Raw genomic sequence first — 72089 nt, forward strand, 5'->3', positions numbered from 1 at the left:
AACTTCAAAGTCAAGGCGGTTGTCGGCTCTGTTCGACCTCCTGAACCCAGCGCAACTTTTCACTGTCGTCCTATTCCAGAAGGATATGCTAGGGTGATGGTGGACCAAATAACGGAGGGATTTGAGGACCTCCAGCTTGACCACCCTACCGGTGAAGGGGAGACTCGGCTGGGTTCTGCTCTGAAGACTCCATGCCTATGGCGGAAGGAGCTCATCAACCTTCCGAACTGGACGCCTCCGCCTCCTCCTCCTCCTCCGGCGAGAAAGGGCACTCTGCCTCCTCCTCCGGCGAGTGATCAGGGCACTCAGCCTCCTTCTCTGGCGCGTGGCGGCACTCCGCCTCCTCCTCCGGTGAGTGATAAGGGCACTCAGCCTCCTTCTCCGGCGCGTGGCAGCACTCCGCCTCCTTCTCCGCCTGCGCCGGCGTGCCCGAGCAGCCAGCCTCCTCCTTCTCCGCCTCGTCAGCAAGGGCGGAAGAGACCCGCCGCCGCTCAGGCTGCTCCGGCGCGTTGTAGTCCTTCTCCTCCGCCTCGTAAGTAAGGAAAGAAGACAGCCGCAGCCGCTCCGTCTGCTCTGCCGGCGTCTAGCAGTACAGCCAGAGGCGGGAGGCAATACATATTCGGTCCTTCTCTGAAGACTCCAGAGAAGTTACCATACGAGAGGACCGAGGAGGAAACCACGAAGATCCTGCGAGCCGAAGTGACGAACTTCTTTGAAGGGGTGAAAGCAAAGAAACATCCACTTCCGGAGGAGAAGGTAGATCCGGTGAAAGCGAAGCGCACTCTGGCTGCCCTGACAAAACCACCAAAGTCTCCGCCGAAAGGCAACTATGAGCGCATTATTGCAAAGACATTTGTCGAAGCGGAGCGGTCGGGAAGTACTATCAGTGATCAAAGGTTAAAAGAACGACGAGCTGGGAAAAAAATTGCCCAGCTCGGCGAACAAGCGAACCAATCGTGCCCCCCGCTCAAGGTGTCTAGCGACATCGTCGCTAATGATCCGAGGATGGTGCCCGGTTATAGCAATCTTGGAGATTACCTGCCCGACCATGTACATTATGATTTCTTGGAGGTGGACGAACACAAATACCATTACGGGAAGCCTCTCGTCAAAGATGAAAGATCTCTAACAACGATGATGCGAAGATTACAAGATTGGTACATGAAAACCCGCAGAGAGTCTGGGGGGAGGAATACTTTGACGCTGAGAGTTAAAGAGGAGCATGACCTCGTTGGAATTGAAATGTTGAATGTTCCATTTGAGGAGTTCTTCCAGTTTTTCAATCAAAAGGCCCTCAATAAATCAACGATCACTTGCTACTGTCTGTAAGTAGTACTACTTCTGTCATTAAGTCTCTCTATATAGGCCAGCTCTTTCATTGCATGTATATATAATTATCCTCACTATATTATGCAGATTGAAGATCGCCGAATTGAAGAAAAGACAAATCGATAATATTGGATTCATTAACACAAATCTCATAGATGCAACTGAGGTTAAATATCATGCCGAAAATACCGAGGCCGACTTGCTACGATCGTTGGTAATAAATGAAAACAAAGATATAATACTCTTTCCTTACAACTTCAAGTGAGTGTTACTGTCTTGTGCATATTCGGTTTCCCTTATTAGTCCAGGTTATAGTAATGTAATTGATGACTTATGCATGCGTGCGCAGCTTCCACTATATTCTCCTAGAGATTAAGCTTGAGCAGGGATTAGTAACCGTCTTAGACTCGAGACGAAAAGATCCCCAGGACTATGCGGACATGACTCAAATGCTCGAGAAGTAAGTTAAATCGATCATTATCCACCATATCAGCAACTTTGTTCATTTCCTCATATCAAGTAATTGTTTTCTTTGTCTGGCAGGGTTTGGAGAAAATTCACCAAAAAAGCACCGGGACTGCCGAAGAAGCTGCAATTTAGACACCCAAAAGTAAGTACTATAGTAGCATGTTGCGCGCATCTCCTAGTGATTCAAGCGCTAGTTTCATCAATACCATTTAGCATGCTTGCTTATCAGTTTGATTGACCTCTATTTCTTGTAAAGTGGTTGTGGCAGGAAGCCGGGAATAATTACTATGGATACTACGTTTGCGAGTCCATCCGCTACACGGCCAGTGAGCGGGGCTACTGTGACAAACAATATGAAGTGCGTAAGCAATAATATTCACTATTTTATTTTATTACCATCATTTGTGTTGAGTTTCATTTATTCATATATATATGTATTGACCCCTTGTTCAAATTAGATCTTCCGGATGCGGGATGAACTCCTACCACCAGATCGTATGCGAGCAATTCAAGAGGAATTGGCGGCATTCTTCCTTGACCACGTGATCGCTGAAAACGGAGAATACTATGTGGACCCTATGTACATATATAATTAGGAGATTATATTGTAAGAGATAATTATTGTATATATGTAACCGGTAGTGTCGGATAGATATACGAGAACTTGTTGTTCGACCAATCTCTCGGAGAAGGAGAGGTGGTCGATATCACTTCTCTCTGTATGCATATATATGTTCATGAGGATCTTCTGTTTCCTTCATTTGCTTACTAGCTAGCGTGTTTAGTCCTCTCTATACGTATATAGTACGTAGCGTCGACCAAGCACGGAGATAAGAGAGGACACTTCTCTCTATTAATTAGCTAGCTAACACAATATATGAAACACCTAAATTAACCCCCCAAAACCCCCAACCCCCCCCCCCCCTTTCAAAAACAAAAAACAAAAACCCTAGCCCCTGAAATGCTGACGCGTGGATGCCTATTGGTCCCGGTTAGTGCCACCAAATGGGACCAAAGGCCCTCCTGCCTGGGCTCGCCGCACCGGCCACGTGGAGGCCCATCTGTCCCGGTTCGTGTAAGAACTGGTACTAAAGGGCTAGGGCATTAGTAACGACCCTTTAGTCCCGTTTCAACAACCGGGACAAAAGGCCCTTACCAACCGGGACAGATGACCCTTTTTCTACTAGTGACCTACACTTGGGGTGGTTTTTGTCTGGGCCGTTAAGGCCGTATTCTTCGGCAGCCACGACCTCGGTCCATCTATAATTGAGCAAATCTTGGCTCACTTGAAGCTGCAGCTCCTTCTTTCTTAGGCTCCTTGCAGTGGCTGTTAGCCGGCGTTTAAAGCGCTCCTGCTCGAGAGGTTCCTCAGGCACGATGAAATCCTCGTTGCCGAGGCTCTCCTCTTCCTTGGAGAGTGGGAGATAATTACTGTCCTCCGAGTATCCATATATGGCCTGTTCGTCAGGGCTATCTTGCCCGCCTTCTTGTTCCTCCTGTTCGGATCCTTCCTCAACAGGGTCTTCAATGTCCGGGGTGTTATCTTCTCCGGTGCTAGTATTGTTTTCTCTTGGGCGCCGCGACTTGGAGTGGCGCCGGGGGTGCCGGTGTTCGGACTGTGTACCAGGAGGTTTATCCTCAACTGGATCCTCCTTGTCATCATCGGGAGCGTCGTTGGGTGTGTCTACCATACACACGTCATACCAGGAAGTGGACGTCCCGCGTCTAGTGGGTAGCGTGTTCTGGCCTTGCCCCTCATCGTCGTCCATACCGTCGATGTCTTCAGAGCCGGGGTCAAGCGTGTTGGTTGGGTCTTCGATAGTGGCTATGAAGTAGGTGGCGGGTGGGAAGCAAAATTTTCCTTCGTTCGCCGCAAGTTCGAACTGGACATAGTTTGGCGCCGAGTCACCATACATCAGGCACGCCAACACACCCCATGGTACCACCGCGCGTCGCCGGAGACCAGATCCGAAGCGCCCGCCACACCAACTGAAGGGGGGGTATAAATCAAAACTAGCTACCGCAGCACCGCCACCAATCCACCAGCACCTCCACCACAACCACTCACAACCACTCACCGCCACCACCTCTGCCCCAAGATGTACCACTATGGCCAAGATGCGACTGGATCTAGCCAGGCCAGCAAGCCACCACCAGCAGCACACCTCCGTCAAACCATCACCACCAGACTCACTCGCGCCGCCTTGCTCACCAGAACCAGATCAACCAGCACGACAAGAAGCAGGGTACCTTTAGCGAGCGCCCTGGCCAACACCACTGACGCTGGCCTCGCATGTGACTGCGCCCCCATGGCCGAGGACATTAGAGGCAGTGCCACGACCAGGGAACGACGTGTCCCGAAGGCCCAGATTGAGCCCTCCCACATGCAGCCACGCAGCCACCACCAAGAGCTGTCTAGAGGCGGCCCTGTCGCTGAGAGGGGTGCCGCCCTGGGAGTAGAACACGCCGGTCACCCTATGCCAGACCAACTCACGCCACCAGACCCCCGACCGTCATTAGATCTGTGTTGTAACATCGACCGACCAAAGACAACTGCGCCGCCACCACCTTCCCTAGGACATGCATCCCGTGTTGTGAGAGGAGACTCCTTTGCGTGTTGCAGCCTCACAACACTCTCCTTGACATCTTCGTCCGCCTTGAGGAGGCACTGGTGTCGGTGTCAAAACCGACGGATCTCGGGTAGGGGGTCCCGAACTGTGCGTCTAAGGTCAATGGTAACAGGAGACAGGGGACACGATGTTTACCCAGGTTCGGGCCCTCTCTATGGAGGTAATACCCTACTTCCTGCTTGATTGATCTTGATGAATATGAGTGTTACAAGAGTTGATCTACCACGAGATCGTAATGGCTAAACCCTAGAAGCTAGCCTATGGTTATGATAATGAGTATCCGCCAATCTGGACTGCCCTCTCCGGTTTATATAGACACCGGAGAGATCTAGGGTTACAATGGAGTCGGTTACACAAAAAGGAATCTACATGATTAGTCGCCAAGCTTGCCTTCCACGCCAAGGAGAGTCCCATCCGGACACGGGTGCCGTCTTTGGTGTTCGTATCTTCACAGCCCATCAGTCCGGCCCATGGCTAACAGGCCGGACGCCCGAGGACCCCTTAGTCCAGGACTCCCTCAGCTGGAGCGCCACTATGTTGGGGGGGTCGTTGTTGTAGTCAGGGTGGGCGTCCGTGTAGATGAACCGAAGCATGGCTCAGAAGGTCTCGGGCTCGATGTCCTGCAAAAGTGCAGAGTGATGGAAGAGGATGAGGACTCCAGCAAGGCGCCAAAGTGTTCTACCTCGATGAGCAGGGAGCAGGCCACGCGGCGGGCTAGACGAGCATGGAAGGCCTAGCAACGGTGAAGGAGACGTCAGTCAAGGCCGCGAGCCTGGGCTGTAGTAGGTAGCCGATTTCTTTTTATGGGAGTATAGGCAGCCGAGTTGGTACCCTATTTTGGGGTAATCAAGCTTCTCTCCTTTGACCCTGTGACCCTCCACATGATGGTCATGCCGCGCTTGATAGGGATGTCGGTGTAATCACCGATGAACTCGGGGGACCCTCACGACATCTTCAAGTTGTGGTTGCCCTATGCCTGGACTGCGCGTGGTGGGACAACGACACATTGTCTCTGTGCACGACAAAGGCTGTGAAGCTTACTATGAACGCCTCGTCGAGGTGGCTAGGCTGCTTTCTAACGATCTTAAGGTAGATGGTGATGAAGCGGTAGGGCACGGGGGCGTAGTAGGGTTATCGTGCGGGTAGTAGTCTAGACTCCGAAACTGGCCACCGATGGACATGACCTCCAAGTACACCACGCCCCGACGGACATCACAAAGTATTTATGTACCGAGGAGTTGATCTCGAATGCCATGATACCACTGAAGCAGTAGGGTCTTGTGGCACCGCCCCGTCATCCCATTGTGCTTATTTCGTCGCGCCGCCCTCGTTGCTCCGTGAATTTGTTCCTCGCCTCATTGACTCGTCGCTCCGAGAACCCTCACCATGTTACCGACGCCTAGAGCACAAGACAACTGGGTCATTTTCATGCTTAAGTTCCATAATTTTCACTCTACAATGATTTTTATTTTATTTTATGAGTTTTCTGAGAAACACTGGATGTCTACTCAATACCCACACCCACTAGGTGAGCTGCGCCCGACACTCTAACTCGATCTCCCTAAGGACGGACCCAAAGGTTGTATGCAATTGATCCCTCTTGGGTAGGACTAGAGGATGCATTAAAGTGATGTCCCAATGATGGGCTTCCTCAACCTTGGTCTTCGTGAGCAAGCGAGTTGGATGACCCACTTAATTAGTTTCTTTTTGAGCTTTCATACACTTATAGCTCTAGTGCATCCGTTGCATGGCAATCCCTACTCACTCACATTGATATCTATTGATGGGCATCTCCATAGCCCGTTGATACGCCTTGTTGATGTGAGACTATCTCCTTCATTTTGTCTTCTCCACAACAACCATATTCTCTTCCACCATAGTGCTATACCCATGGCTCACGCTCATGTATTGCGTGACAGTTGAAAAAGTTTGGGAACATCGAAAGTATGAAACAATTGCTTGGCTTGTCATCAGGGTTGTGCATGATTTGAATATTTTGTGTGATGAAGATGGAGCATAGCCAGACTATATGATTTTGTAGGGATAACTTTCTTTGGCCATGTTATTTTGAGAAGACATGATTGCTTTGTTAGTATGCTTGAAGTATTATTATTTTTATGTCAATATTAAACTTTTCTTTTGAATCTTATGAATATTCTTGCCACAATAGAGAATATTACATTAATAAATATGTTAGGTAGCATTCCGCATAAAAAATTCTGTTTTTATCATTTACCTACTCGAGGACGAGCAGGAATTAAGCTTGGGGATGCTTGATACGTCTCCAACGTATCTATAATTTTTGATGTATTCATGCCATGTTTATAATATTTTACATGATTTGGTATGATTTGGTTAGAACTAACCCGAACTGACGCTGTTTTCAGCAGAACTACCGTGGTGTTGTCTTTGTGCAGAAATAAAAGTTCTCGGAATGCGCTGAAAATCAACGGAGATTTTTTTTGGAAAATATAAAAAAAATACTGGAACAAAAAGTTACTGGAGGGGAGTCACGAGGGCCCCACGAGGGTGGAGGGCGCCCCCTAGGACGCGCCTCCTGCCTCGTGGACTCCCTGTGGGGCCCATAACGTGAGACCGATGCCAGCCCCTCCTATGAATCCCCAAACTTCCAAAAAGAAACCTAGATCGGGAGTTCCGCCGCCGCAAACCTCTATAGGCACCAAAAACCAATCAGGACCCTGTTCTGGCACCCTGTCGGAGGGGGGATCCATCACCGGTGGCCATCTTCATCATCCCGGCGCTCTCCATGACGAGGAGGGAGTAGTTCACCCTCGGGGCTGAGGGTATGTACCAGTAGCTATGTGTTTGATCTCTCTCTCTCGTGTTCTTGATATGGCACGATCTTGATGTACCGCGAGCTTTGCTATTATAGTTGGATCTTATGATGTTTCTCCCCCTCTACCTTCTTGTAATGGATTGAGTTTTCCCTTTGAAGTTATCTTATCGGATTGAGTCTTTAAGGATTTGAGAACACTTGATGTATGTCTCGCATGGGATACCCGTGGTGACAATGGGGTATTCTGTTGATTCACTTGATGTATGTTTTGGTGATCAACTTGCGGGTTCCGTGACCTTGGGAATCTATGCATAGGGGTTGGCACACGTTTTCGTCTTGACTCTCCGGTAGAAACTTTGGGGCCCTCTGTGAAGTACTTTGTGTTGGTTTGAATAGATGAATCTGAGATTGTGTGATGCATATCGTATAATCATATCCACGGATACTTGTGGTGACATTGGAGTATCTAGGTGACATTAGGGTTTTGGTTGATGTGTGTCTTAAGGTGTTATTTTACTATGAACTCTAGGGCTGTTTGTGACACTTATAGGAATAGCCCAATGGATTGATCGGAAAGAATAAATTCGAGGTGGTTTCGTACCCTACAATAATCTCTTCGTTTGTTCTCCGCTATTAGTAACTTTGGAGTGACTCTTTGTCGCATGTTGAGGAATTGTTATATGATCTAATTATGTTATTATTGTTGAGAGAACTTGCACTAGTGAAAGTATGAACCCTAGGCCTTGTTTTGAAGCATTGCAATACCGTTTGTGCTCACTTTTATCATTAGTTACCTTGCTGTTTTTATATTTTCAGATTACAAAAACCTATATCTACCATACATATTGCACTTGTATCACCATCTCTTCGCCGAACTAGTGCACCTATACAGTTTACCGTTGTATTGGGTGTGTCGGGGACACAAGAGACTCTTTGTTATTTGGTTGCAGGGTTGTTTGAGAGAGACCATCTTCATCCTACGCCTCCCACGGATTGATAAACCTTAGGTCATCCACTTGAGGTAAATTTGCTAATGTCCTACAAACCACTGCACTTGGAGGCCCAACAACGTCTACAAGAAGAAGGTTGCGTAGTAGGCATCATCCTCCACCGCTCCACTTATATAAGGGGAGGTAGGGGCCTAGGCATCCAATCTTCCTATCAACATCTGTCATATGAGACATCGGTATAATACATAGCAGACATGCAGGATGAAGGGTTTTATCTCATCACGAGGGCCTGAACAAACCGTTCTTCTCATGTGCACCCAATCCGATCCTCTATGCATGCCACCAATGATTAAAATCCATCAGTATGCAAGTCAAGGATGGCTAGAATCTACACTAAAAATATTTTCTTAATTTAGATATAAATGAATCAATGGTCAATGGGATGATCTATATTTTGAAAAAACACCCAACTTTGGATAGAATTAAACAGAAAAAATAGTTTGGCAATACATTTTGGTAAAATAGGCATATCCTAGTAATACGATGCATGTGCCTCTTCAGAGAAACCTTCCATACATTTTATCCCATGATTCACGAGAAAGTTCGTATTGATTGACGAAATCTTCGATCTTAGGAAGTAAATCTAAAAGTTTTTGCTATATACCAAAGTTACTGCTGGGCACAATTAAGTTTGGCCTCCAAATCTGTCATATCCTCCCTCATCCTAGCAGGTCCGCCACTATAAATCTACCCTACCTCCCTTGCTTTCGACTCACCCGAACTAGCAATTTTCCTTCCTTTGTAGATTTTCTCCTTAGGTGACAATGGCTCGCAAGAAGGTGGCCCTCCGGTACATCCGCAATGACTCGACGCGGCTCAATACCTTGAAGAAGCGTACCAAGAACCTGATGAAGAAGGCCAGTGAGGTGGCCACATTGTGCAATGCCAAGGCCTGCGTGCTGGTGTATGGTGAGGGCACAACGGTGCCAGAGGTGTTCCCATCCCATGCCGAGGCGGTGGCTATCCTAAATCAGTTCAAGAGCATACCGGAGGTGCCACAGCTAAAGAAGACGATGGACCAGGAGACCATTCTTAGCAAGCGCCTCGTACAACTCCGACATCAGGTAGAGAAGATTAGGCGTGAGCGCGAGGACCGTGAGGCCATGATTCTCTTGCACAAGGCCATGGTCAGCGGACACCTCCCAGGAAACATCGAGGAGCTCACAACAATGGCATGGAAGTTGGAGTTAATCCTCAAGAGCCTGGGGGAGCGCATCACGAAAAGAAGTGGGCAGCCGCCAGTCTACCAAGCCCAGGCACCATATGTCACTGGCGGCATGGACATGGGGTCTTCGATGTATCAGGCGTTGCAGCAGTAGCATGAGGGATAGCTTGACATGGCGAGGTCCCAAGGGGACCCCGACACCCAGATCTACAATGGCCACAATACCGGTCTATGAATATGTAAGAAGGGAGAGGAATTCCACATGTAGCGCATGACCAGCTACATGTGCATCTCTTTTTATTTAGTTTTGGAATGGCTAATAAGATGGGTGGTTTACCTGCAAAAAAGTTAAGATGGATAGATGACATCGTCAATAAGATGAGACATTTGGTTTCAGTGTTGCTCTTTTAGTAAAGGCAATTTTAGTCGTTGTTATTGTTATGGATCTCTTCCATGCTCTATTTGTTTTATCAGTTAGTTGCAACGTTGAGGTTGTACCTACTCTTGATGTCAACTTGTTTTGTTAAGTATATTTTTTTTTGTTGACTCTTAGCACTGCATCAAGCGACCCAACTATGTAGAGTTACCTCTCAGCTTCTGCATAGCAAGATGCACACTGCCTATGCGAATCCTTAATAGTTGTCGGAAAATGAGAGCACATGTACTAAAACATTTGCACTACTACATTTCATTTTTGAAACGTGTGATTATAACATTGAGTGCTAGGATGTTGGCCTCTACACCCGCAACGTCTTGGGCATGTTTCACAATTAGGTGACTGTGTCGACCAGTTTCATCATTAATCAAGTTCCATGCCGCTCCGGAGAGAGCACTGTGTTTGAGCTATACTCGAGCTACTATGAGAACCCCAAACTCTATTGGGTGCATCATGTGATGGAAGATGTGGTATATGAATGCAGTTGCCACTACTTTGAAAATGAATGGTGTGATTTGTGCACACATAATTAGGCAGATGGTGCACCCAAATGTGTTCACTGCGATATTTTCTAGGGAGGTGGTCAAAAGCAGCAACGACAAACGTGGAAGGTGTTGGGCACCTGCTGAACTTTGGACTGAGTGAAAGGGCATTATAACTTTTTTCCCCAAAACAATTCCCACTCAGCCTATCCCACGCTCCCACCTATTGCTATTTGCAGGATCCTCAGAGGACTAGCATACAAGAGGAGAAGTGTATATAATATGCAAAATTACAACATCGTGTACCGTAGTCACTCTTTATATATGTACTCCTTTATAGAACACATCCAACTCGAAGGATTTCCATTTTCAAAGCACATGAAATAAAATGCACTGGCATGTGTCAAGTACATTATGGAGGCTGAAATGCATATAATGTGGTTGCAAATAGAAACACAACCTCGAAACATCAATAAGTAGTAGCGCTACCGCAATCGAGCTATTTTCCTAGTGTATGCCTATTTTCTAAGTATCCTTTTTCCAGTACTCGACAAACATGTCATTTTCCGAGTGCGAGAAAGAAAATACTCGGCAACCACAAGACACATGACAAGCATGGGCCTTTGCCAAGTGGCACAAAGAAAAAAATTCGGCAAAAGAGAAAACACATGGCAAAAGTTGAATAGGGAACTTGGCAAAGCCCAGAGATATGTGCCCTTTACCACTGCAAATGACGGCACTGTAGCGGCAAGTCGTGGTTTGCCAAGTGTCTACTGCTAGACACTCGTCAAAGAATTTTCTTTTCTTTTTTACATGCCAAAAATGTTTGCTGAGTGCCAGTCACAGAGCACTCGGTAAACCTATTTCTTTCTTTGGCTTGCCTTCTTTTTTCCTTTCTTTTTCCTTTCTTATCTTATCTTTTCTTTTCTTTCTTTCTTCTTGGGTCAGATTTGAGTGCAAAGTGCCACATCACCTTTTCTTCTTCTTTTGGCCATGGGAGTTTTTCTACACACAATATACACTATTAGATGTAACATGTTAAAATTTGGCATTTTCTGGGTATGTTTTCTATGTTCAAGCCATTAGACACATTTCTAGGCATTTAATGGATACAATTCAAATTTAAATTGCATGTACATGAAATTATTGCTAAAACTGGGTTGAAAGGTCTAGCTGATGGTATTTATTCTATGCTTATGTCTTATATAAGGAAGTAGAAGTAGTTCCAAACACCCATGGGCCAAGACTCAGGAACAAACATGGAGCTTTGTGGTTATTTAATTCTGAAAATATCAAACGAAGCCATAAAAAAGGAAACATTGCATGGTGTCATGATATGAGCCCTAAAGGCTCTGGTACAAACTTGATTCTTTTAGAAAAGTTGCCACGTAGATTGCTTAGAGACGATACCACCTGCAAGGAAGAATCTAGGTTTTGATAAGGAAGAGGTCAGGTTTGGAGGCAAAGAACTGTTTTATCCGTTGGCCTTGAAACTTTCTCTACAGTCAGCATACACCATTAAATATAACATATCAAAACTTACCATTTTCCCAGCTTAGTTCGTTATACTTAAGCTATTAAGTACATTTCTAGGCAATTCATGGATATAATTCATATTTGAATTGGAGGTACATAAAATAGTCGCCACAAATAGGTTGAAAAACTTGTTCATGATCGCTAGTCTATGTGTAGCCTTTATAAAAGGAAATAGAAGTAGTTGCAAACACCATCGGGCCGAGACACGGGCACCAACATGGAGCTTAGTGGTTATTTAACTCTAAAAATTTCAAATGAAGACTGGAAAACATGCAAATTTGCATGGCATCAAGATATGACTCCTAGAGGTTGTGGTTAAAATTTAAGCATGCTCCAAAAAAGGAAATTATTTCGTAGACTACTTCAAAATGGGACCATCTCCGAGGAAAAATCTAGGTTTCAGGATGGAATGGCTCATATTTGGAGGCAATGCGACTGTTGCTTCATTCGTTGGCCTTGAAACTTTTTCTACGTGCAATACAAACCATTACATGTAGCATGCATGTCGGAATTTGCTATTTTTTGGGCCCATTTGCTATATTTAATCCATTAAGTGCATTTATATGCTTTTAAACTTCTAAATATCAAATCAATTCAAACATTATGAAAACTCCTAAAAAACAGCTTATATGTAGTACATTACATTTGAAATTGTATTGAGGTATATAAGATAAAAAAATGTGTTGGGTATCCAAGTTGAGCAATTTTAACCTGCTCCCTCTTACCCCCTCTTTTCACATGGGAAGTTAGAAGGTAAGAGTTAATTAAACCCACTGCTTAGTGCAATCAACGGCTCATATTTATTTTATACTCTTACCTCTCATGCATGTCAAAAGGAGAGGTAAGAGGGAGCATGTTAAAAAACCTCAAAGTTATTTTTTGATGTCCTATAAAAGGAGTTGGCCGAGTGTAGATACTCGGGCAAGTCATTTGTGGGTTCTGATTGGTAAGCTTGACACTCCCACTATCGTGATCTCCATCGCTTATTGCCCACGGATCTAACAACTGGCAATGACAGTGTAGGTCGAGGGTAGGTCATCTCTACCATGAATCCACCCAAGGGGGCGGGAAGGACAAAATGCCACTCGCAACAGTGAAATTGAGGGAGGGTGTTAAGAGATAAGTCTTGCAAGTTCTAGAATAGATAGTTTGTTGTAATCTCTTTGGTATGATATAAACCCAACATAACTTATACGCCACGGATGTTCTGTAATCCCAGCGATCCTAGAGATCGATCAGCAAATGCCCTAGCGGGGCTGTCTGGCTTTTATTAATACACGACGACCCAAGACCAAAGGATAACGCCTTTGCCTGCATATTCTTTCAAAATCCATCTGCATATTTAAGAATTGTTATGCGCAATATCTTTTGCTTCCTTTGTGGGTAGGCTTTAGAACTCAAAATTATTAGGCAACTTCAAATGTATACCCACTATAATGCTCTAGAGCTTTAGGTACTGTTTCATCAATTCAAATTCAACAGGAGGTCGCATATATTATTGGGCTATGTTTTTTTGAACCATGCAGGAGGACTACATGCATTATTTTAAAGATAGAGAGAGGGATAAATACATGACCAAACATCCATCAGAGTTACAACAAGGACAACCTAAAGTACTTCAAACAAAAAGACCCACCAAAACTGTCTACAAACACCGCAAACCGAACGAAACTAATGTAATACAAAATGGCCTAGACTTGCTTTTGCCCATTCAACCACGTCAGTCATAATTTGATTGATGATTCCTTGAAGCGGTGCGTGTGAATTTTCAAAAATTCATCCATTTCTTTCCCTCCATATACTCCATATAATTAGTGGTACCATTGTGACAGCCTGGATTTTGCCCTTCTCTTTTTCTGAGGATTTTCTTGAATTTCTTGATTTGAATTTCTTTTCTGTGGCTATGTGGTTCCAAAACTTGGGAATATCATGTCTTCCTAGGTTTTATAGTGGCTTGTCATCCCCAAAACCATTCCTAGATCATGTCATTTCCATCCTAGCCCAAATCCCAATATTCTTTTTTTTGGAATATTCCTTTCCTGATAAAGGAATTACCCTTTTTGCCCTAGGTTGTGAAGCAACCTATATTTCTGTCACTTCAAAATTCCCAACTAATTCTCATAAATTGTTTGGGTCATATCTTGATCAAATATGGCAAAACTTTTCATTGCCATGTGCAAAAATAATCCTCCAATAATTATTTTCCTATTCTGCCCTAAATGACACTTTGTGAAGCAAGTGCTATTTATCTTTTCCCAATTGACTCCAAACTTCTTGGAAACCTTGTACTATCCATATCATTGCCCTGTGCCAAAATTCAACCTCATTTGCCTAGTAATTATTTTTCAAAGTTTCTGCCCATGAAGAAACTTTGTGAAGGAAGTATATTCTAGGAATGTCCAAATGAGATGAACTTTTGCCACATCCTTTATTTGGTAAAATAATCACTCTCCACCCAATTTGAGCTCATTTAACCTTTCTATGTGAGCACAGCTCCAAATCTTGGTTTCTGGTCAGATTTTCAGTTTGTGAAGCAACTATATTTTTTATTGCTTCATTTAAGGTGCCAATTTACCAGGACATTCTCTTACCCATATAAACTCCCTCCACCAAGTTCTGGCTCAATCCATTTAGCCATTTTCCCTGTGGAAGTTTTCCAAGTTTCTGGTCAGAATAAAGCTTTGTGAAGCAAGTGCTATTTTGGTTCATCCAAATGGCCTGAAACTATTTGAGCATCTTCATATACTCAAATCATTGGGCCATGCCCAATTTCAGCTCAACTTGCATCTCCATGTGAGTGCATCATCCAAATCTCCATTTCTGGCCAGTATGGCACTTTCTACAGCAAGTGTCATTTTTCTTCATCCTAATGAGCTGCAAATTTGCAGAGGTGATCATCTTAGTATGTGATCACACCATGCCAAAGCCCAGCCTCTGCCTCCTTCTGCGTTTGTCTCCCCGCAGCACAAACACCTTGCTGTCACAATCTTTTGGCCCCTCCTCCCAAATCACTTCTTTGCCCCTGGACCGATTTATTTTCTCATTTTTACTAAGGGCAGCAGGATCTATCTCCCAGACATGATGTGGCCGCTCACCTGGCACCGCATATGCCAGTTCACGCGGTGACCATGGGTCACGACCAGGCAAACTCGCGCTCTGGAGTCTTCCCGTCGCTGTTCCCGTCGATTTCCTCTGCCTCTCACGTTCATTTCATGTCCAGTAGCTCGCCCGTGCTCGATTGCTTCTCCCTGCATTGCTGCCCCGCCCTGAATCGCTGTCGTGTGGTCGCCGTCGTCGCGCCCGTGGCATGTCCAGCCCCTGTTCTCCATTGTCTACAAACACCGCAAACCGAACGAAACTAATGTAATACAAAATGACCTAGACTTGCTTTTGCCCATTGCACCACATCAATCATAATTTGATTGATGATTCCTTGAAGCGGTGTGTGTGAATTTTGAAAAATTCATCCATTTCTTTCCCTCCTTATACTCCATATAATTAGTAGTACCATAGTGTTCAAGGAATTCCTTCTGGGTTCATGGGCTCTATTTCTGGCCGCTTGCCACCAATCCCGGAGATCAGGAGCATTTTGAGGGATGGCCTCACTCAGATTTGCCGAAAGAAGCACTGAACTCCAAATGATGGTCACTACACTACAACCCATGAAGAGATGATGAACTGATTCTTGCGCAATGTTGCAGAAATAGCATGCAACATTATGAGGCAAATCACGCTTAGCTAGACGGTCTGTTGTCCGGACACGCCCCTTGACAACCAGCTAGAGAAAGAGCTTGCATCTTAAAGGAGCCTTCCAAATGGTGCAAGCAGTACTACACATAACTGATGCAGCGAAGTGTACTTTATAAACAGATTTCGCCGAGTAGGTACCTTTAGAATTCTACTACCAGATCCATTTGTCTTCAGCACCATGTATGATTTTAACTTCAGAAATCACCTCCCACAAGGTTAAGACCTGATGGAAAATGTGAATATTTATTTTCCCCTTTATGTCCTTGATCCATACTGCACTAATCATTGCTTTTGCTATAGTTCTTTCTCCCTGATGACCGGAGGCACGTAATTGAAAACATCTGGTGTGATATTATTGGGCTATTGAGACTTCAGGTGGGAGTCCTACTTTAAGAAACCTGTTGTGGGCTAGATAGTTGAAATATCATTTACATTCACTGTCGCAGGCCACCGGTGTTTTTAGAGCATCTCCAACAGCCGCCGAACGCGCGGCGCGCTAAAAATCAGTTTGCAGCGCACCCATCGCCTGCTTTGGCACGGCGGGGAGCGCTGGCTCCAGCGGCCGCGGTAAATTTAGCGCGCGCGTAGCTCCAGCAGGTGCGCTAAAATGCAGCGCGCGTTAACGAGATATATAGATAGATAAAAACAATACATAGATATTTCACAATACATAGATCAAACGATATATCGCATAGATAGATAAAAGAACTACGGTGCAACTAGATAAAAAACGACTTCCCACATGTGTTAACGAGATCGCACTGCGATATGGCCAGTGCCTTCCGCCGGTGCATGTCCGCCCGCTCCGAGCGGCACCTTGCCGTCCTCTCCGCCCAGAAGGCTTTCTTGTCGGCGACGTCCTCCGGGTGGCGCCGGCGCCACTCCGCTATGGCTCGCTCGTCCTCCTCGGCGATGAGGAGGCGGCGCTGCCGCCGACGGTGGTCCTCACGGTCCTGGTATGTTATAAGACGAGGCGGAGGGGCGACGGCCTGCGCCTGCTCGCGCGTGTAAACGTCGTGGAAGTTCATCTGCGCGGAGGCCTCCCTAGGCGCCACGCTGCCGCCTCGTACACCCGGGCGGCCTCGTGCGAGGTCTCGAACGTGCCGAGGCCGAGGCGGACGTCGCCGGACCGGATCTCGGCGTAGTAAGCACCGGAGGGGCACTCGCGGACGCCGCGGTAGCGCGAAGATCCCCGGCGGCGCGGCGGCATGATGGCGCGGTGGGGCAAGGAAAGCGGCGGGGCAGGGAAACTGCGAGGAAGCGGCAGAGCGCGCGTGGCAGTGTGGAGGGCGATGGGTGGCCGCGTGGCGAGCGCCGCAATTGATAGGCGCGCCGGATTTGGTGCGCCAAATCTAGCACGCGGCCGCCCGCTTTCTCCCGCGCGCGTTTAAGCGTTTCCAGCGCGCTACTTTCCCGCCTCCGCTGGAGCGCGCGAAAACGTCTCGCGCGCGCTAAAAAGTCAGTTTACCCCGCGCGCGCGTCTTTTGGCGCCGCTGTTGGAGATGCTCTTAGAAAACCATCCTCCCGTGGTATATATCCTTTGAATCTGTGTTATTTATGGGATCTGCACGTGCTAATGACAACTAAAGATTCATTTGACTAGGTGTGGGTTTTCTTATTATGATTTAATTCTAAGCACACATTGAAGTTTATAGGCGTTCAGGCTTTGGTTGCCTACGTCTTGAACTCCAGAGCACTTGTTGCAGTAGGAAATTCATAATCCAATTAGTTTTGTTTTGAGAAGTTGTCATCTGCTTTAACTTCTCGAGAACATGAATGAGAGCAGCAGTGAAACGAAAATGCGTGGCAAGTTTGCATGACAATCTCTCTCTCTCTCACTCTCTCTCGCAGTTCACAATTTTCACACATATCTTTGCCATTAAAAATCCATTTCTTTTATTTAAACATGAAAAGATGTACTTATGTCTTCTCACAAACCTTGTGCAACATGTTGCAAGCCTCGGTCAACTACAAGAATGGAGAGAGTGAAGCACTTTTCTCAAAATTAGTGAAGCACTTCTTGGCAAATTGGTTACATGACGCACTTGATTTTCTTGAACCTGGCCGGGGCCGCCGAGGATGATGGCAATGGCAGCTCCAGCGGGCAGGTGGCCTCCAGCTTGTGCGCGCCATTGTGTGTCGGGTACTCGACCTCGCCGGCAAGCTTCAGCTCCAGCCGGAACATGCCACTCGCTGCGCTCTCCTTCACGAACTCCGCCACCCCGGTGCTCCCCAACGGGTGGCGCTCTCACCCGCCGCCGCGACATTGTACACCTCCGTCTTCCCCGGCCGGATATACCCGCGCGAGGCCCCCTGCATCATCGTGATGGCGGCGAAGCGCTCGCCGGCGAAGAGAAGCTCGGCGTCGCGCGCTGAGCCTGGCGCCGTGGCGCGCATGGCCCAGTTGGGGTTGCACACGGCGACGGCAAGCGACACGTCGTAGGCGAGCGCGCTGCCATTGGGCCGGCGAGGGCGAGGCGGGTGAGGGAGGCGTGCTCGACGGCGAGGCGGGTGAGGGAGGCGTGCTCGACGGCGACGCGGGGGCGGACGATGGCGAAGGCAAAGACGAGCACAAGGGCGGCCACAGCAGCGGCCACGAAGAGGAGGGAGAGGATGATCTTGAGACAGCGGTGGCGGCGTCTCCTTCCATTGTAGCCGGAGCTCTTGCCATTGTGGTTGTCGACCCAGCTGTCGTCGTCGCAGATGCAGCAGCAGCAGCAAAGACAGTTGCAATCGCAGTCGCAGTCGCTGCAGTCAGGGCAGTCGATTTCGCAGTCGCTGTCGCTCATGGTTGGTCGAGACGTCTGTACCCGACGGATTCAGCACAAGGCAAAACCGATCGATGTATATATAGATACGCAGCAAAGACAGAGCAACGATCGGATTCCGAGTCATGGTCGATCTCGTAATAAGCAAGGTAAAAGGGCAACACCTTCCATTATGCATGCGACCCTAATCGTGAGACCCTCTTGTCACGGGAACAACTACACCAAGCAACCCAAGTGGGCCAGCCCAAAAGAAGCCTACCAGGCCGCAGCGCAGCAAGCAGCCCAACCAGCGCTACGCCGGTCCAGACTGGAGCCAGTGAAGCAGCCCTGCCCTACATAGCGCGTGGTTGGCGTGTGAGTGAGGGGCACGAAAGAAGTGAACCCCGACCCGGCCGCCTGTGGCGTGATTTCTCCTCCCACCTCTGGCTCTTACTTCCCGATCCCCTTCTTGCTGCTACTCTGGTTCTGTACCGCATATTTGAGGGATTAATCCATAGCAAGCTAGTTCGAGAGGCAAGATCCGTGTCATTTGGTATCAGATTGCCGGTTCCCGCTTCCTCATCCTGGCCCCGACGCGCATGAAGAGCCTCAAGGCAGTCATGGCAGATCTCGATCTGCAGCAGCAGATGGCGGAGGCGGCGGTCGAGCGTGGCGGCATCGCCGCGGCGCTGCTGGCGATTCAGAAGTCGCTTGACAAGATGGAGCCTACGGTGACCCGCATGGAGCCTGTGCTCGCGTCGCTCGAGCCCAAGGTAGCCGATCTGGCGGCGTGGCGCCCCGGCGTCGACCACGCAGTCGGGCAGCTCCAGACAGATCTGGGCGAGATCCGCGCCGAACTCGCCAAGATCACTGCGCGACCCTTCTTCCATGAGGCGGGTAGGGGCAGCACGAGCGGGATCCAGCCCGCGGCGGACGCGCCTTTCTCCACCAACAACAACAGTGGCGACGGCCACGGGCCCGATGGCCACGGCAGGACTCTACCAGTACGGGCTTCGGTGGGGGGGGGGGGGAGCCCCTTGCTCCCCGCACCGACCCCGGCCAATGGTACGTACAGGACTCCCTTTCCTTCCGTTCCGAACTACCTGACCAGCTCAATGCAGTTTCAGTTTGTGTTCCGACATGGCTGGAAGAAGTTAAGAAAGGCTACTCCGCGGATCCACAATGTACCAGGCTGCTGGCAGCGGCTGCTGCGCGAGAGCCTGTCGAGTCGCCGTTTGCAGTCCAAGATGGCATCATTCATTACAAAGGGCGTATCTGGATTGGTAACAACAAACGAGTGCAAGATCAGCTACTCGGCGAGATGCATTCCAGTGCCATCGGGGGGCACTCTGGGATTCAGGTTACTTACAGCCGTGTCATCCGTCTCTTCGCGTGGCCGCAACTCAAGCAAATGGTCAAGAACTTTGTGGTGCTCTGTGCGATTTGCAAACAGGCTAAACCGGAACACGTCAAGTTCCCTGGACTGCTGCAACCGCTGGAGGTGCCCACGCAAGCCTGGCAAGTGGTCACTCTCGACTTCGTGGATGGGTTACCAACCTCCCGAGGTTTCAACTCAATCCTGGTGATGGTGGATAAGCTCAGCCGGTACGCACACTTCATTCCGCTCCGCCATCCTTTCACCGCGCTCCAGGTGGCGAAAGCATACATGGACTTCGTCTTTAAACTGCACGGGCCTCTAGACGCCATGGTTTCCGACCGCGACAGAATCTTCACCAGCCGGGTCTGGAAGGAGTTGTGCAAGCTGACACACACAACCCTCAACATATCACCGGCTCGGCACCCGCAGACTGACGGCACAACGGAGCGTGTCAACCAATGTATGGAAATCTATCTTCGCTGTTTCGCCCATAACTGCCCCAGCAAATGGATGGATTGGCTCTCCCTCGCGGAATTCTGGTACAACACTTCTTATCATTCTACCCTCAAGTCCACACCCTTTGAAGTGCTCTATGGCCACAAACCTCGCTTCTTCGGCATCTCTAATGTGGCCGACGCAGCTGTCATTGATCTGGCCCAGTGGACCGAGGAGCGTGCCACCATGGTGGCTCTACTGCGCCAACACCTCAGCGGAGCCAGACAGGATATGAAAGTGAAAGCCGATCGCAAGCGATCCGACCGAGCGTTCGCTGTGGGGGATTGGGTGTTCCTCAAATTGCAACCATATGCGCAGCCGTCTGTGGCAGCGAGGGCTAACCACAAACTTGCCTTCCGCTTCTTTGGGCCGTTTCAGGTACTGCAATGGGTGGGCGAAGTGGCGTACAAACTGGCACTCCCAGAGCATTCCAGGATCCATCCGGTCATCCATGTCTCGCAACTGCGTGCAGGCCTTCCACCGGCTACGAGTGCTATGCCAGAGCTTCCCGTACTCGATGAGGATCTCCTTCCACTACAAGTACCTGAAGCCATCCTTCAGAAGCATCGTGTCCAACGTGGAGCTCGTCTGGTGAAGCAAGTCCTGGTGCAATGGTCGGGTTTCCCCGCATCCTTGGCAACCTGGGAAGACAAGATTCCGCTGCGGTCTCGTTTTCCCCGAGCGCTGGCTTGGGGTCAAGCCAAGCGTAAAGGAAGGGGAAATGTCACCGGAACAACTACACCAAGCAGCCCAAGTGGGCCAGCCCAAGAGAAGCCTACCAGGCCGCAGCGCAGCAAGCAGCCCAACCAGCGCTACGCCGGTCCAGACTGGAGCCAGTGAAGCAGCTCTGCCCTACATAGCGCGTGGTTGGCGTGTGAGTGAGGGGCACGAAAGAAGTGAACCCCGACCCGGCCGCCTGTGGCGTGGTTTCTCCTCCCACCTCTGGCTCTTACTTCCCGATCCCCTTCTTGCTGCTACTCTGGTTCTGCACCACATATTTGAGGGATTAATCCATAGCAAGCTAGTTTGAGAGGCAAGATCCGTGTCACCTCTCCGGCTGATCACGACACTTGGAAAAAACGAATCTCAGCGCAGGCTGCCAATTAATCCTCCGACTGGAGTAACAAATCGCTGGTAGTAGAGTACTGCTCCTATTGCAAACATCCAACCGCACATCTACCAAATCCTGACCCCCTTTCTTCTCCGGCATCCACCGTTGCTTGTCGTGTCGCCACCGCCAACCCAATTTTTTCCTAAATCCCTTTCTTCTCCGGCGTCCACTCTCACTCGTCGTCGCCGTCGCAAGCTCCTCTTTGTAGTGGAAGCAGCGGAGCTGGTGCTCCGTCCCCGTTGCTCATGATCTCCCCGCCGTCGACGACTAGGTTCCTCGACGCCCCGGAAGTCACCACCGCTCGCTGCACAGCCGGAGGCTCGCTTTGTCGCGCTGCGTCACCTTGTCGTGCCGTCGCCGACGAGATGCAAAAGAAGGAGATTGGGTCTCTGTTAGAGCATCTTCAATAGATGATATGAAAAACATCACCAAAAAATGGGTGATGTAAATTCTACATCATCAAAAAGTGGCTTTTACATTAGTAGGTGTCGCCGATGTTCGTGTGCGCCGCCGCATGTAGGTCGCGGCTTCTGCACGGGACGCCCGCTGCAGGTCGGGCCGCACTCCCACAGTAGGCCGCCGTGCGTCAAAGGTCCAGGGAAGACGCCGTCGTAGTTGCAGTTCTTGGCGCACTGTCGTACTCCCGCTGCAGGTCGGGCCGCACTCCCACTGCAGGCCGCCATGCATCAGGGGTCCAGGGAAGACGCTGTCATAGTTGCAGTTCCTGGCGCACAGTCGTACTCCTACTGCAACTCGCCGGGGGGGCGGCGGGAATGGCTGGAATCGGCCAGTGGCAGACGGGAATGGGTAGGGGAGGTCGGATCTGACCGTGGCGGGGTGCGGAGGTGTCCAATGAGCGGGCGGGTAGCTGCGTGATGCGGCGGGAGAAATCGGACGGTCCTCAACTTTCATGTGCGGTTGGGGCTTTGGGTCTTCTGCGTTTACATCTGCAGATGCCAAGTGATGTAAAAAATTACATCTACGTCTTCTGTTGATGTATATTTTGCTTTTTCAGATGTATATTTGCCACTTGGTGTTGTATTTATCGGATGTAAAAAATTACATCTACATCATTTGTTGATGTTTTTTCTGAACGCCGATAAGTGCCACACGTGTGGGCGTTAGGGGTCTGCCCACATATTTTGTGTGGTGTATAAGAGGAACATTCCACACACCTACGTGTGGGCAAAACAAGTAATGCCCACACACCTCTTTTTTCCATCCCGATCCCTCTCACACGCGTGCGTGTGGGCGAAATAGATAACGCCCACACGCGTGCGTGTGGGCGAAATAGATAACGCCCACACGCCCCATACGTCAGGCCTCGTACCTCGTGGTCCCACACGTCCCGCGTGACAGTCACCGCGCGCCCGTAGTTGCCATGGTCCAGACCCTCGTCCATGTTCGTTTAACTGCAGTTGCCATGTCGCTGAACTTCGGTTGCCATGTCGGACAACTACAGTTGCCATGGTTGCTCAACTGCAGTTGCCATGTATGGTCTGGTTTACTGCAGTTGCCATGATTTCAAAACTTTGGGAGTTGCCACCCACTAACACTAGGCACTTGCCATGTAGCATTACAAAAAAGGCATGGCAAAAAAACATGTTCGGGTAAAAGAGAGAGTTGCCATGTGCTCACAAGCACGCTAGGGCAGTTGCCATGTAAAAGAAAGAGCTGTCGTCTACTTACGTGCACGCTAGGAAAGTTGCCATGTACCATGCAAAAACACATGGCAACTCGGGTAAAAAAGAGTTGCCATCTGCTTACAAGCAAAGCTAGGGCAGTTGCCATGTACCCTGCAGAAACACATGGCAACTGACAGCTTTGGATGTGCCGAGGAGACGGGCGTGTGGGCGAAGTGATAAACGCCCACACACCAGCCCCCTCTACATGCGTGAAAACTGGTGTGTGGGCGAATTGCTAAACGCCCACACACCAGCCCCCCGTGTGGTGAAAGAGGACGCGTGGGCGACCGGATGAATGCCCACACACCAGCTTAGTCCTACGTGGCACACAAAAACTGCTAGTACGCGGCAAGATTCGTGCAGAATTGGTTGGACGAGGATCCATGCGTGTGGGCGAGTTGCCAGACGCCCACACGTGTGGGCGTTAGTGTTTTCGTTTTTTTACATTTATAGCATCTATTGCAGATGCTCTTAGGAGATGAATCTATACCTAATCTTTCCCTAATAATAAAGCACGAAATGCTTCTGGTTGTCCGTCGTATCTTTTTGCAGAAAACCCCTGCCTTTTCTATTAGTTAACCCGTGGTTCATTTTAATTGAGAATGAATCGTTTTTTTCGCGTTGTACACAAAACCCCCTGCGTTTTATACTAATCAATCTGGGGTCCGTATTTAACTCAGCTGAATCTTTTTTGTTTTAACAGAAACCCCCTGACTTTTCGGTTACTCAATCCGCAGTTTATCTAAAACAAAATTATACATATCTTTTAAACCATAACTCCTATTCTAACATTTTATATATACAATTTTATTAGAAAAATATGCAGAATCTAAATACGATGTTATTTTTAGCTGTTAAATATTTATTAAATATTATTTTTAGTGCAAATTTAATATATAGTGTACGATCCATTTTTCCGTACTAGCGGCGATCCGAATTGCAAATAAACACCCATTAAAACCAGATTGAGAGAAAAGAAAACATCAATAACCACGCATGCACACCTCTGAAAAACCTCGCGGGGGAAAACAACATATATATTTCTCATCTTATTCTGAGTGAGTGCGTGCGCGCGCGCGCGAGAGAGAGAGAGAGAGAGAGAGAGAGAGAGAGAGAGAGAGAGAGAGAGAGAGAGAGAGAGAGACGCCTTAGGACTGACCACATTCAAACGCATTTTCGTTGTGTGAGCACTGAGTTTATCGTCAGCAACACAAATGTGATGCCATGTGAAAATAAAGGACGTGGACCTATTAGTGTCTTGAGTCATGATTATTGAGTTAAGAGAGTGTGTTATTTTCTCTTCCGTTGCAACGCACGGGCTCGTTTGCTAGTAATAATAAAAGGGATATTACTTCTGGCGGTATGAAATAAAAAATTGCCCTCAAAGTTGCAAAATATTCCCCATCAATGCCACATATAAATGATAAAAAAAAGTTTTACACGCGGGAATCCTCCGCCCGGGCTGGTCCATGCATTATGGAACAACTATACTGCGCTCTGGACGCTGGAAGAAGATATTGCGCGCCTGTTTGGGCCAGCCATGTCTGTACCCTATTTTTTATTTTTTTTATTGTTTATTTGTCTTTAACATTTTATTTTTTATACTTTCAATAATTTGGGACTTCAAAAGGTTCCAATTTATTCAAAATGAGAATTTCAAAATAAATGTTTAATAAATCATAAAATATTTGTGGATTCAAAAAAAGTTTGCTTACTCAACAAATGTTCAGAAAATAAAAAATCTTCATGATTTTTTAAAACTTTCGTGTATTAAGAAATATTAATGAAATTGAAAAAAATCATCAATTCAAAAAATTTCATGAATGGAAAAATATCCTAAAAAATGAAAACCATTCGACTTACAAAATAGTTTATTCATTCATAAAATATTCGTTGATTCAAACAATCGTGCATTTCAAAAAATATTCTGTGAATCAAAATAATGTTTTTGAATTTCATAAATTGTTCCACCAATTTTCAAAAAAGTGTTCGTCGATTCTAGAAATGTTTCCGGATTCAAGAAAATTGTTTAAAAAATGTTCACAAAATTTTCGTATTAAATTGTTCCACCAATTTTTTTTAAAATTGTTCGTCGATTCTAGAAATTGTCACCCCCTCCCTTGTTGTCCATCCCTGGCTGGGTCTGCCATTCCTATTTCTTTTCCACCGTTTTCATTCTTCTTTTTCGTTTTTTCTTTTCCTTTTATTTTTATTTGTTATTTTTCTTGATTTCTTCTTTTTATTTTCAAGAACATTTTTGGAATTCGCGAATAATTTTTTCAATTCATGACCTTTTCTTGAATTCACATACAGTTTTTGAGTTCCTTATTTTACATATTATTAACATTTTTTTAGTTCTCGAACATATTTTTAAAATTTCTTAACATTTATATAAATTATTGAATTTTTTCTGAATTTTCAAACTTATTAAAATTCGTGAACATTTTTGAATTCATGAATATTTTTTGAATCATTCAAATTTGTTTTGCATTCTCGAACATATTTTTAAAATTCATGAACAATTTTGGATTTGAAACAAATGTCATATTCATGATCATTATTTCAAAAATAACGAATATATTTTGAATTCATAAAAAAATTGGAAATTCATGAACATTTTTTGAATTCACAGACAATTTTTGAAATTGCAAACATTTTTTGCATTCACGATTTTTTTATGAACTTAGTTACATATATTAAAATTTTGTGAACATTTTTGTAATTCTTTAAGGAAATATTTACTTCATGTTTAATAAGTTTGCAAGCTAGGAATCGAAACATGTAGTGCAACAATCATCTGGGAACCATAGCTCTTCCCACCATTTGGTACAATGGTTTTAATGCAAGGGAATGAGGCCAGATGACCGGGGTTGGTTTCACTTGTATTCTTTCTCCCTTCTTGCCTCCAAGTTCATAATCGTACTTTCATTGTTATTACAACTTTTACCGTTTCAAGTCGTGTTCAAAGATTATTCACCAAATCGAATACAACTAGAAAGATTAATATTGCAACAATATTCATAACACATCATCTGAGCATTTTTATTAAGTTCATTATTGTGATCAAATAAGTATGCTACCGCCTAAGCAATGTATGAACAATATATGAATAACAACCTAGAAATATGAAGCAATATTAACATCGCCTATCTAGTATTCGTATATTATTGGAACAAGAGATAAAAAAAAGTCATAACGTATATCCACATAGATTAAATTATCTCAACCACTAGCCTTTTAATATAAATGACTGAGATTTGAAGATATAATGTTAGATACAAATATTGTGTTGCACATGCCAAGCCTTTCCATGGGTAGGGGTCGTTCTGATGGCGGCAGGGGCCTTTCGATGGTCCAAAGACCTTGATGTAATTTTTGTTATGTTTAAGGTGATTTATACTTATGGTGAACCTTTATAAAAAGATCGAGTCGTTTGTTTAAAAAAAGTATTGCACATCCGTAAGTAAATCTTACCACTATGCGCGATGCTACACGCAATTCAAAAATATGCATGTATAAATTTCAAGACATTAATATGCCTCAAGGCTACGATAAAGTTTTTCTCGCCTACAAGCTCCGCTAGCTAGCCTGTAGATTCGCTTCCCCTCTACTCGTTGCTCCGGTGGCTAGTGGTGGCGAGGAAAATCGCGGTGCCTTGGCTCTGGCTAGTAGTTTAGCTCAGCATTTGTTAGTCCTCACATGGGCGGCGCTTCATCTTCGGGTTGGTCTTCCGGACTTCGATCATCCTCGAATTCACCCGTTAGGATGAAGTCAACGGAGCTCCAAAATAGATTCCTGATGTCTCCTTGGGGCGGCGAGGTTACGGTTTCTCGCCGTACGTGTGTGATGGTGAGATTTGGTGTCATGCACCTCAAATCAATTTAAGGGTTCAACGGCGACGACTACGGCTCCAGGGCGTTGGTCCTTAGGGCCACGTGCACGAAGCTTCTTGGTTGTCATCGATAAAGTCTGGCCGGCTTCGGTATGGGAGCAGCCACAACGGCGCATCGGTGGCTCAATCCGGCGGTAATAGTTGTTCGGCGGTCTAGGAATCTGGATCTGATTTTTATTACGTTGGGATACTTTATAGTTCCAGTGAACTCTCTTAGAGCACGGTTAATAGAAGAGACTGCTGCTGGCTATGTAGTTGTGTCATGTCATCTAAAGCCTTTGCAGAAAGTTAGCTTATATGATAGACTTGGCTATAGAATGGCTATTAGCTTGGCTATAGGATTAAATGATTCACTATGGGGAAGGAAGGAAAACACACATGATTGGTGCAGGGACTAAAACGCCGGCTAAAAGCTCACTCGCGGGCCGCATGCAGGCTTTACACTCCTGTTTACTGTGATCACTACTAGGAAAAGGGGCTTTTACCCCGGTTTATAAGGGCCTTTAGTCCCGGTTCTGGAACCGGGACTAAAGGGTCGTTACTAATGCCCTAGCCCTTTAGTCCCGGTTTTTACACGAACCGGGACTAAAGGCCGTCCACGTGGCCGGTGCGGGGAGCCCAGGCAGGAGGGCCTTTGGTCCCGGTTGGTCCCACCAACCGGGACCAATAGGCATCCACGCGTCAGCACCTGGCAGGAGCTGAGGTTTTTGTTTTTTTTAAGGGGGTGGTTTAGGGGTTTTGGGGGGTTAATTTAGGTGTTTCATATATTGTGTTAGCTAGCTAATTAATAGAGAGAAGTGTCCTCTCTTATCTCCGTGCTTGGTCGACGCTACGTACTATATACGTATGGAGAGGAGTAGACACGCTAGCTAGTAATCAAATGAAGGAAACAGAAGATCGTCATGAACATATATATATGCATACAGAGAGAAGTGATATCGACCACCTCTCCTTCTCCGAGATATTGGTCGAACAACAAGTTCTCGTATATCTATCCGACACTACCGGCTACATATATACAATAATTATCTCTTACAATACAATCTCCTAATTATATTGTAGGAACACAGGGTCCACATAGTATTCTCCGTTTTCAGCGATCACGTGGTCAAGGAAGAATGCCGCCAATTCCTCTTGAATTCCTCGCATACGATCTGGTGCTAGGAGTTCATCCCGCTTCCGAAACATCTAATTTGAAGAAGGGGGTCAATACATATATATATGAATAAATGAAACTCAACACAAATGATGGTAATAAAATAAAATTGTGAATATTATTGCTTACGCACTTCATATTGTTCTTCAGTGTAGCCCCGCTCACAGGTATGGTAGCGGATGGACTCGCAAACGTAGTATCCACAGTAATTATTCCCGGGTTGCTGCCACAACCACTTTACAAGAAATAGAGGTCAATCAAACTGATAAGCAAGCATGCTAAATGGTATTGATGAAACTACCGCTTGAATCACTAGGAGATGCGCGGAACATGCTACTATAGTACTTACTTTCGGGTGATTAAATTGCAGCTTCTTCGGCAGTCCCGGAGCTTTTGAGGTGAATTTTCTCCAAACCCTGCCAGACAAAGAAAACAATTACTTGATATCAGGAAATGAACAAAGTTGCTGATATGGTGGATAATGATCGATTTAACTTACTTCTGGAGCATTTGAGTCATGTTCGCATAGTCCTGGGGATCTTTTCGTCTCGAGTCTAAGACGGTTACTACTCCCGGCTCAAGCTTAATCTCTAGGAGAATAAAGTGGAAGCTGCGCATGCATGCATAAGTCATCAATTACATTACCATAACCTGGACTAATAAGGGAAACCGAATATGGACAAGACAGTAACACTCACTTGAAGTTCATCATTGTGAGCTCGTCATTCTCTCTGTCTGGAATGAACGTCCCTTGCTGCGCTGCATCGATATAGTGCTTAAGCTTCTTGACGGGTATTGCAAGTTGCTCGTCCGTCCAACGACACCTCCCTGATACAGGGTCCAAGGTTCCGCCAGCCCCGAAGAACCAAGTCCGGCAACGGTCTGGCCAGTTCATTGTCTCTGGTTTGATCCCTTTATCAAGCAGATCCCTCTCAGACTTGGCCCACTTAGGCCGGGCTTTGAGGTAGCCACCTGACCCCGTGCGATGGTGAAGCTTCTTCTTCGCAGCATTCTTCTTGTTTGTCGCTGATATCTTCTTACTCTTTTCCGATGTCTTGTGGGCCACAAATGCGGGCCAGTGATCTCTGATCTTCTCATACCGGCCGATGAATTCTGGTGTCTCTTCTTTGTCGACAAACGTTTTCAGCTCATTCTTCCACCTCCTGAATAGGTCTGCCATCTTCTTAAGAGCATGAGACTTGATTAATTGCTCTATAACTGGCTTCTCCGGATCCTCCTCTGGCGGTAGGGTGAAATTTGCCTTCAGCTCAGTCCAAAGATCATCTTTCTGCATATCATTGACATAAGACACCTCAGGGTCTTCCTTCTTAGGCTTATACCATTGGTGGATGCTGATCGGGATCTTGTCCCTAACTAGAACCCCGCACTGAGCAGCAAAAGCATCCTTTGTCCGGAGGGGTTCAATCGGTTGGCCGTCGCGCGCGATTGCTGTGATCTCAAACCTTTCATCCGAGCGCAACTTTCTCTTCGGGCCTCGTCTCTTTACCGCAGTTGTGCTTGATCCGGAGGGCTAGAAAAAAGAAGAAAGACGAGTGTTAATTAATATGTGTACATACCAAAACGATGAATGCATCAATTAGCTAGTCAGCACAGGCTTAACTAATATATTTACCTGGCCGGACTCTGTTCGGTCACCGGAGCCGTCACCACGGGCTCCTTCTTGCACCAGCATTGGGTCACCGGAGCCATCATAATCATGTCTTTCCTCCTCCACTCTTCGATCACCGCAACCTGCTTCTTCACCCTGTTCTTCCAGACCATCATTGTCGTTAAGATACGACAAGATATCACCTCCGGCTAAGATTATGTCCCCCAACACCTCTTCTGCTTGCTCATCTCGTCCGTGCTCCATTGTTTCTGCAAATATTACAACATGGCAATTATTACACAAACATGACAGCAGGTGGATATATTAGTGCAAACGTAGACCTAACTTATTCTGGCTTTGGGGTGGCCTAGGCAACGCTTCAAGGGTAGGGGCGCGGCGGGAGGGGGTAGGAGACCGACATCATTTTTTTCTAGGGTTTGGGTGTCCTCGAGAGTTTTGGTCGAGCGAGAGGGCCGGGGGGTGCTCCCGTGGTATAAGTTATCATGGTCGAGAGGGGGTATACATATCGACCGTCCATCATGTCGAAGTTATCTGGGAGGGAGTTATATATATCGACAACGACGACATACATACACGGGAAAATAATGTTATCGGGGAGGGGGTATATATCGACCCCCCCCCCACGTGTTGAAGTTATCGGGAGGGGGTTTTATATCGACAACGACGACATACATACACGGGGAAATAATGTTATCAAGGAGGGGGTATATCGACCCCCCCTCGTGTTGAAGTTATCCCCCCTCGTGTTGAAGTTATCGGGAGGGGGTAATATCGACAACGACAACATACATACACGGGAAAATAATGTTATCGGGGAGGGGGTATATTGACCCCGCCCCCCCCACGTGTTGAAGTTATCAGGAGGGGGTTATATCGACAACGACGACATATATACACGGGAAAATAATGTTATCGGGGAGGGGGTATATCGACCCCCCCTCGTGTTGAAGTTATCCCCCCTCGTGTTGAAGTTATCGGGAGGGGTATATATCGACGACGACAGACCCGATAAAACATAAGAAAACGAAGAAGAAATAAAAAGAGGAGAGAAGAAGAAAGGAATAGAGGAGAGGATTGAAGAAAAAAAAGAAGAAAAAAAAAGAGGAGAAGAAGAAAGGAATAGAGGAGAAGAAGAAAAAATAGAATATTTTCTATTTTTTCTTCTTCTCCTCTATTCCGTTCTTCTTCTCCTCTTCTTTTTCTTCTTTTTTTCTCTTCTTATTTATTTCTACTCTTCTTCCTCTCCTCTTCTTCTTTCTTTCCTCTTCTTATTTTCTTCTTTCCTATCCTTCTTTTTCTTCTTCTTCCCTTCCTAGCTAGATATATAAAACTTTTCTAAAATTGTAACTTTTGCATATATAAAACTTTTCCATGTGGATCATCATTTCTCATATATATCGAATATATATCCATTGTCATATATAAAAACTTTATATATATGAACAAAAAACTTTCTATGAACAAAAAAACATTTTTGACATATATATTCATACATTTTGAACATCTACATACATACAAAATTTTTTTTGTTCACATATACATTATAGCCACATACACATATACATCACATATGAACAAAAAAATTAAACTAATAAAAAAAATATAGCCACATATGAACAAAAACATATAGCCACATACATACACATATACATTATATATATATGATCAAAAAAATTAACTAATAAAAAAACAGAGCCGGGGCGGCGGCTCTCACAGCGGGGGCGGCTAGGACGATGGCGACGGCGGGGGCGGCGAGGGCGCCGGCGCGCGGGGGCGGGACGGGGCGGGGGCGGCGAGGGCGCCGGCGAGCACGCGCGGGCCGGGCAGGGGGGCTCGGGGCGCCGAGGCGGCGCGCGCGAGCACGGGAGCACGAGGCGGGGCGGCGCGTGGGGGCAGGGCGACGGCGACGAGCACCGGGCGGCGACCCGTCGAGGCAAGGGCGCGGGGCGACGGCGACGAGGAGCGGGCGGCGACGGCGAGCACGGGCAGCCTAGCGGCGTCGGGGCCAACTGGCGAGGTATCTCGAAAATTTCCTAAGTGTGGACTTATATAGCAAAGCCTTTAGTCCCGGTTCGTGGCACCAACCGGGACTAAAGGTGGGCATTAGTCCCGGTTGGTGCCACCAACCGGGACCAAAGGCCCCTTTTCAGCAGCCCAAAGGGCGGGAAGCGGCGGCCTTTGGTCCCGGTTGGTGGCACCAACCGGGACTAAACGGGGGGGCATTGGTCCCGGTTGGTGGCACCAACCGGGACCAAAGGCCTTGCGCTGCCCGCAGCCAAAAGTTTAGTCCCACCTCACTAGTTGAGAGGGGCTCGGAGTGGTTTATAAGCCCCACTGCGGCTGCCCTCTCGAGCTCCTCTCAAATGCAGGCTTACGGGCCTAATGTCACACTGTGCTGTCTGTTGGCCTATTGGGCCTTCTGCGGGCCTGAATCCTGGCCCAGGTTGGGTTTCTAGTCGTATTCAGACCGTGGTAGCCCAATAGGTGGCAGTTTTAAAAAAAAATCAATTTTTTGGTTCTGTTTTTTGCATTATTTATTTTCTTTTGTTTTTTGCTTTATTTTTTAATTCTCTTTGCTTTTAGGTCAGCAAAATTATAAACTGTCTGTTAGTGCCATTAGTTTTAGAAAAAATATAAACTTTCTATTAGTGCCATTAGTTCTTTATGAAAATTCTTTTTGCTGTATTCAGTTTTTTTGTTTTCTTTTTTGCTATATTTATTTTGTTTTGTTTCTACTTACAACAAAAAACTTATTTATTTTATTTTATTTTGTTTCTAATTACTTATTTATTTTACTTTATGATAATTCTTTCTGCTATTAAAGTTTCTATAAAAAAAGTTTTTTATGAAAATTCTTTTTGCTTTTAATGATTAAAAATAAAAAAGAGGCGCAATGCGCGTTGATTTGCTTCAAGCCTTTCGGAATAGTGTAGACTGCACTGCACATAGCTCGATGCAGTCTACCTTATTCCTCAAGGCTTGAAGCTAAGCAACGTGAGCATTGCGCCTCTTCTTCATCGTCTCTGCACTCAGGGCTTATAAACCGCTCCTAGTGCCTCTCAGCTAGCGAGGTGGGACTAAAAAACTGCTTAGCTAGTAAGAAACTCTAGTACCGGTTCGTGCCACGAACAGGTACTAAAGGTGCTCGTGGGGCCACAGCCTCATTAGTACCGGTTCGTGGCACCAACAGGGACCAAAGGGTGGAATTGGTCCCGGTTCGTGCCACCAACCGGGACCAATGGCCTTGCACAGCGGCGTGGTGGTGAGTTTAGTCCCACCTCGCTAGCTAAGAGAGAGTCGCACCTGTTTATAAGGTGCGGTGCGCCTGAGCTGTCGAGCTCCTCTCTAAAGCAGGCTTACGGGCCTAACCTCTCTGCACTCAGGGCTTATAAAGCATTTCAAATGAACTCTGAAAAGGTTGAAAGTTGGCATGGTATCATCATTTCATCCACATAGCATGTGCAAGAAAGTTGAGAGGGTTACGGCAAAAACTAGATGCACTTCTTGTACAAAACGGACAATGGTATCATACTCGTCTATTATAAAGTTGGCATGGTATCATCATAATAGTTGCGGGAGAAAGTCTTCACTTTTTCTTCGCTTGTGTCATTTGCTTATTGCGCCGTAACCATGGATAATCTTCATCGTTTATCAGGATGCTTGGGTCAGCCTTGACTTTGAAGGGAGGAATTTCATGAAACTTTTCATAATCTTCAGACATGTCTGTCTTGCCCTCCACTCCCACAATGTCCTTTTTTCCTGAAAGAACTATGTGCCGCTTTGGCTCATCGTATGATGTATTCGCTTCCTTATCTTTTCTTTTCCTCGGTCTGGTAGACATGTCCTTCACATAGATAACCTGTGCCACATCATTGGCTAGGACGAACGGTTCGTCAGTGTACCCAAGATTGTTCAGATCCACTATTGTCATTCCGTACCGTGGGTCTACCTGTACCCCGCCTCCTGACAGATTGACCCATTTGCACTTAAACAAAGGGACCTTAAAATCATGTCCGTAGTCAAGTTCCCATATGTCCATTATGTAACCATAATATGTGTCCTTTCCCCTCTCGGTTGCTGCATCAAAGCGGACACCGCTGTTTTGGTTGGTGCTCTTTTGATCTTGGGCGATCGTGTAAAATGTATTCCCATTTATCTCGTATCCTTTGTAAGTCAATACAGTCGAAGATGGTCCCCTGGACAACGAGTACAACTCATCACAAACAGTGGTGTCACCTCTGAGACGTGTTTCCAACCAACTGCTGAAAGTCCTGATGTGTTCACATGTAATCCAGTCGTCACACTGCTCCGGGTGTTTGGAGCGCAGACTGTTCTTGTGTTCGTCGACATACGGGGTCACCAAGGTAGAGTTCTGTAGAACTGTGTAGTGTGCTTCAGACCAAGAATATCCGTCCCTGCATATTATTGAGTCCCCCCCTCCAAGCGTGCCTTTTCCAGTCAGTCTCCCCTCATACCGCAATTTAGGGAGACCTATCTTCTTAAGGCCAGGAATGAAGTCAACACAAAACCCAATGACATCCTCTGTTTGATGGCCCATGGAGATGCTTCCTTCTGGCCTAGCGCGGTTACGGACATATTTCTTTAGGACTCCCATGAACCTCTCAAAGGGGAACATATTGTGTAGAAATACGGGCCCCAGAATGACAATCTCGTTGACTAGATGAACTAGGACGTGCGTCATGATATTGAAGAAGGGTGGTGGGAACACCAGCTCGAAACTGACAAGACATTGCGCCACATCACTCCTTAGCCTTGGTATGATTTCTGGATCGATCACCTTCTGAGAGATTGCATTGAGGAATGCACATAGCTTCACAATGGCTAATCGGACGTTTTCCGGTAGAAGCCCCCTCAATGCAACCGGAAGCAGTTGCGTCATAATCACGTGGCAGTCATGAGACTTTAGGTTCTAGAACTTTTTCTCTGGCATATTTATTATTCCCTTTATATTCGACGAGAAGCCAGTCGGGACCTTCATACTGAGCAGGCATTCAAAGAAGATTTCTTTCTCTTCTTTCGTAAGAGTGTAGCTGGCAGGACCTTCATACTGCTTCGGAGGCATGCCGTCTTTTTCGTGCAAACGTTGCAGGTCCTCCCGTGCCTCAGGTGTATCTTTTGTCTTCCCATACATGCCCAAGAAGCCTAGCAGGTTCACGCAAAGGTTCTTCGTCACGTGCATCACGTCGATTGAAGAGCGGACCTCTAGCTCTTTCCAGTAGGGTAGGTCCCAAAATATAGATTTCTTCTTCCACATGGGTGCGTGTCCCTCAGCGTCATTCGGAACAGCTAGTCCGCCGGGACCCTTTCCAAAGATTACGTGTAAATCATTGACCATAGCAAGTACGTGATCACCGGTACGCATGGCGGGCTTCTTCCGGTGATCTGCCTCGCCTTTGAAATGCTTGCCTTTCTTTCGACATTGATGGTTGGTCGGAAGAAATCGACGATGGCCCAGGTACACATTATTCCTGCTTTTGTCCAGGTATATACTTTCAGTGTCATCTAAACAGTGCGTGCATGCGTGGTATCCCTTATTTGTCTGTCCTGAAAGGTTACTGAGAGCGGGCCAATCGTTGATGGTTACAAACAACAACGCGTGCAGGTTAAATTCCTCCTGTTTGTGCTCATCCCACGTACGTACACCGTTTCCATTCCACAGCTGTAAAAGTTCTTCAACTAATGGCCTTAGGTACACATCAATGTCGTTGCCGCGTTGCTTAGGGCCTTGGATGAGAACTGGCATCATAATGAACTTCCGCTTCATGCACATCCAAGGAGGAAGGTTATACATACATAGAGTCACGGGCCAGGTGATGTGATTGCTGCTCTGCTCCCCCAAAGGATTAATGCCATCCGCTCTTAAACCAAACCATACGTTCATTGGGTCAGCTGCAAACTCAGCCCAGTACTTTCTCTCGATTTTTCTCCACTGCGACCCGTCAGCGGGTGCTCTCAACTTCCCGTCTTTCTTACGGTCCTCACTGTGCCATCGCATCAACTTGGCATGCTCTTCGTTTCTGAACAGACGTTTCAACTGTGGTATTATAGGAGCATACCACATCACCTTCGCAGGAACCCTCTTCCTGGGGGGCTCGCCGTCAACATCACCAGGGTCATCTCGTCTGATCTTATACCGCAATGCACTGCATACCGGGCATGCGTTCAGATCCTTGTACGCACCGCGGTAGAGGATGCAGTCATTAGGGCATGCATGTATCTTCTGCACCTCCAATCCTAGAGGGCATACGACCTTCTTTGCTGCGTATGTACTGTCGGGCAATTCGTTATCCTTTGGAAGCTTCTTCTTCAATATTTTCAATAGCTTCTCAAATCCTTTGTCAGGCACAGCATTCTCTGCCTTCCACTGCAGCAATTCCAGTACGGTACCGAGCTTTGTGTTGCCATCTTCGCAATTGGGGTACAACCCTTTTTTGTGATCCTCTAACATGCGATCGAACTTCAGCTTCTCCTTTTGACTTTCGCATTGCATCCTTGCATCGACTATGACCCGGCGGAGATCATCATCATCGGGCACTGGTTCCTCTTGATCTTCAGCAGCTTCCCCCCTTGCAGCATCATTGGGCACATCGTCTGGTTCCTCTTGATCTTCAGCAGCTTCCCCCGATGTAGCATCACCGTATTCAGGGGGCACATAGTTGTCATCGTCCTCTTCTTCTTCGCCGTCTTCCATCATAACCCCCATTTCTCCGTGCCTCGTCCAAACATTATAGTGTGGCATGAAACCCTTGTAAAGCAGGTGGGCGTGAAGGATTTTCCGGTCAGAGTAAGACTTCGTATTCCCACATATAGGGCATGGACAACACATAAAACCATTCTGCTTGTTTGCCTCAGCCACTTCGAGAAAATCATGCACGCCCTTAATGTACTCGGAGGTGTGTCTGTCACCGTACATCCATTGCCGGTTCATCTGCGTGCATTATATATAATTAAGTATGTCAAAAACCATTACAGAACATCATGAATAGATAATTAAGTGACCAAATTAATAGAAGTTCATCATCACATTAGAACCAAAGTACATACATAGTTCTCATCTAACAACATATATATAGCTCTCCAGAGCATCTAATTAATTAAACCATACATTGAAACTATGTAAAACATTTCAATGCGAAAACAAATGCGATCATAATCGCAACAAAGGTAACAATTGATCCAACGGCATAATGATACCAAGCCTCGGTATGAATGGCATATTTTCTAATCTTTCTAATCTTCAAGCGCATTGCATCCATCTTGATCTTGTGATCATCGACGACATCCGCAACATGCAACTCCAATATCATCTTCTCCTCCTCAATTTTTTTTATTTTTTCCTTCAAGTAATTGTTTTCTTCTTCAACTAAATTTAACCTCTCGACAATAGGGTCGGTTAGAATTTCCGGTTCAACCACCTCCTAGATAAATAAAATCTATGTCACGCTGGTCGGTATATTTGTCATAAACAATAAATGAATCAAATAGTTATAAAAAGATAATATATACCACATCCGAATCATAGACAGGACGAGGGCCGACGGGGGCGGATACCAAAACCATCGCACTATGTAATAAGAAGGAATAAAATAGTAAAAAAATTATACAAGTATCTATCTAAAGTAAGAATTTTTTTCTTTCAAAAAGAAGATAAGAACAAGAGGCTCACCACGGTGGTGCCGGCGACGAGATCGACGCGGGCGGTCGACGGCGGTGAAGACGGGAATGGGACGTGACGGGCCGCTAAACCTAGACAAATCTCGAGGAAAATGGAGCTTTGAGGTCGAGCTTCGAGAGGACAAAGCTTAACTAGTGTGGCTTGGGCATTTCATCGAACACCTCATGTGCATAGGAGGTGAGCTAGAGCACCACAAAGCCCTCCCCTCGCCGGCCAGAGAAAAACAGAGCACTGGAGTGCTCCGCTCGCGGGCGAGGGGTATATATAGGCACCTCATTGGTCCCGGTTCGTGGCATGAACCGGTACTAAATCCGGGCCTTCTGTCCCGGTTCATGCCAAGAACCGGGACCAATGGTTGTGGGCCAGGAGCGAGGCCCATTAGTCCCGGTTCATGGCTCGAACTGGGACAAATGGTTCCATACGAACCGGGACCAATGCCTACGAGGCCCCGGCCGGCCCCCTGGGCTCACGAACCGGGACGAATGCCCCATGGGTCCCGGTTCGTGACTGAACCGGGACTAATGGGCTTGCCATGCCCGAACGAAAGCCCTGTTTTCTACTAGTGGATATAGCCGGGCTGTACGCCCAGCGCCTGCTCAAGTCTCTCTCTTCACTTATCACCCATCCACTTACGACTTTACTGACATGAAACACGCTACAACCGGCTGAATAGATGATATTATACTTGCTCTTATAGTATATGCCTTTTCGCAAAAATAAATAAAGACATTAATAAGCAAATTTGTGATGTCACATCCAAAAGCTAAGCTAGGATCGACCTTCTCACTGGAAAAATAAATCCTATAAGACTCGGTCGTACGCAACACAAACTGGAGGCCCTGTTCCTTGTCTCACACAACCTGGCAACAGAATCTCAAAGCAGCCCAACCTGTTTCATCTCCCTAAAAGCATCTGCAATATATGATATAGATGTAAAAACCAAAAATATACATCACTTAGACCCAAAAAATGTCCGTTCAATAGATGATGTAGATGTAAATTTTTACATATGTGATTTAGATTCACAATTTTATAAATACAACACCAAGTGGCAAATATACATCACTTGGCATCTACAGATGTAAAGTCACCTGACGCGAAGCCCCAACCGCTGCACAAAAGTTCCGGACCGGCCGATCCCCTTTCTCCCACCGCATCATGCGGTCGTGCCGCCCGCTCACCGGATGCCTCCGCACCCCGCCACCGCCAGGTCCGACCTCCCCTACCCATTCCCCTCCGAAGTTGGCCGATTCCGCCACCCCCGGTGAGCTGTAGCGGGATTACGACAGTGCGCCAAGAACTGCAATGGTGACGGCGTCTTCCGTAGACCTCTGATGCCCGGCGGCTTGCAGTGCGAGTGCGGCTCGACCTGCAGCAGGCGTCCCATGCAGGAGCGACAACCTGCATCCGGTGTGCACGCGAGCATCGACAACACCTCTTGATGTAAAAGCCACTTTTTGATGATGTAAAATTTACTTCCCCACTTTTTGGTGATGTATTTTACATCATCTATTGAAGATGCTCTAACAGAGACCCCATCTCCGTCTTTTGCATCTCGTCGGCGACAACACGGCAAGATGATGCAGCCTGACAAAGCGAGCCTCCAGCAGCGTAGGGAGCGATGGTGGCTGCTGGGGCGCTGAGGAACTTGGTCGTCGACGGCGGGAGAGCAGCGGGGACGGAGCTCCGGCTCCGCTGCTTCCACGACAAAGAGAGCTTGCGACAGCGACGACGATCGAGAGTGGATGCCGGAGAAGAAAGGGATTCAGGAAAAAAATGACCGCTGGCGAGTGTGCGCGTCCGACACATCCGGTGCCGCCATCGGCAACAACTGCCTCCTCCACGCCTCCCCTCTGCTCCTCATCTCGGCCGGCCAGCGTGCCGCCCATGCACGTCATGTTGCTCCCCGCCTCGCCGGACGACCATCATGTCATCACTGCCCGAGCGCCGCCTGCACGCCCCTATAGCCAGCCGCCTCACACGCTAGCGGTGGCACGTCCGCCCGTGATCCTCTTGTCTCCACTCACAAGCTCTAGCCGCCGCCGCCGATCCAGCCGCCCCCGCCGTTCTGCATCGAGCAGCCGCACCGCCCCCAAGTGCTCGAGTCGCCGCGTCGACCCTGCTCCACCTCACCGAGTGGCAGAAGTCGTCCCCGCCGTCGGCAAGGGCGCCATCCCTCACCCGAGCGCAAACCCCGGCGAGATGTCCTCCATCCTCCCGCACGAGCCACGGTGGCCGCCGGCACATGATAGGATGGGCGCTATGGATAAGAGGAGAGGAAGATGCTTTTTTCGGAATAAAGGATCGTGGGTTGAATACAAATAACGGCAGGGTGTTTTTTGCAAAAATGAAACCTTTTCTCATAAACCCACTTAAAATAGGACTGCGGGTAGAATTCTCAAAAATGGAGGGACTTTTCTAAAAAATGCTGTTGACGTACGACCAGAAGCGAAAGTCGCTTTATTATTAGGTAAAGATAAAGCTAAAAATAGCAAAAGGGCCTGTGCGTCGCAACAGGAAAAAATAATCATAATCTCCAATGGCCATGACCACACTTTGCTGCATCACCGAGATACACTATCGCTCTAAATTTCACGAAATCATGAACAATTTTTGAAATCAGGAACTTGTTTTTAAACTCGTAAACATATTTGAAATCATGAACATTTTTCAAATTCATGAACACTCTAACAAATTTTCGAACATTTTCTAAAATCAAGAATATTTTTTGAATTCATGAACATTTTATACTATTTGCTTTTATACATTAGGACATCTTTAAAAAATTTAACATTTTAAATTGATGAACATTTTTGAGTTTGCAAACATTTTTTGTGTTCATGGACATTTTTTTAATTCATGGACATTTTATGAATTCACAAATGTTTTTGAAAAAAATGTTTTTCGAATTTATTGGAATTATTGAAATTTATGAACATTTTTTAAGCCAAGAAACATTTTTCTAATCGCGGTAATATTTTTTGTTTGCAGACATTTTTCGAACTCACAAATTTTCCTTATATGTTGATACATACTTGTTTGTTATAATTTCCCATATATGTTAAATTTAGGGCTACTGAGGCATATAGATGTTTCTCAAATTAACCTAGCTATACATATAGTTGATCTTTGCACTTGTTGATTTTCAACCCATCATGGCCGACCGAGGCACTTGTTGGTTTTCCAGCCATTAAGGGGGTTGTTTGGTTTATGACTAACGGTAGGTAAGCTTGGCAAAAATGTGTGACAAAGTGTGCCAATGCAAGGCCTAGAACCAAACAGCCCCTAAGTTCCAGTAATATATATAGTCGCCATATACATATTGTGTTTTTTGAATTATATGTGTATGAATTTCTGTCCATCAAGGCGAGGCAACTTGCTTGCGATGATTTCATGTCGTGTTTTCTGTTTTTCAAGAAATTATGAGTGCCAACATTTCCAAGATATGTTGATTCATCAACATATCATCAAATTTATGGCAATCAATTCGTTTCAATTTTAGCATTTTTAATTTATGGATGCATGTATGAAGGCGATAGATAAATTTGTCTAGGTTATGCTTATGCATGTATGGATATATCAATGTAACATGATGTAATGTGCAAAACACGGCCATGACATCGAAACGTGGCCAAGAAAGCACATGACGTTGTCATGCCAGCATTGTCTTGGCCTGGGGGACGTTACCAAATGAAAGGCTGATTCATTTGCCCGCTACTGGTATGATGTGGTGGGTGATTTTCTAGGTATGCCACCGAGTCATGTAGTACTGGGGCGGCTCCCCCGCTGCATTCCGGCGCCAATGGAAGATAGAGGGGAGAGAGCCCGGAACATGCCAACGAAGGCCGAGCTCCAGTGAGCTCGTTTTCAAATTTTATTTTTTCGGAGCGCGAAAAATTCCAAATTTATTTTGTGAACACACATGCACATGTATACTACATGTATGCAAAATTTCACAGTACGTTTACATGTGGCGTATAGAAAAAAGACAAATACGTATTTTTAAATGGACCTTTTATTTTTGTTATCGGGCCGGAAATTTGTTATTTTTGTACAGCCTACGAATCACAACATTTTTCGACGAAATTTAACACGTCTTGTGCAATACATATATATTTCCATGGATTTTTTTCAGATTTTTTTGGAACTTTTAAATACACTTTTGATTTTCTGAAAATACCGAGCTCACTGGAGCTCGGCCTCCAAAAATCCGCACCCGGAGAGAGCCCCACTTTCTTCTTCTTCCTCCCCATCAGCCTAGACCCCATCACAAACCCACTTTTCCCTCCATCCTTCTCTAAGAAGCTGTAGCTAAAGAATGATCTGATTGAGCATCTTTGAGCATTTCATACGTATAACTAGAACATGTGTCCCACTAAGATGAATTCAAACTTGGACTATTTTGTTTAAAACTTTAAGTTTTGATTGTAATATTATTAGCTGAATTATTGTTGCATTGGAATATTTATCTTTTAGTTCCTTAAGAATTGTGCTATTTATATTTGGTGACTCCGTTTGATGGCCTCCGCCCCTACTCATGTCTGCAGACATTTCGTGGTGTCTGTTTTCGAGGACCACATTGAAGTTGCCTTAGGTGACTGTCATTGGAGTTGCCAAGAAAAAGTGATGTTCATCGTTGGCATGGCTTTCACATCTCAGTCAGCAGGTTGCAACATCCTTTTCATTATTTTGTGTTTTGACTTTATGTCAGTATAAGTATGACATGCAAGGTGGCTAGACTTAAGATTTGAAGCTCCCTCAACTTTTGCATATCTTTGTTTTGCTGGGCAAACAACTTTGCATATCTTATTGCCGACGTAAGGACAACATACCAGGGACGCGCATTGAGAATCGGGCATACCTAAATGAGTAACATTGCAGTACTACAGATCGTGGTGTAGTAATGTATATAGAATTTTTTTTGCCGGAAGATTGTGGCGTATACATGAGCCACTCGACTCTAAGGGTGTGACGCCCGGATAATTAAGCTACAGTAACCCTCTACTAATGATGCCACATCACCACTGTTATTGTTACTAAACTCACTCTGGTTCAAATCCCGTTCGAATTCAAAATTCGAAATCAAGTCAAACAATAAAAGTTTTCGAATATTAAAACTAAAATGTCCGGAGTGAACCAAATATTGCATAGGTAATTATGGTGGAGAAACCACACCTTTATAAAATATTTAAATACTATCAGATGAATAAAACAGCAGCATAAATAATTATTTAAATACCTTTTGTAATTAATAAAATGTCAAACTAAATTATTTGAGGACTAGACTTTTTTTGACAATGGCCTAGATTGAATTACTAAATTAGATGCCAAATATATATTTTACAAAAAAAACAATAGGAAACAAAGACAAAAACATAAAAGAAAACTAACAAAAAAAAGAATGAAAAGAACCCCCCGGGCTCCGGCCCAGCAGGCCATCAACCCCACTGGGCCAACCCACCAGGCCCAGCCGGCCACACCTTATCCCCTCACCCCCAGCCAAACCCTAACCTAACCCGAACCCCCACCCACTCTCCCCGATCCCTCCTCTCTCTCGCTCCTCCCCGATCGGGATCGGGGGTGCTCGGCGCCGCCGCCGCCCGGAACCCCCGCCGGGGCCACCCTGCCACCCGCTGTCGTCGGTGCCGCCACCTCGTCTTCGTCGCTCGTCCTCACCTCCCTCCTCGCGACGCCAACGCCCCGCCGCCCCTGGACATCGGCGTCGTAGCCGTGCGCTACACCGCCGCCGCCCGGAGACCTTGCCGCCTCGACCTCTTCCCCGTCGTCGACCCCGCCGACCCGTCCCCGTCCTCCTCCCCGCCGGACCACATCGAGCCTCGCCGCCACCTCTGCTCTCCAACGCCGGTGAGGGCCGTGCCCTCCTCCTCCCCTCCTCCGGTCTCCCTCGCGCACGCGCTCACGGCCACGGCCACGTCCAGCACACGCGTCGTCCCGCGCGCACATGTCACCCGCTCTGGCGCCCGTCGCGCGCCCGCGAACCCCGCTGCTGCCTCCGGACGCCTCCGTCGCCCCGTCCGCTTTCGCCCCTGGCCCCCTTGCGGTTCCCGCAGTGGCTGCCGCTGCTCGCCGTCCCACCTCCGCCCCCTGGTCGCGCTCCGGCGAACACTCGCCGCGCCCTGGGTCTGCCTTCGGGCGCCCACGCCCGAGTGCCTCCGCCCGATTAGCCACACCCGCTATGGCCCCTCTAGGCCACTGACAGGGGGCCCCTCCCCCTAAAACGTTTAAAAAAAGGAACTAAAAAGGAATTTTTAAAAATTAAAAATATTAATTAATTAATTAATTAATTAAATTAATTAACGTAATTAATTGAGTTTAATTAACCTAATCAATTAACTAAACTAATTAAACCTGCTTAGTTAGTCTTAGACAATGATAGTGGGACCCACATGTCAGTTTGACTAGGTCAACTGACTAGTTGACTGCTGACATCACCCTGACATCATAATTGCATTTTCTAATTAAATTAATTGTGTTAATTCTAAAAATGAATTAAATATTTAAAAATTAATATAAAATAATCCATAGCTCGGATGGAAATACTTTGTACATGAAAGTTGCTCAGAACGACGAGACGAATCCGGATACATAGCCCGTTCGTCCGCCACACATCCCTAGCATAGCAAACGTGCAACATTTCACCTCTGGTTCATCTGTCCGAAAACGCGAAACGCCGGGGATACTTTCCCGGATGTTTCCCCCCTTCGCCGGTATCACTTACTACCGCGTTAGGGCATACCTAGCACCGCGTATTGCCTCGTTATGTTTTGTGATGCTTTGGTTGCTCTATTATTTATTGTGTTCCCCCTCCGTTACTTCTTTCCGGTAGACCCCGAGACTGCCGGTGACCCCAGTTCGACTACGGTGTTGACGACCCCTCCTTGCCAGAACAACCAGGCAAGCCCCCCCCCCCCTTGATCACCAGATATCGCCTATTCTTCTCTATACTGCTTGCATTAGAGTAGTGTAGCATGTTACTGATTTCGGTTAATCCTATTCTGTTGCATAGTCTGTCATTGTTGCTACAGTTGTTACCCTTACCTGCTATCCTACTGCTTAGTATAGGATGCTAGTGTTCCATCAGTGGCCCTACACTCTTGTCCGTCTGCCATGCTATACTACTGGGCCGTGATCACTTCGGGAGGTGATCACGGGTATATACTATATACTTTATATACATGACACATGTGGTGACTAAAGTCGGGTCGGCTCGTTGAGTACCGGCAAGTGATTCTGATGAGGGGGCTGAAAGGACAGGTGGCTCCATCCCGGTAGAGGTGGGCCTGGGTTCCTGACGGCCCCCGACTGTTACTTTGTGGCGGAGCGACATGGCAGGTTGAGACCACCTAGGAGAGAGGTGGGCCTGGCCCTGGTCGGCGTTCGCGGATACTTAACACGCTTAACGAGATCTTGGTATTTGATCTAAGTCTGGCCATTTGGTCTATACGCACTAACCAACTACGCGGGAACAGTTATGGGCAATCGACGTCGTGGTATCAACCGAAGCCTTCGTGACGTCAGCGACTGAGTGGCACGCGCCGGATTGGACTGGAACGCCTGCTAGGCTAGGTCTGCTTCCGGCCGCGTTCGCAATGTGCAGGTGTGCAATGGGCGATGGGCCCAGACCCCTGCGCCATAGGATTTAGACCGGCGTGCTGACCTCTCTGTTGTGCCTAGGTGGGGCTGCGACGTGTTGATCTTCCGCGGCCGGGCATGACCCAGAAAAGTGTGTCCGGCCAAATGGGATCGAGCGTATTGGGTTATGTGGTGCACCCCTACAGGGAAGTTTATCTATTCGAATAGCCGTGTCCCTCGGTAAAAGGATGATCCGGAGTTGTACCTTGACCTTATGACAACTAGAACTGGATACTTAATAAAACACACCATTCCAAGTGCCAGATATAACCCGGTGATCGCTCTCTTATAGGTCGACGAGGAGGGGATCGCCGGGTAGGATTATGCTATGCGATGCTACTTGGTGAACTTACCATCTACTCTCTTCTACATGCTGCAAGATGGAGGTGGCTAGAAGCGTAGTCTTCGACAGGATTAGCTATCCCCCTCTTATTCTGGCATTCTGCAGTTCAGTCCACTGATATGGCCCTTTACATATATACCCATGCATATGTAGTGTAGCTCCGTGCTTGCGAGTACTTTGGATGAGTACTCACGGTTGCTTTTCTCCCTCTTTTCCCCTTTCTATACCTGGTTGTCGCAACCAGATGCTGGAGTCCAGGAGCTAGAGATCCCGAGGATGATTCTACATGGAGTTCGGCTTCGAGGAGTAGTTAGGAGGTCCCAGGCAGGAGGCCTTGCCTTTTCGATTGTTGCTACTTTTATGCTAGCCTTCTTAAGGCAAACTTGTTTAACTTATGTCTGTACTCAGATATTGTTGCTTCCGCTGACTCATCTATGATCGAGCACTTGTATTCGAGCCCTCGAGACCCCTGGCTTGTATTATGATGCTTGTATGACTTATTTATGTTGTAGAGTTGTGTTGTGATATCTTCCCGTGAGTCCCTGATCTTGATCGTACACATTTGCGTGTATGATTAGTGTATGATTGAATCGGGGGCATCACAAAGGGGGAGAGAGTCAAGCAACTGCAGGAGTGGTAGATTTCGCTCCTCCTAAGTGATGGGGACACCGCAAGCTCGAGGGGGAGCGGCGAAGGTAGCTACAGTGGCGCCCCTCCCGGAGATGCAAGAGGGCGACCGACCGGGGGGAGGGGGAGAGGTGGCTGGCTCCAAAGAGAGATGCGAGGAGAGAGACCAGACCCTAGCTAGTTGTCTCATTGATTGGGGACGGATCATCGAATTGGAAAAGGCCACGTGGCCAGCCAAACAAGAAATCCCATCTATGCCCCCGGTAGGATCTGTGAACCACAGGGGCAACCATTCCAAATTTGTTCGCGGGCCACCCACACCGAAAATCCCTTGCACCCAAAGCCACAAGGCCGTCATCCGACTGATTTCTGCCCAGAAATCAGCCGGGTAACGAGCCGTTTGATCCTTCCGCATAACCGTGCGATTTGTCAACACTCTGACGAGTATGACAAGGGTCCTCTCTTTGCTTCCTTTTCTCCGTCTCTCTTTGTTCGCGTTTCTCCGTCGCTGCTCCCGGTGCCGCTAGCGCATCGCCGCTCAGCTCTCATAGCGACGCTCTCGTCGAAGGGCTGTTGAGCTCGCAAAAACAACAGGTAATTCCGATGCCCCAACACAAACACCCGACGACGCCTCCATCGTAGCGCCGTTGAGCTTGCAATAGCAGGTCACTCCGTGACGCCTCGAGAAACACTGGTGATGCTCCAGTTGGAGTGCGGTCGACCTCGCAATAGGCGGAGGTCACGCCGTGAGGCCTCCAGAAACAACTGCGACACTCCAGGAGCGCCGTCGACCTCACAACAGCAGGTCGCGCAGTGACGCCTCGAGAAACACCGGCGACGCTCCAGTCGTAGCGTCGTCGACCTCACAACAGCAGGTCACGCTGTAACTCCTCGACAAAACACTGGCGACGCTCCCGTCGCAGTGTCGTCGAGCTCACAACAGCAGTCACGTTGTGTCGACTAGACAAACACCAGCGACACAGTGCCATCGAGCTCGCAGCAGAAGGTGGTATAACACTGGCGACGACCCCATCCCAACACTGAAGATGCTCTTTCTCTTATCAGATCATCGCCGCAGTTGCATAGCAGCATATGCCGCCGGTGAGACATGCAATTTGCAGCATATGTACGGGTGACGTATGGGACATCCACCGCCGAGAAGACTTGCGGCTGCACCATGAGTGTTGCATGGTTGCATCTCCAGCCGGCCAGATCCTACAGTTGCAGCACTGGCAACCGACAGCACCATGAACATTGTAATGCAACTTTCGCCGCGACCGATTGACCTTGTGGTTGCAGCGCCGGCCACCAACATGCCACGAGCATTGCAAATGCAACCTTCTCTGCCGCTGATTGAACTTGTGGTTGCAGCGCCACGAGCGTTACATTGCAGGTTCCGCTGGCAAAATCCAACGGTTGCTGCGCCAGCCACCGGAAGCGGCACGACGATAGACCTTGTGGTTGCAGCGCCACGAGTGTTACATTGCAGCTTCCGCCGACGTGGGACACTGCGTTTGTAGCGTCAGTTGTCTGTTGCAGCACCACAAGCGCGTATTGGGATGTCGAGAAGCGAGGGGAAGAGCGAAGGCACTTGCAGCAGTAGCTATGGCGGTGGTGGCGTCCTTGCAGAAGATGGTGGTCCGGTGCAGCAGTGCTGCGGCGAGTGCTGCTGTCGTGGCTACATCGGTGGAGGACTGCAAAGAGAGAGAAGAGGGATGGTCCACACGCCTCGCAGGACCCCTTGATCCTCAGAACTACTGGTGGCAGCCGTTGCACCCAATAGCACTAGCAGGCAGTGCAACGCCACCCTTATTGTGTCAGTTTCACTTCGCAACATCTCGCCATCGCAACACAGACATCCAGCGATGCTTCATTATAGCTCCATGGTAGCACCAGCGCCACCCTCGACGACGCTCCATTGGAGCTCCATCACGGCACCTTGATGCTCTGTCGCAGCACCGACGATCCCAACGTTGCTCCATCGCAGCTCGCATCGCTGCACCCCCCCCCCCCCCCCCCCCCCGCGATGCTCCTTTGCAGCACCTAAGGCCGCGGGTAGTGCTGTGACGCCGGACAATGATCTCTGCTTCATCCTACTGATACAACGACCCCGGCGATGCTACGAGGCATGTTGCAATGGCCGCGGTGATGATGCGACCACATGCTTCGAATGACTATGGTGTACTTCGACGACCGTGGTGATGCTGCGACAGCATACCGACTGCTTCGACAATGCTGGAGCTGCCGCGGTGTGGGCACGACGACATGCTCGAACACCACGTGGTGTGCTTCGACGACCACGACAATGCTTCAACGGCCGTGGTGATGCTACGAGGTGTGCTACGACGATGGCGCGACGGCATCCCGACTGCTTTGATGATGCTGCGATGGTCGCGGCGTTAGCACGACGACATCTCGACTGCTTCGATGATGTTGTGACGGTTGCGGCGTTGGCACGACGACATGCTTCGAACACCCGTGGTGTGCTTCAACGGTCGCGGCGATGCTGCGAGGCATGCTTCGACCACTGCGACGATGGCGCGATGACATGCTTCTAATGCCCGTGTTGCTTCGACGGCCGCGGTGATGTTGTGACAACATGGTTTGACAACCGCGACGATGCTGAAAACAGCGTGATTCGAACAATTGTGGCGAGGCTGCAAAGTTGCGCTTCGACAACCGTGACAATGCTACGCCCGATTGCTACGACGATGCCGCAACGACGTGTTTCACGGCCGCTGCAGTATTGCGATGACACGAGGCTGCTCCGATGATGCAGCAACGGTCGAAGTGGGACGACAATGGTGGCCGGCTACTCCGCTAATGTTGCGATGGCATGCTAGTTTGGTTGGGTCTGTGGTCATTGGTAAGGCTGCCCAAGTACTAAACTTAGTCGTGCATGTAGTTAGTTAGCTGCATGTTAAGGTGGTTAGCTGCATGAGCGTCACAGGTCTAGTCGTGTGTATGTGCTTGTGTTAGTGGCACAACACCAGGGCAGTTTGTTAGCTCCGGTTGTGCGCGTGTTTACTGCTCAAGTGTCGGTAGACATATCTGCTTTGAGAAAGAGAAATTAGAGAGAGAGATACAGAGGCGAGGAGAGACGCGAGAGCTACTGGAGGAGCAGCACGCAGGAGGGCGGAGCCTTGGCGAGGGCGGAGAGCGCGCGTGTAGCGAGCGAGGCGAGTGGACGCAGATACAGGGTGAAGAGAGATAAAGATTACTGGATAAGGACAACAGTAGCCACACGATCCTGTAATATCGGACGGCGTCGGACGCGGTTGACGCTGAGCCAGAATCAGCCGGTTGGATACAAGTGTTTTCCAAGCCACAAACACGAATGTCCCATCAGCGGAAAACCCCGTGGAGTCACAGATGTGCGACCAATATCCTGAGGTGAAAAAAAAAATCAGTATTCATTGCTCCATCAACCAGTTTTGAACTTTTGATGTTATGGCTAGGGATCACCGCAGGCCAAATCAGACGGTCAGCGTCGCATCAGGCAAAGGATCGGACGGCCCAAATTCCCTAAGCTCTTAGAGCATCTCCAATAGATGATGTATATTTTGGTGCTCCAAACTGGTGATGTAAAAATTTAGAGCATCAAAAAGTGCTTTTTACATCTCCGAAAAAGTCTCAACTTCAACAGATGGTCCAAAACGGAGATGAGCGACTCCAACAGATGGTCCAAAACGAAGATGTAAAATTCTGAAAACGACCAACTACTACTTCATCTCAAGATAGTTCAAACATCAAATTCAACATAGTTCAAACATAGATGACATAAATTTAAACTAGCAGAACTACTCGTCGTCCGAGGGCATCCAGTATGACTCTTCGGAGTCATCCGAGGGCCCCCAGAACCCCTCGTCCTCTTCCTCCGATGATGACTCGATGGGGATCACGGTCGAGGGGCCGGCCTCGTCCTCCTCCTCCTTCGTCTTCTTCTCTTCCTCGGCATCACGCTTCCAGTAGAACTCCTGTTCGGCCTGGACGTACTCGGGATGCTCCCGCGCAAAGCGAGCCATCACCGCCTCGTCGCTCTCGCTGGGAGTGACGACAACCGTCGGTCTCTTCTTCTTCTTCGCCGGCATCGCCTCCATCCGGATGCCCTACGGCACGAGCCACTCCGTCGCCGCCCGGGACTCGATCTCCGGGAAGTTGAGGTCCGTCTTCGGCCGTCCGGCACGCCACACCGCCACGTCATAGGCACACGCTGCCTCATCGGCGGTGGGATACGTGCCGAGCCACCAACGATGCCCGGCGTCGGAGAACTCCACTCTGAAGTTCCCGGAGGGCTTCGCCCTCATGCCGAAGAAACCTGACTTGCCCTTCGGCGTCTTCTTCGGCACCATCGGGGAGCCGGCAGCGGCCGAGCGAGGAGCGACTCGGGGCGGCGGCCGAGCGGGGAGTGGGGCGGGGCGGAGGCGTGCGGCGCGGGGCGGAGGCGGACGAAGCGGGGAGGCGGCGTGCGGCGTGGGGCGGAGGCGGACGAAGTGGGGAGGCGGCGCGGGGCGGAGGCGAACGGAGCGGAACGGCGGAGTGCGGTGCAAGCGAGGGCGGGCGGCGGCGTGCGGCGCGGGGCGGAGTCGGACGGGGCCGGGGCAGGGCGGAGGCGGACGGAGTGGAGGCGGACGCGATGGGGTGGCGTGGCGGCAGGCGGCGGCCCGGATGGGGTGGAATCGGCGGCGGGGCGGCGTCGGGGAGCTGCGGGAGGGCGGTGGTGGGCGGGAGGAAGAAGGGGGAAAGGAAATGAAGAGCGGTCGGGCGTTGGCGTGGCCGCGGTTTTTACATCTCCTGCCTCCGGAGATGTAAATTTGCACCGCGTGGTGTTGAATTTTACATCTCCGAGAGGTGGAGATGTATTTTTTTTTTTTTTTGCATATGGACCATCTATTGGAGAGCTGTTTTTTACATCAAAAGATCTGAAAATGGATTATTTTTAGATATGGACCGTCTATTGAAGCTGCTATTAGGAGGCTCATGTGTTCAGACAAAGGATCGATCGCTAAACAAAAGCTACCACGGGGTTGCCAACCTGCCCTGCACTACGCCGTGTCATATGTGTCCTTTTTCTCGGGAGGCAAAGCTCGTGCCGTGCTGGTCGGCTTTACGGAGAGATAACAGACGATGAGCAGTCTTCTTTTCTACACGACGTAAACTTAGGCGTGTTTGGTCGAATACCACAACACGCCACGCCGCGAACAAAAATCGATCGGCGCCAAACTTTTGGCGTGCATGCAGTGCCGTCCAAAATGAATTAGCGACGCCCTACACTCTCCAACCTTGGTGCCAAAGCCCTCATCAACCTATATATACCACCACAACCCTGAGTCATAAACCTCAGCCCAAACCATTGCGTACTGCCAGCCTCTCTCCTTCCTCGACACCCTAATCCTCCAAGCCATGGCAATGGCGTCCACCAAGCCCCTGGCCCTCCTGCTGCTCGTGGCTCTGTCCGCGACGATGGCCATGCCCGCCGCCGGACAAGGCTCCTGCAACGGCCACAAGGTGACGGTGCAGAACCTGTGCGGCCACGACCTGACCCTGGGCATCGAGGCACGCTCCAACAGCAAGGCGCTCTTCCCCAACGGGTATCTGCTCCCCAGCGGGAAGCACGAGTCGTTCGACGTCTGCGCGTGGACGGGGAGCGTGTCGGCGCAGGGCGCTGCCGTGGCCGAGTTCCACATGGACCACGAGGGCGGGGCGTACTACGAGGTGAGCACCAACCAGGCGAGCATGCCCGTCCGTGTCTCCGTCACCCCGCACGGCAGCCCGCTGCAGGGCCACTGCCCCACCGCCGGGTGCGACACCGGCAACCACTGCTTCGAGCACTCCGTCCCCGGCGGCAACTGCCACGGCGTCACCGAGATCAAGATCGTCTACTACAACCCATAGGTGCATGTCTGATCGGCCGCGTTCGAACCTAGCTGCTTGCTGCACTTACTAGCTACTACTCGTCAGTGGCGTTGCAGCTGCAGCTATTGCCGACTAATCTTATTGTGTGTTCCGACGAGGATGTACCGTTGTCAGTCGTGTACTATCGGATTTGCAGTTTAAATACTACCGTATTTTGTGGTACTACAGTGTATTACTGTACGTAAAACATCTCTTTTATATTATAAGGAAAAACAATATACGTAATGGCGAGTCTAGACATGCGTGTGAGATTCCTTCGTCGATCGGTGTCGCAAATATTGGTTGCGCAGTAGCCTCTCAGAAGCAGTTTTGCTTTGTTTGCACTTATATGTCAGTGAACTGCAGCAACAATCAACGAGAAGAGACTTGATGGAACTATTCATGTGATGTGCCTACAGGTGTTTCATCACAAATCACTTTCATTCTTATCTTAAAATAGATCAGTGACTGCTAAAGTTTGAGAGAAAAGTTCTTTTGTTGTTTCCTGATGATCAAGATACGGCAAACATGCAACATACTATGTGGTGCCGCTTGTAAGCTAAGCTGGGACATTTATTGAAATTTCTGATCCCACCCACCCCCACGTCGAGTATTGCCCAAGTAATCTAGGGCCTCTCGACGTCTGGGACCTGATTTGTATAAAACAACGAGCCCGAGGAGATAGTTCGACAATTTTGGTTACGATTCTAGTTTGTCAAGAACAGGATAACCGACTGCCTTGATGCAGAAGCACTGGTCACTTTTTGTCACAACTGTCATGATGAGGGTGTATTAAACGCCCTCGCGCGGCGTCGAGTTTAGACTTTGTCGAGCTCTCAGAGTTGGTGTCAAAATTTTGCACCATGCATTGAAGATGGCTGGTTGGCTCAGAAATCAATCCCCTCAGACAAATCGAAAGAATGCGACCTCGCACAAGGGGAGCCACCTAGGCGCCCCGTGCTAGTAGAGGCATCATGGAAAAGAAGGAAGATAGGTTCTCTGACCGCCCTGGATGGACTGATGGATCAACCATGCCCTATACACTCCGTCTTGTTAAACACCAATCCAATCCACAACCTCCGAGCCTGCTGTGTCATGAAACAGGTGGCCAAGAGTGGCGAGGCTCTCCTTGCAAATAGGCCCACCACTAATTATGCCACAAGATCCTCAGACAAAGCCGAGGTCTTAATGATCTATCAAACGTACACATCAAAGGATCAAAGAAAAAGGGCCTGCATGAGCTCAGCCACGTCTAGATACGCACGATCCCGGCCGCGTGGTTAGAAACGTCGATCACATTTGAGCAGCACGATCAGCCGGCGATCGACCGGAGCCGGTGCCCAGCCGCGCGCCTTGATCCTCATAAGGTGCTAATGGACGGCGGTAGCAATTTGAACCTCATCTATGAGGACACGCTGGAAAAAAAATGCAACTTGATGCAACTCGCATCCAACATAGCTTCATCACATTCAAGGGAATCATCCCCGGTAGAGAAGCGCGATGCAAGGAAAAAATCACTCTTGATGTGGTCTCCGGCACTCCCGAGAACTATCGGTCGAGAAGTTGACCTTCCGCGTCGTATCCTTCCGGAGCGGTTACCACACTCTTCTTGGGTGAGAAGCATCCATAAAATTCCACGACATACCTCATTACGGGTATATGAATCTCAAAATGCCAAAGCCCAACGGAGTGATAACCGGTCAGCTCCCGTGCAACTTCTAGGTGCTTGCGATGCCCAACTTTTGTTTCATGGTACTCACGGCATGGCTGGCATCCTCTTTTAGAGATAGGTGCAAGGTTGATCTGCATATGAAACGTACCTCAACATCTATCTACCTCGACATCTACGCGGTATTACGACATTGCTGTTTTGTTTAGCGAATCGGCGTACTTTCAACGTGTGCTTAGGTGAGATTAGAGAAAAGCTTAACGAGAACCTCAACATGTTCTTGCTTCTCGTCCGTCTCTCGCACAAGTCCTCGGTTTTTGGGACGAACAACGTCGTTATGCCCACGGCATGGCTGGCATCCGTCCCTCTGCCTGCCTACACGCCAGAATCGCATATCATGACTTGAACCCTGGTGGGTTGGGAATACCACTGTCTCTCTAACCATATAAACACATGTTGATTCGCGTGCTAGTCTTTTTTTCAGCAATGTTAATTAGCACCAAAGTATAGGAGGCTGCCAAGCCATATAACGTGCACACCGATTGCCAATTTGGCTAACTTTTTGTACGCACGTATTTCTCTCTTATAACAATTATATTTCTCTTAGATCATTGTGTCAAACTTCAATCTATTTGCACCACTGTATTTTACATGATGAACTCTACAAATAGAGTTCAATGTTTAATATATTCTTTTTCTTAGAATATATTGGCACATGAAACCCACACGTCATACAAAAGTTATATTTTCCTCACATATATGCGTGTATTCATTTGCAGGCCGGTCCACCACGGCTCACACAAATTATTGGGCTGGGTGCGTACAAAAAATCCAAACAGCCCAAACCGAGCTCGGCTATCTTTATGCCCCAATAGAGCAGCTCCTCCCGGAAACCTAGAACGTTCTCCCCATTTTCTTCTCTCCCTCCCACCGAAAAGGTTGCGGCGGCTCGGCAGTTCTTCCCAGATGCGCTCAAAAAAAATAAAAGATGCGCTCGGTGGCCGGCGGCTGCTTCACCGCAAGCCGGAGGCAGTGACGGGCGGGCGGGCGGGCGGCAAGGCGGTGGCGAAGGTTCCAGTCGGCAGGCCGGAGGTACTGACGGCAGAGGCGGCATGGCAACGACTGACAAGTCCACGATGTAGTTCGCGTACAGGCAAGCCCTCTGTGCTCCGTTTGCTTGAGACATTGAGTGCTGAAATGGTGGTCCTTCGTTGTGTTGAACTGGTGCAGACCTTGAGACATTAAGTGGTGAACTGGTGATTCTCGAGGCCCTGAATTTATAACGAATATTATGTGGTGAATTGGTGTCTGTTGCTGATCTCTGTTATTCTGGTTATGTCTGAATTTCTAATCTGTTTCTTGCTGAAAATCCTCTACTTATGGGACAAGTGTGCACATGTACTGATTGCCGCTAATTGGCTTAGTGGCCGCTATCTCCCGCTATAGCGGCTGTAGCATTTAAAACTTTGCTGAGACTTGAGATTTCTGTTCATTTTTATCCAAACAAAACCCGAATCTATGTTGGCCTGAGATTCAATTTGTTTCGTAGACGTCCTGGGTTGTAGTAGTGGCCAGGGTTTTGGTTACCGCTCAAAATTTCGAGATTTACCATGGTTGCTGCATAATTCGGCCCCCCTCGGTAAATGGGCATTTCGCGCAAAAAAACAGATTTTGTGAATTCAAACGCTCAATGTATAGTAAAGTATGGCAGCACTTGACAGTGTAGACAACGTTCCATTGAGCTAGAAGCTCTTTTATGATAAATATAAGTTCAAGTGCTATCTATATCTATTTTGAAAGAATTTGAATTCAAAAATCAATTATAAATTTAGTTCAAAATTCGTTCGAAATTTGCTTGAAATTTCGTTGTAACCATGGTAACCACGTTTACCGGTCCCCCTCGGTAAAAATGCACCATTCGGTAACCAAAACCTTGGTAGTGGCACAAGGTCATTACGTGACTAAAGTATTGATCTAAATGCTCTTATGTTTCATTACAGAGGGAATATGTGGGACCTTGGATCTGACTTGCATTGACACAAGTAAATCATGTAATTCAAAAAATCCAGTGGCATGTTGCATATACTAGTACAACATTTTTGCATAGCACAACTCCAGTTAAAACCATACTGATTTGTCAGTTGGTTGTGTACGGTCTACTTTTGAATAAATTTAAATCTTTCTTTTGTGAAGTCCTGAGTTCTATTTTCACTCACCTTTGTCTGAGATCACTCATGCCATATTAGGATGGTGATGTTTGCACGAGAACTCTATATATTGTACTATTACACGTCCATCTGATCTGTTTAGATAACATGTGTTGTTGTCCATTGTGTCATGTTTTCTCCTGTAGTAATGTTTCTGATCCCTCTACTTTGGTTGTGCACTTGACTGCCACCTATGTCCTCCTCTTTGCACTAATATAAACCTTTTCTCGGCTCTATTAAGCTCTTATTTATCTACTTTTCTAAGTGCATTATTATTCATTGAACCTTCCATGCGGACTAAACTTGGAGGTGAATAAAATGGAACTGTTGAATGGATTGAGGAACAGATGACAGTGTACATGCTACTCTTCAAAGCTGGACGGACATGTGATTCCAAAGGTTAGTTTGTCCAAAAGGAGAAAGGCATACTCATTTTTTTGGTATATGGTTTAGAAATTTGACAATAGTGTACTGTTTTATGTGGTTGAAGGACTATAATTGACCTCCTTGCTACACACCATTAATGTCAAGCTAACCAACTTTGCAACTGAATATGCGAAAATGCCAAACGGAGACAGAGCTCCATGGAGGCCTTCAATTGCAAACATCAAAATTCAAACTTTTCAGTTTCAAAAAATTCTGAGAATAAATAAACATATACCTAGATACATAATGTACATGTGTGCAAATTTTCAGGTAGAAATACATTAAAATTTGAGCTACTCAAAAAAGACAATTCTTGGGCTTTTTAGCATATGTACTGTTCATCTTCAAAGTCCATGATTTTGTTTTTTTGTGCAGCTCGCAATTCAAGGTATTTCATCCTGAAATTTTTCACACATACACTTTACATCCTTGCATGCATGTGTATTTTTTGTCCGAATTTTTTGAAACTGAAATTTTTGAATTTTTATTTTTTTCAAAATAAAGGGCTCCATGGAGCTCGTCTCCAAAATGCCCTACTCCTAAATATGTAGTTATATACAATATTTCCCCATTTGTTTCCCCTCGCCAATATTATGAGCTTGTATATTGTATATAAAAGAAGAGGAATTGACTGACTTGTTTCTCTCGCTCCTTCCCCAACACTCTCTACCCCGGATCCATGTAGATCGAGGTCGCCGTCACCGGATCCGTGTTGATCAAAGTCTTCCGTCATCCTGGTATGCATGGAATCCACCGTTTTTCCCCTTCCTTGTTCTAGATATAATATTTCATCCTCCTCCTCCTGCTGCTCCCCATCTGGGGCTCGGCTCTACTGTTCTGTATTGCTGCTGTTTATTTAGATTACAAGATTGGATGGGCTCCTCCTGCCACTGTTTAGTTTTAGATAGATTGGACGGACTCCTTGAGCCGCCAGCAAGGCAGATTCAATTGAATTTGCTTGGATTAGGGTTTAGATGATTGGCTTAATCAGCCCGTGTTTAAGTCAGAGGACTGAGCCTGTATTGTATGATGTACACAGCGGCAGGACATGTTCTTGTGGTCTGATATGCTTCCTTATTAGATAGATTCACTATCATTGTGCGTGCCAATAAATTTTACAGTATCAGTGTGAGGTAGAGTGAGTGGTAGCCTTGTAGGTTTCTCCTTGATTAACTTTGTGAAACATCAATCCACACAAAACAATATATATAATCTAGCATTGCTTGACTTTCAGTTATGATGACTAATAGTGCATTGTTGATCCTTCAACTTAGCATTCCCCTACTGTTAATTTGTTTGAGCTGTGAGCGCAGCATGAGATACTCCTACTGCCTTTTTTTCATTAAGTTAGAATAGGGTACACAGAGTAATTACTCCTGTACTGTTAATTAATTGTGGGGCATACACAGTGACAGCTATGATTATGCTACATAACATAGTTAACAATTGTTTTCAAGTTTGTATCCATGTATTTAATATCACCTCTTCTTCTAGATGCCACTGTTGATCCATGCTCACTATGAACGTCTTCTTCTACGGAGCATTGCTTGACTGTTAATTTCTAGTGTACTAGCCATGCATGCATTATCAACTTTTCTGCAAGAATATACTAGTATCTGCTGACTCTGTTTTGTTATACTTGTATTATTTTATCCAGTTATGGTGCACCGACTGCTGACACCTTAACCCATGTTTTGGGCTTTGAATCCATCTCTATTGATTAATGCATGCCCTGTTTTTTTTGTTCCAACAAGACAAGAGAAGAGGATCCTTCCTTCTGGATTCGTTCGTGGAGGCGACTCTCCAGTCCCTCAGCTGCTGGAGGGGCCGGCGTGTCCGACGCTGATGTATGTAGTCACTACCCGCCGAGAGGAGAACTGGGATGCCGAGTTTTTCAAGGCCGACCTCATCCTGGTATGAAATCCATCGATTTTCCCCTCGTTCTACATCTACTAGTTTGCCCTGCTGCAGTTCCCCTTCCTTCTCCTGGTGAATTGGATCCAGTCAGATAGGTTTGTCAGCCTTGGCCCTGTTTAGCTTAGATTGGACGGACTCCTTGTGCCCTCACCAAGGTAGAGTCAAAGGATTCAGTTGGATTAGGTTAGGGTTTACATGCATGCATGATTCGCTTGGATTAGGTTAGTGGTGCTTTTAGTCAAAGGACAGAGCATGTATATTAGCCCTGCTGTTGCTACTACTAAGTTGCTTTTAGAGGCATCTTCTAATGTAATCCTTGCTGCTGCTACTGCTAAGTTGTTTTTAGAAGCACATTCTAAAGTAATCCTTGTTGCCGCTGCTACTACCAAGTTGTTTTTAGAAGCATCTACTAATTTGGACAGTGTTCTTCAGTTTATGGTTTCTGAAACGTGTGTATTATTCGGACATAGTAAGTGCAATCATGTATGTCTAAACTCTTGCGTGTTTCTGTTAGATGTATTTTTTTAGGCGAGTCTTGCACACTGAAGTATTTTTATTGGACATATACACAGTACTTCATTTTATACATTCCATTCACGGTTCAATTCGTACTTGTGATAATCAGATGCTACCGTTTCACAAAATTTTGTGGTCCATATCATCGGTGGTGATTTGGACTACAGAATCATCCTTATGGTCAGACCTGCCTTTTACAACTTCTATGTTTTTAGATGGGCAGAGTTCGCCATCTGTGCCGGGTTGGGAAGACGACTGGTGTCAACATGAAGGAAGTTGACAACATGGGGACAACAACACGGGCATACAGAAACATGGATGGGGATTACGTAAACAGCATGGAGTTCTTCCAAAGGACAACATGGATTTGCAGACAAGCAAGGTGACATTATGTATTTGTTAGTTGTACTTGTAACTAATTAACTAAAATAGCAAATATTCTCTTCTCACTAAAGCTTCGTTCCATATCCTAATGGTTGCTAAGCTACTTATGGATGTCACAATTTTTTTACTTTGTACAACTTCTATATGTCTTTAGATTAACAGAGCACACACTACACTTTTAAGTTGGAGAGAGGCTCTTGAGTAGCAGCTCGGGCTGAAAGACTGCAATAAACAGAACATGCTCGCGGCAGGTATGGGTTTATTTAACGGCACGTGTCTGCTCAATATAGCGGTTTCGAGTAAAGGATTTAAGAAATCTAATATGTCATACCTATTTTTAATGGGAAAAATAATGGTACCTTATTTACAATTTGACTGCAAGCTTCCTGAGGTGCCTTCTATTTTGGAATTGTCATATAATATGATTTCTAGATTATTCTTGGAAGCATATATTGCACATGCAACTGAAATCTTCATATGTTCCAGTTGATTTCCACCACCCTTAGAATCCCTTGGTATGACTATTTATATAATCTCATAAGGCAAATGTGAAGTTTGAGATCAATGACTGAAACCCAGGTGATTTTGCACTAGCAATTCGATTTATATATCTATGGTATCTTTATGAACACAACTATAATGCAGTATGATGCTGCCCAAGTTGTCCTTTATCTTTGAATATTCCTTTATGTTGGGGCTACTACCTATCCAGATCACTCAATGTTATACAAAGTGCTCTTCCAGCTTACACTGAATGATACAAAAGTGTCCTCCCTGCCTTTGTTTCTATATTCTTGCTAAACATGCTGACATGTATCTTCATTTATATACCATCTCCTGTGTTTTGTGATACTTCTTCACAGTATTATTCATTTTAATAATTTGAATAACAGTCTCTTAAACAATCTGGTTAAAAGTTAGCTACAATGACCACATGTGTAGGTAAGTCTAAATGCATATTATTTTGAGGGAGAGTTAAAAAAATACATGCATTGCTGCTATTTGATTTTTTCTTGGTTGTGTGGATGTGATAGTACTTTTCATGTCTATGTGCTGGTTACCGGAATAATAGTTGTACAATTTTCTTACTCATGCCATGAGGTTACTATTTTTTCTTTTACTTCCTAAAGAATCAGCTTCTGCTGGTTGCATGTCAAGTACAAAGCTAACACCTTTTGTTGCTTCATTGACATTGATTAGTATTTCTTTATTTACTATGTTTGAAACAACTGAGATGGGGAAAGCACCACAGCCATACCCCCCCCCCCCCCCCCCCCCCCCCCGCGGCCCCCGCGTTGTCCGCTTCGGGCGACTCGGGCGGCGACTAGGGTTTCCCCGTCGCGCCGCCGCTCCCTCACCCTCCCTCCCTCGCCGCCACCTGAGTTAGCCGCCGGTTCCGCGCGTGCGGCCGCCCGTGAAGGTGGCGGCGAGGCCTCGGTCGCTCCTTTCCTCGAGGAGGACCTCGGATCTGGGGCGGCGGCCTTTCTTGGCGAGGCGGCGGCGCTTTCTCGGCCGGCGTCGTTCGCGGGTGTGCTCTGGCCGGCGGCCTCGACCACGCGGGTGGTGAGGCGTCGGCGGGTGGCGGCGGCGGCCCGGAGGTCTCCCCTCCTCGTCAGATCTGAGGGTGGCTCCTCTCCCCTGTCTTCCTCGTCCCCGCCGCTTCTCGCCTGCCTCCCTCCGAGCGCCGGTATGATGTGGGTGGGTGACCGGTGGTCTGGTTTTGGGCCGCGGGAAACCGTTGGCCGGCGTGGCCGGCCTGGCAGCAGCGACGTCCCCGACGCCGTCTCCTCCTTGGAGGTGCTGCAGAGGCCCTTCCCCTTTCCACCCCTGTTCCTCCTCCCGGGTGAAAGCCCAAAATCCGGCTTGGATTGGGCGGTGACGGCGCGCTGTGCGTCGTGTTCTTCCTTGGGGGCGCCGCCTGGGGAGGGTTGCGTTCAGGTGAGGGGTTCAAGGTCGGAGCTTGGGTGGCTTGGGTGGTCCGGTGACGGTGGTGTCACTAGGTTCGGCATGGCTGTAGGCGTTCGGCTGCCTGGCAATGCTTCTCGGTGGCCTGTCGGTTCTCTTGATGCCTCTGCTGCCTTTCTTCAGTAGCTGCACCTGGTGGTTTTCCTGCAGCTCTCAGGCGTTCTAGGTTGTGGCGATGCGGCAGTCGCGGAGTGCTCGAATGTTCAAGTGGTGAAGTGCTGCGGCTGCTCCAGGTCCCGAAGCTGACACGTCCCCTGCTCTAGGGTGAGCGTCTCTCAAGTCCGTCGGGTACGGCGCCTTGCGAGCCATGGCGAGAGGGAAGGGTCCCTCTGCGGCGAGAGAGACGGCGGATGTGTGGTGGCTTCTACCTGGGTGTTGGTCGGGCTCACTCACCACTCTCTGTTGCAAGCAGGTCCTCGTCGTGCTCGTGTGTGCCTCATCCCTAGTTGGCTGTTTGGCTGTAGTCTTCGGCTAGGACAAGCTTCGAGCTTTGTTTTCCTGTATTCTTTTTGTGCTTGTGCGACCCGTTGAGTTGTAAGCCTCCTAGAGTGTCCCCTTTATCGTTTGGTCGTGGGGGTTTGTGTGTGTCTGTATTTTCTGGCCGGTTGATGGCTTTGTTAATTCAAAGCCGGGCTCTCCGCGAGCCTTCGTTCTAAAAAAAACAACTGAGATTCATGCTTAATATTGGTTGTTCTGCTGTGTGGCGAAATTCCTTGCCATTGGTCCCTAATGGTCCTTAGTTTTTGTGCATGTAAGTAATTTCTCTAACATGATTATTTTTACTGGCGTAGCTGGACTTCTAGACGGCTTTGTTCATAAATGTACTTTCTAAAGTAGTATATTACATATATTGTAGCTGAATACATTTTTTTTGCTTGGAGACATGCTGAGTTCGTTCAGCCTAGCTACTAATTAGCTAGAACAAGTTGAGCCAAGAGGTAGATGTTATGTGTTCTTTCTTGCTATTTCTTTTGTTGATATTCAGTCCTACATTAGCAATGTGTAAAAAGTTTGTCAGAGCTCTCATTCCTTGTTATGCTATCATAGGTACCAACCACAGCAGGGTCAACACTCGGAGACAACAATCTGAACCATATAAGTTAAGTTTTTGTGAGTACAACCGAACTAAACCAATTAATTGACAGTACTAAATCATCTTATACTTATTGTTCCCCATGCAAGTAGCTTAACCTTGTTCAATAGGATCTTTCTGATGTGGTGGAAGTAATATGTTGCTGTTAGGATCGAATATTCTGCATCAATGCTCCTGTATTGGTCGCGCACACCATGGCGGTTTTGGCGCTGGTATGTCCTTTACATCATCTCCCTGATTTCACTTAGATAAAGAACCCCATGACATAGTTGGCGATTTTGTGTAGTGAGCGGCGACACATAACTTAGCATAATTGGTGATTTAGTCTAGTGATAGGTGACACATAATTTAACATGCTACCACATCATTTACTCCCTCCGTTCCTAATATGTCTTTTTAGACATTTCAATATGAACTACATACGGATGTATATAGACATAGTTTAGAGTGTCGATTCACTCATTTTGCTTCATATGTAGTCCATATTGAAAAACCTTGAACCCTAAACCTAAACTCTAAACCATAAACACAGGAGAAGTTAGAAACATGATAGAGTTTATCTTGCAATAAACAAAAGCAACAAAGGGGATGATGGTGCAAGTGCTAGCAGCCAGCAAGGAGGTGTTGGACTTAACCTCGAGGCGATCCAAAGAATAATTGTCCAAGGGTAAAATCCCAGTTGATGCAAACTTAATATTCCATGCGGCCAGGGTATGTTAGACCGTACCCACTTGATGTAGACATGGTTCCCTTCCCAACTAATTACAAACAGGCCCAGTTTAGCAAGTTTAACAGGAGTGAGTCTTGTCATGAACACATAGCCCACTTTCTTGCAGCTTGTTAGGACACAGCTCATAATGGAGCTCTCCTCCTCACACAGATCGTGCAGACATTGTCTGGTCCCATCTTCATTTGGTATAGCAAGCTAACTTCCAGTTCTATAAAAACATGGGAGCATATGCAAAATTCATTTCTCGAGCGATTTTATAGCACGCAGAGAACGTAGGCATCACTAGACTAACCCACACAAAACAAGGACTAACCCACACAAAACAAGGGTTTAATGAGAGAGCGTCTGATTTTATAAATAGATGGAGAAATCTAAGTCTTCACTGCCCATAGCCGATTACTGAGTCCGAAGCGGTGCGCATGTGTATGAATAATCATCGGTAGGAACTCGCTGTACAGTTACAAGGAGTGAGACCCATCACATTTGAAGAGTTGGCGTCAAAGGCTACAAACATAGCGAATTACATGCAGCTTATCGCTCGTCGGGCAAAGACGACATTCAACAAGCAAGCGGAGAAAGGTGCTCAGCGGTAAGATCTCAATTTCAGCCTGGAAGAGTACCTACGAGGAACCAATGACAAAAAGATGAACAAATTGGTAGGAGGCCAACTCTCACCGAACAACGAAGCAGGAAGTATTCTTTTACTATAGAAGAAATCCATGATCTTTTTACAGGCTTACTAGTGCTAAAACTTATAGAGCTTCCTAAGTCAAAAAAGCCGGAAGAAGTCAATATGTTTAATGAGCCAATCTTCTATTCTTACCACTGCATATTAGGCCATACACTTGATGATTGATTTGTGATAAAAAACATGATACAGAAAATGATCAATGAAGGGACCATTGTAAGTTGAATTCCTCACTATTTTCTGTTGATGGTCCCCTTGTTGATCATTTACTGTATGATATTTTTACCACAAAACAATCGTCAAGTGTATGGCCTAATATGCAGTGGTAAGGACAGAAGTTTGGCTCATTAAACATATTGGCTTCTTCAAGCCTTTTTTATTTAGGAAGCTCTATAAGTTTTAGCCCCCGTAAGCCCCTAAAGATATCATGGATTTCTTCTACAGAAAAAATATACTTCATGCTTTGTCATTCGGTGAGAGTTGGCCTCCTACCAACTTGTTAATTTTTCTGTCCTTGGTTCCTCATAGGTACTCTTCCAGGCTTAAACTGAGATCTTACCGCTGTTGCTTCCATAGCTTGCGCAGACTTATGTTTCATCTGGATTTTTCTCCCATTGAGCACCTTTCTCCGCTTGCTTATTGAATGTCGTCTTTGTCCGACGAGCGATGAGCTGCATGTAATTCTCTATGTTTGTAGCCTTTGAAGCTAACTCTTTGAATGTGATGGGTCACACTCCTTGTAATTGTACAGGCACTTCCGACCGAAGATTATTCATGCACATGCGCACTGCTTCGGGCTCAGTGATTGGCTGTAAGCCGTGAAGACTTAGATTTCTTCATCTGTTTATAAAATCAGCCGCCCTTTCATTAAACCCTTGTCCTATCTGGGTTAGTTCAGTGATGCCTACGGTTCTCTGCGTGCTATAAAATCGCTCGAGAAATGAATTTTGCATCTATTCCCATGTTTTTATGGAACTGGGAGCTAGCTACCAAGTGAAGGCGGGACCGGACAATGCCTGCATGAACTGCCTGAGGAGGAATGATTCATTATGAGCTGTATCCTGACAAGCTGCGAGAAAGTGGGCTATGTGTTCATGAGGAGATCCACTCCCGTTAAACTTGCTAAACTGTGCCTGCCTGTAATTAGTTGGGAAGGGAACCATATCTGGTGGGTACGGTTTAACATACCATGGCCGCATGGAATATTGAGTTTGCACCAACTGAGATTTTACCCCTTCAGCAATCATTCTTTTGATCGCCTCGAGGTTAAGTCTAGCACCTCCTTGCTGCCTGCTAACGCTTTGCACCACCATCCCCTTCGTTTTTTGTTCTGGTTATTATATGTTTTCCATGACACGAAGGTCACAAGGCGAATGACCAACCATCTATGAATCTTGAAGACGGTTTGCCACCTCTGTCCAATCATGTCGTGGGGCCTTTTCAGCATCTGTATATTTTAGCCCGGGGTAACTCTACCTAGGCAAATGAAGAAGAGAGTTGAGAAGAAAGTCAAACCAATTCAGTCTGATTTTCCTATCTATGTGAAAAAATGACCAAATCTTTATTATTGGCAGCAAGAGCAAAAATGTAGGACGTCGAAAATATCCCGTGGTGAGTTTACCTACTCATTTATCCACAATCACAATCTCTTCTCCGCCTCGCGCTTCCACTGCATCTGGACTCGCCGTCGGCGTGCTCCTCCGCCTGCCAGCGTGATCGCCACTGTTGGAGGTAGAGCTGCTCTTGTGCCGGCATCGCCCCAAGCCAGATGGAGGGCGCGTTGACCCACTCGCGCACCACTCCATCCCAGGTGAACCACTGGGTCGCCAGCACAGGGGACGGCGCCGGCTCGGCCTTGACAGGGGGCGGCGACTGCGGGTCATAGTCGTCGAAGGCGGAGAGCATAATGGCCTCCTGCAAACGCGCCAGGTACGCCTCCTCCTCCTCCGCCTTGTGCCGCTCGTCCTCTATGTTGTTCTGCATGGCAGCCTCCTCCTCGCGCACGACGGGGGGGGGGGGGGGGGGGGGGGGTTGTCAGCACGAACTTGCTGGACGCTGAGCCGACGCTGCTCCTCGTGCTTGAGGGTGAACCAGACCTCCCAATCTAGAGAGTCTGGCGCATAGGCCGGGTTTAGGCGCTGCTCCGGTGTCAGCAGCTATCGCCGGCGCCGCACTTCCTCCGCGTGCGCCCGCGACACTGCACCTCCTTTGTGTGCGCCCTCGACGTCCGCGGCACCGACAACACAAGGATCTGCTCTGGATCCAAATGCCAGTCGTGTGGCAGCGTCACGTCGCGGTACGAGAGGGGGATGCGGTTCTCCCAGTGCCACCTCGCCTGGTGCAGTGGGGCCCAGGGCGAGACTAAAACTCGGGGCCCTTAATATAGACATCATAACAATAAAAAATGAATATACATATATATGAAATATTACCAACAACACTAAAATGCATCCAAAATCAGTGTGTTATTAATATGGTCACCGCTAGTTTCATGTTCTTTAAGCTTCTCACTAATGTTGAAGATAAATAAAAAGAATTGCATCAATTGTTGAACAGTCCCGCTGTGCCGGCTATTCATCTAGGAACCGCAATATATGAATACAAGATATACCTAGTATAATCAGATGGTCGAATCGCTAATGGACGGAGAGCAAAGCGAGTTTGCGATGGGCCTCTGGAGAATTGGAATTGGCGGAAAAGGAAAGGGAAAAGGAGGGCCGAGGCCGAGCCCGCAGCAGCGAAGAGACGAAGCATCGGCGGCCGCTGGGAAATTGGAAATAGCTGCGTTGAATGCGTGCGTGATTGGAATAGGAAGGGATCAATCAGTTCCTTTTTTTTAGGGTAATCAGTTTGAACGTAACAAATCGATCGCTGGCTTCTTTCCTTCGCTGAGTGCGCGTACGAGGGCTTTCCAGAGTATTACGTGAGGCCCAGCCGTCCAGCCCGTAATTTTGTTTCTATGACTGAATATATGTGTTGGGCCATAGCCTACCTGGGGAGGGGCCCCTGGATTTTGGGGGCCCGGGGCGGCCGCCCCCCCTGCCCCCTCAGGGCCGGCCCTGCCTACCATGCATGGGGTCGCAAACCTGCCCTGCACTAGGCCGTGTCCTACTCCGTCCTGTTTTTTGGAGGCAAAACTCGTGCCGTGCTGGTCGGCTTTACGCGACGTAAAATTGAGCGTGTTTGGTTGCAAAACAGAACACGCCACGCCGCGAACGAAATCGATCGGCGCCAAACTTTTGGCTGCATGCAGCGTCGTCCAAAATGAATTAGCGACGCCCTACACTGTCGATCCTTGGTGCCAAAGCCCTAATTAATTAACCTATAAATACCACCCACAACCCTGAGGCATAAACGTCAACCCAGCCTCACTTCTTCGCCTCGACTCCCTGGGGCTAGCCATGGCGATGGCGTCCTCCAAGCCCCTGACCCTCGTGCTGCTGGTGGCTCTGTCCGGCCATGCCCGCCGCCGGACAAGGCTCCTGCAACGGCCACAAGTAGACTGCAGAACCTGTGCGGCCATGACCTGACCCTGGGCATCGAGGCGTGCTCCAACAGCAAGGCGCTCTTCCCCAACGGGTGGCTGCTCCCCAGCGGGAAGCATGAGTCGTTCGACGTGTGCGCGTGGACGGGGAGCGTGTCGGCGCAGGGCGCCGCCGTGGCCAAGTTCGACATAGACCACGAGGGCGGGGCGTACTACGAGGTGAGCAGGCGGAGGATGAAAAAAAAATTAAGGTGTGGTGAAGTCTTACGAAGAATTTTTATGATGCAAATAAAAAAAATCAATACACACTAACAATGCACACTACAGACGAATAATCAAATACAATGAGTCATGTTGGTTTATTCAATCGGTCCTCAAAGGACAGTGTTTCCAATAATGATTCAATTAGATTCTTCTGTCTTGGTTGCTGCATTAACGGACGAGTCACGTTGAACAAATCTGCTCATGGACATCTAACTCTGAAAATTAAAATGCTCCTAGAACCGCGTGGGTTTATTCCATAGAAACTAGATCGTCATCAAAATAGTGTTGCTCATTATTTAACTAATATTAATCGTTCTGGAGGCTGCACCGCCTATTGGTTGCACCATGTTTCAGATAGTGTATTTGGTTTTGTATTAGAAGACTGTAACACTATTCCAGAGAATTTAACCAAATAATTTCCTCGGAAAAAATAGTTTGCGTGTGCTTGCGTCTATGCTAGGTTGCATCCTGCATGGGCAGTTGGCTAGATCGAACTTGTGCATTTTTTTTGAGGCAATCGAACTTGTCGTGCGTGCTGTGGCTCGACCGGTTCCTGGGCTGGATGCATCGGCCCATCAGGCCAGCGGCCTCTTACCTTTTTTCGTATTTTGCCAAAACGAACGAGAGACAGCTGCGATCGATGCATATGCATAGGTATAAAATATTTGTTGCTCAAAATCAAGGTATGGCGGCTGCCATACCCTGCCCACCGAGCCCTCCGCCAGTGGTGAGCACCGACCAGGGGAGCATGCCCATCCGCGTCTCCGTCACCCCGCATGGCACCCCGCTGCAGGGGCACTGCCCCACCGCTGGGTGCGACACCGGCCACCACTGCTTCGAGCACTTCGTCCCCGGCGGCAACTACCACGGCGTCACCGAGATCAAGATCGTCTACTACAACCCATAGGTCCATGTCCATCGACCGCCTACCTAGCAGCTTGCTGCACTTACTAGCTACTGTTTAACGTTGCAGCTAAGCACGATCCTCAGTGGGTACCTATCGTGTGTTCTGACGAGGTTGTACCATCGTCAGTCGTGTACTATCGGATTTGCAGTGTTTAACTACTATTTTGTGGTACTACAGTGCATTACATAATTAATCGGACAGAAAACCTCTCTTTTATATTATAAGGAAAAAAAGAAAACAATATATACGTAATGGCGAGTCTAGACATGCATGCCTGTGAGATTCCTCCATCGATCGGAAGCTAAGCTTTTCTTTGTTTGCACTTATATGCCAGTGAGCTGCAGCAACAATCGACCGAAGAAACTTGATGGAACTATTCATGTGATGTGCCTACAGGTGTTTTTTCACAAATCACTTTCTTATTTTAAAATAGATCAGTGATTGCTAAAGTTTGAGAGAAAAGTTTTTTTGTTGTTTCCCGATGATCAAGAGACGGCAAGCATGCAACATATGTGGTGCCCTTTGTAAGCTAAGCTGGGATATTATAAAGTAACTGAGCTTTAGGTATTCCCTTATACTATATGATATTGATCTACTAGTTGTGATGGATCCAAGACAAGCGTCAGGTGCATCCTAGTGGCTTCGTTGCTGCAATTTTGCTTTAATTTGGTGGTCATGCTACTGATACTTGGTTCGGAACCTGCAGCAGGACTGGTCTACGCATTTCGAAGGAAGGAGGATGACGGTGGAGGAAAACCCTAGATTCACAATGCATCTGCGTCACTTCACATATAGGTTGAGGGGCAGAGAGGATAGAGCAGTAGAATGATTGAGGGGGCAAAGAAGGACCAGACCAGACCTTATCCTTGACATTTAGGTTGATGTGGGCGTCGACTCATATCCTCCCCAACCAGGAAGACGGCGAATAGGAAGCAAAGGGCGACAAGCGCAGAAAGCCAAGTGGCGCAAGTCGACAAGGATTGTGATGGCCGGCTGAAATACATATCAGCTATTGTTTTGGTGCTGCCAGACTTGGAATTGGTGCTACAACTCCTCATATCAGCAGACTGTAAGCCTGCCCCTGAAGTCAGGGTGGACACGGTCCGGGCCGGTCCGGTCCTGACTGAGCCGCCGTTTGGACCGGACCGGACCGAGCAGCTTCTCGGTCCTCTTTTCCTGGACCTGACCGGCAGTGGTAAAGCTCGGGCCGCACTGAGTGGACCTCCCATGTTGGCGCACGGCGACGGAAGAACTAGTTCTTCCTTCCTACCACGGGTAGCTGGAGTTCTTTCATCTGGGAGGCCCCCGAGCGGATGAAGCCCATGGAAACGGCCACACAGCTTTGTTACTCGCGACGTAGTGTTATGCAATTAATGGTCTTGCCTCGTTGCTTCCTGTTTTTTGACACATTAATTCTGATTTATGTCACGTTAACTCTGTTGAGCCGAAAGGAGTCTGCATTGCAGGGTTGTTGCATGTGCCATATTAATCCACTTACAATTTGCATGTTGCAAATAAACAGGGCCTATCACGGGTATGCCCACGTACAAGTTTGGTCTGCCTCTGATCGATCTTCAGTTAGATGGCAGATCGTGAGGAGGCGTAGCGTAACGACCGGTCATGATCTCCGAGATGTGTGGATCGGACAGAATAAAAAGGAAAGAAAACAAAAAGAAGCTGATTACGCGCATCGCAGAATCGTGTGCTGGGCTGTTTTTGAGCTGCCTTGTTTTGGTTAACTGAGTTGGACCAAGCTAAAACCGGACCGGACCGAGACTTTTACGTGCCGATATTTCGTAACCGGACCGTCCATTTTCTTGAGCGGGCCAGGACCTTACGGTCCGGTCCATAACGGGCCGCGAGCCCGCTCGCTACGTCCAGGCTGATCCTGAAGCCTGCTTCGATTTTGTGTGTCGTCGTCAACTCCGGGGTGCGAAAGGAATGCACCCGAATAAATCAATGAATGAAGCTCAGGCCACAAAACGGGCGCCCTAAATGAATAAGAAATCGCTGCTATAACAGAGAGTTGCCCCAGATCCAACTTCCGGGGTAAAACGGAGGGCTAAAACCTGAGCCTCGATTGAAGGCTCCTGGCTACTTGACTGCAATAACAAGTGGGGAAACAAATCCAATTATTTGATTTTGATAGGAGCAATGCCGGTATTGAGGGTTTCCCTCCTTGAGATTCCCCCTTTACCGGAAACACCACCCGCATTTACCTGATTTTAGCAGTGCGATCAAGATGGGATATCCACGTCCAGCAGAATTCCGAAACATAAGGAAGGCATAACGCGACACACTCCGTGCTAAAACAGATCACTTAGCACCAACTCCCAGCAATGTAGCCAACACAGTGCAAGATAGTGGGTATCCAAAGAGGAAAGCAATGACAATAGTCTCCCCACAGCCCGCGAAACATCTGTCATGTTGAGATATCCTTCTAATGCTGACATCAGCTAATCAAAATTACACAACTGTCGTCGGTCAATCGAAACAGGTCTGGCTTTCCCATTTCGTGCAGCTACGTACATACACCTAGTCAAAACACTGTAGCCCATGGTCCGTACTATTTTCTTCCTCCACTTGGCTTGGCCACGTCTGAATTAACCGTACGGCTCATGTTCTCTTCTGCTAAATCCTTTTGATCTCAACAAGTCTAGATTCAGCATCCTTGAATGCCAGTTTGTCACGTGAGAAAACAATACAGGTAAGCGAACATTAGAATCAGCCAGACTCTATTTGGTCTCTTATCAAACCAAACGTTTTGTCATGATTCTGTATTTCAAAAAGGAAACCGTGGAAAGGTAAAATAGAAATAATTATTAGACAAATAAATACCTTCACCACTTCAATATATTTGCATTCACGAACACCAACTTCCGATTCAAGTGGACAAGCCCATCTCAAATAGAATTCAGGCCAAAGGGTGGGAGCAAGCGCCGGAGATGGCGGGACAATGGGACCATTATACTTGCTTGGTTTGTAAAAGGGATTTCTGTGCTCATGAAAGATGCTGCCAGAAGCCCGGAGGTCAGCCAAGTACTTCCAAATGCAAGGACAAGAGCTCTCGACTTCAGCTTGCTTCCTTTCCCACTCACTTGCATTTTAAGTTAGAAATTAGAAATGCGAGATATTTTAGCATCAAGAGGAAATCAGATACAACAGATGAACGGATAAGATTATATTTACTTTAAATCAAGAGATGTCGTGCATGATCCAGAAAGGCCAATCTTGGAGACAGACAATCATAGAATTTCAGTTCCCATGGCGATAAGGTTACACAGTTCAAGCACAAGCCAACGATTGATCCACAAATAGGATGTCAATTTGGCAACTAATTATATGCTAAACTAATACGTAGCTGATAGGCTAATTTCACAAGTAGGATAATAAATAATTCGGAGTGATTTGAGCACCAGGCAACATATGGAACGATTTGTCAGCTTAGCACGATTTTTGTACGTTCGCACATAGTCTTTCATGAATCATGATGCATAACATTCAGCTATCACCTTTTTTAATTGGCTACTAATACAAAACTGAATTTAAGGCGCACATGCAATCATTTAAACACCAAGCTAGATTAGTTACCTATTGCAAAGGAAGTTTCCAAAACGGCACGACAACACAGCATCAATAAAGTCAACCAGGAATACCTGTAAGAAGAGCAGTTCAGGTTATCAATATCCATGAAGAGATTTTTAGTTTCAGCATATCCAAACAGTAGCAGAAAACAGGAAGTCTTACAGTTGAGAACTCAAATGCAGATGGGTACATGCGCAACAACTGAGCAATACATTCTAGCCACTGAAAAATAAGAAATCATATTAATTACAAGGCACATTAAAAACATGTATCTGCAGAGACAAACATAAAATGTATAGATAATATAGCAGCACAGTCAACTATATATCTGGACAGAGTTTAA

At 47.4% G+C, this 72089-nt stretch overlaps 4 protein-coding genes and 1 pseudogene across 4 annotated transcripts in view; 3 read left to right on the forward strand and 2 right to left on the reverse strand.

Moving 5' to 3' along the window:
- Positions 1-8913: 8913 nt before the first annotated feature.
- LOC109752317 (agamous-like MADS-box protein AGL80) lies at positions 8914-9553 on the forward strand. The gene has a single exon (XM_020311214.2). The coding sequence runs from the start codon at positions 8999-9001 to the stop codon at positions 9551-9553; it is 555 nt and encodes a 184-aa protein (XP_020166803.1). The 5' UTR covers positions 8914-8998.
- Positions 9554-16322: 6769 nt separating this feature from the next.
- Positions 16323-16631, reverse strand: LOC109752326 (uncharacterized). The gene has a single exon (XM_020311222.2). The coding sequence runs from the start codon at positions 16629-16631 to the stop codon at positions 16323-16325; it is 309 nt and encodes a 102-aa protein (XP_020166811.2).
- A 34581-nt stretch (positions 16632-51212) lies between these two features.
- Positions 51213-52075, forward strand: LOC109752373 (uncharacterized). The gene has a single exon (XM_020311269.4). It carries the CDS (start codon positions 51420-51422, stop codon positions 51909-51911), a length of 492 nt encoding a protein of 163 aa, XP_020166858.1. The 5' UTR covers positions 51213-51419; the 3' UTR covers positions 51912-52075.
- Positions 52076-66913: 14838 nt separating this feature from the next.
- LOC109752383 (uncharacterized) lies at positions 66914-69827 on the forward strand (annotated as a pseudogene).
- A 965-nt stretch (positions 69828-70792) lies between these two features.
- Positions 70793-72089, reverse strand: part of LOC109752335 (phosphatidylinositol-3-phosphatase myotubularin-2-like) — a 9259-nt gene continuing 7962 nt past the window's right edge. The window contains exons 15-18 of the mRNA XM_020311229.1: positions 71909-71968; positions 71753-71817; positions 71000-71258; positions 70793-70831 (exon numbers count right to left, since the gene is read on the reverse strand). Of these exons, the coding sequence (XP_020166818.1) occupies positions 70793-70831; positions 71000-71258; positions 71753-71817; positions 71909-71968 (423 nt within the window). The remainder of the gene's footprint in view (positions 70832-70999; positions 71259-71752; positions 71818-71908; positions 71969-72089) is intronic.

This window comes from Aegilops tauschii, chromosome 6, assembly GCF_002575655.3.
Source record: "Aegilops tauschii subsp. strangulata cultivar AL8/78 chromosome 6, Aet v6.0, whole genome shotgun sequence".
In the NCBI taxonomy this organism is placed as follows: domain Eukaryota; kingdom Viridiplantae; phylum Streptophyta; class Magnoliopsida; order Poales; family Poaceae; genus Aegilops; species Aegilops tauschii.

What these genes read in the sequence shown, in the direction of transcription:
- LOC109752373 (XM_020311269.4), top strand. Translation starts at nt 51,420, where the DNA reads ATGGCAATGGCGTCCACCAAGCCCCTGGCCCTCCTGCTGCTCGTGGCT.
- LOC109752317 (XM_020311214.2), top strand. Translation starts at nt 8,999, where the DNA reads ATGGCTCGCAAGAAGGTGGCCCTCCGGTACATCCGCAATGACTCGACG.
- LOC109752326 (XM_020311222.2), bottom strand. Translation starts at nt 16,631, where the DNA reads ATGAACTTCCACGACGTTTACACGCGCGAGCAGGCGCAGGCCGTCGCC.